The 54466-nt window shown below is 48.7% G+C and overlaps 2 protein-coding genes across 2 annotated transcripts; one reads left to right on the top strand and one right to left on the bottom strand.

Annotated features, from left to right (window-relative positions):
- Window positions 1-393: 393 nt before the first annotated feature.
- ATP6V1B2 (ATPase H+ transporting V1 subunit B2) lies at window positions 394-20911 on the bottom strand. Its single transcript, XM_075910950.2, has 14 exons — window positions 20754-20911; window positions 12096-12151; window positions 10965-11063; window positions 10132-10225; window positions 9930-10007; window positions 8836-8975; window positions 8328-8429; window positions 7255-7352; window positions 6375-6498; window positions 5508-5658; window positions 4355-4437; window positions 3131-3235; window positions 2322-2451; window positions 394-2203 (listed from the first exon to the last, which is right to left on the bottom strand). The coding sequence occupies exons 1-14, from the start codon at window positions 20872-20874 to the stop codon at window positions 2061-2063; spliced, it is 1524 nt and encodes a 507-aa protein (XP_075767065.1). The 5' UTR covers window positions 20875-20911; the 3' UTR covers window positions 394-2060.
- A 7596-nt stretch (window positions 20912-28507) lies between these two features.
- Window positions 28508-51408, top strand: SLC18A1 (solute carrier family 18 member A1). The gene is made up of 16 exons (XM_075910877.2): window positions 28508-28834; window positions 32338-32660; window positions 33555-33924; window positions 34011-34069; window positions 34483-34566; window positions 35709-35801; window positions 36592-36681; window positions 39636-39679; window positions 41154-41214; window positions 41354-41449; window positions 45079-45157; window positions 45653-45704; window positions 46989-47052; window positions 49328-49447; window positions 49639-49772; window positions 50777-51408. Exons 2-16 carry the CDS (start codon window positions 32537-32539, stop codon window positions 50891-50893), a joined length of 1587 nt encoding a protein of 528 aa, XP_075766992.2. The 5' UTR covers window positions 28508-28834; window positions 32338-32536; the 3' UTR covers window positions 50894-51408.
- The last annotated feature ends 3058 nt before the right edge of the window (window positions 51409-54466 follow it).

Raw genomic sequence — 54466 nt, 5'->3', positions numbered from 1 at the left:
CCTACACCCACACCTTAGACGTGATCATTGTCTTAATTTCCCATGTCCACTGTTGATTGCAGATGTCAAGATTCAGTCCAGGGGTAAATGGCCAAGGTGCAGAGCTAATTTCTGCCACTACCTATTTACACCACCACCACAGCTGTAGTTGGGAAGCTAACCAGACACGAGCAGGATGGAGGCGCAGGTAAAGACCACCTGCAAGCGTGAGGAAGGGTGGGCCTCGAGTTGTAGAGTTTACTGTAGTGGACGTCCGTGTAAACGGTGTCACCGAATTGGGAGATAAGTAGGGACTCCAGCTGTCTATTCCAAATGACTTCTAAAATTCAACATGCCTCAAGGAAGCCCCAAGCAAGCTGTTCCCCCCCCCCCCCACTATACAGCCACTGAGACTTGATTTCTTCAACATTTATTTTTCATATTTAACTTATTCAGATATCACATTTTCTACATTAAAATATTCTCATGCTTACATCTGCCCATTTCCGCCCCTCCCCCAGAAAAATAGAAGTGACAACTTTTAAGATGGAATGCACGAAAGAAATTGCGATTGCACCCAAGTTACAGAGACCAAACAATAAAGTCAGACTTGCATAGGACAGAGCGGCAGGGGTAACACCAGGGACAAGCTGAAATCAGAGTCATCGGCACAGCTTAGGTCACATTGCACCTCTGAGTTTAACACCTGCCCAGAAAGGTATTTGCATGGTTTGCAACACACGTGTGGAGAGGCCAAAAAAAACCAAACAAACCCCCAACAAAAACCCCACCATGAACTGACCAGAAATGGAAAGCAGACAAAAAAACTGTAAAACTCTCTCTGCACTGGGCTTTGAACCCTACTGAAAATCACTCCAAGCACGGAGATAGTGGTTGGAGGTGGAAACACGTCGCTGTTTGGCTTGCTCTGAACTGGCTGGCCAAATCCATGTTTGGAAGTGCGGTTCAAACCCCAAATGTCGTCCAGAGAATGATTTGTTACAGAATTCAAAATATCCTCTCACATGCCAACGAGAGTTGCCTTCTGCCCCTCTGCATCATTTAGTACAAGACTTCTAAATGACAAGATTGAAGCCCACAGACACTATTGTATTGGGAGGACCTGGTAGAATACGGTTGTCTCCTATAATGGGATAACAGCTCGGTTCTGTAATGAGAGTTCGAAGCTTTGGGCAGTTTACAGTGTTGTACTCTGTGTTTGCATGATTCAGGACAGCGCTGGGCATTAGCATTCGTATTAGTGACTTGTATATTTCAGGGAGTGGAATGGTTGGAGTAAGTTCCCTGCTTCTCTACCTTTTTCACGGGGGGCAGTTAAACAGGTTGATTGACTCCCTTGTCCAAGACTAGGACAAAGCCTACGATGCTCATATAGAGACCCACTCCTTGGGACCTCAGAGGTAGGAGTCTTGCTGTGCTACTCGGAAAACTTCCTCCGTGCAAACATTGCAACTTCAAATATGCAAGAACTCTGGGGACAGCAGCAGAGCGATCAAGGATTCCCCCCCCAGATCTAACTGAAGCCCACGGTGAAGTGTTCTGGTGTCATGTAGCCAACCTTCCTCTTGCTAGTCACTCCAAGAGCAGGCCAGGACACGGCACCATCTATTCATGTGCCACTGCTCTGCTGATGCTCAGATCAGACTGAGCACAGATGCTCGGGCAAGAGAGGGGTCCCCTATTTGCTCCTTGGCTCCTCCTAAATAACTAGTTCTATTTGTTCCTGATTCAGAGACCACGGGCAGCTTCTGGCAATCCCTCTCAGGAGACACTTTCAAGGAAGCCAGGCCAGAAGACGTAATTATAGTAACAGCAGGTATATACATCTACGGAGAAAGGGGACTTTGAAGCTTCTTCCCCTCAGGCATTTTGCCAAAACCACTGAAGATCCAGGCTTTGGAAAAGGATATTTTAAATCCCTGTTAACACATCAGGAACACTGGCACCACATGTCACTTGTTCTCGGCTTTAATTACAGGAGTGACAAGTAAACACCAACACATGAAAGAGGGAACTAAACAGGCTTTCGCAGCAGTGCAGAGCTAGAGATGAAGCTGGAGTTAGTGCTTTGCAGTGGAGTCTCGGGGGTAGAACTCTGCCAGGGTGCTCTGAGGAATTCGCTTCAGCATCTCTTTGGGGAAGATTCGCAGAAGCTGCCAGCCAATGTCCAGGGTCTCGTAAACAGTGCGATTTTCGTAAGGACCTGAAGAGGGAAGAGACTAAGTTATGGGAACAGCTCAAAGGGTCAACATCAGAGGCGAGACCTGGTCACCCCAGGTGTAACACGGCACCAGTGTCCCATGGGCGCCGAACATACTGACCCTGAGCAATGAAGTTCCTTTCAAACTTCTGCAGAAACTCCAGATAAAGAAGATCATCTGAGGTCAGAGCTTCCTCACCCACTACAGCCTTCATAGCTTGCACATCCTTTCCAATAGCATAGCAGGCATACTGGACAGGAGGAGAAACAAACGAGAAGATGGATCACGAGGTGTTTGACTCGTATTACAAGGAGTTATGTGGATTTTTAATACACGGCCCAGAGCGCACGTACTGGGTGGGTAGGACCAAAGAATTTGGGGCTGCTATTCCAGAGTCTTCAATGGCTTTAAACAGAGTTGAGGAATGGAAGGGAGGGGAAGAGAGCAAAAAGCAGCATGACATTGCTCCAGACACCTCAGTGCAACATGAAGAACCTGAACAGAGCAGTATTAGATTAACTTAAGGAACAAAAACTAGCTGGATATGCAGCATGTGCAGGATAACACTCTGCACAAGACACAGGCAGAGTGGTTGGTGTGGAAAGAGAAGACAGCAGCATTTGGCAGAACGAGCTGGGAAAGAACTCCCCACCTCACATATCGATACATTGAGAGCCTACTGGTGTTTAGTGGACAAAGCCCAGTAACGGAAAAGCTTTCAGTGGCCAGCACACCCAGCAAGCAGAGTGGTCACCTTTCGAATGGATTGGTACAAAAGAGGGTACTATAGAAGAATCTCAAGTTTAAAGAATCAATGGAGCTGCTTCAGACTGGAACGTGATCTTTTCACCTACGAGCTTTTTCTGGGTGCTTGATAGAAGAAAGCAAAGGCGTATGTACGGATTCTACATGAGGAGAGTAACGCATACCAGCTGGTTGGAAACATCTGAATGGTCCTTCCTGGTCATACCCTCTCCAATGGCAGACTTCATCAGTCGAGACAAGGAGGGTAACACGTTAATGGGTGGGTAAATCTTTGAGAGGAGAAAAGAAAGTTAGAGGATAGCACTAAAAACAGGAGGAAGTTCAACATGCCTGGTTAGGGACATGAATAAGCGCCTACATGGCAAGAAATTTCTCTCCTATGTGTACCCTATATTCGGTTCGTAGCATAGACACTTGAGAGAAAGTTGGTGGCATTCACGCCACTGTTCAGAAAGCCAGGAGCCTGGTATCTGCTGTTTCCATGTGTTTAGTGTTGCTAGTTCACTCACAGCAGCATCACGAGTTGATAAATATTGTTTCTGAAAGTTTGCCTTAATTCAGATACAAATGTAGCTTCCCAAGTTAGCTCAGGAAGATAAAAAATTCTCCTGAGAACAGAAAGTAATAGCGCGACCTGGAAAGGCTGAGGAGGAATGGTCAGTATCTACCTTTAAAAGGCATTTTGGATTGTCCCTTAAGTTCTAGCATGGAATTGCAAGGAAAGGATTTGTCAACACACAAAAAGGGCCTTTGTAATCTTATCTTGCTAAACTGACTTTTGCAACAAAGTCAAAGTGGACACTTTATGCCAAATAATTCAAACACCAGTTCTATTATTCTGACAATTGCTTTTAGGCTTCCAGTCTACAATGCATGGCATCTCTTCCCACAGAGGTGCCCACTTCTAGAGATGCCGAGGGCCTACAACTTTAGCCAGGCGACCAGTATGCAAGTCCTTCTTTTAGCATCTTTTGTCAGAAGAGGCTACCAATGGAAAACAGGCTAAAACAAACTAAGAACTTTTCATTTCATCACCCAATTACAGAGGGAGACTTGCTGAACTGGAAATCATTTACAAGTTCGACACTATCAACTTGGACTTGAATATTAACCAACAACAAAGGCAATTTCCCCTGCCTTTGATATTCACATTCACACATCGAAAGCTATGAATAGGACGCATCCAGCCTGACTCAATTAGCATAATTCACACTGGTCCTACAATTAACTGCTTTTGCCATATGCACTCAGGAGTGTGTCATTTCCACTCTAACGCATCCGATGAAGTGGGCTTTACCCATGCCAGCTCATGATAATGTATTTGTTAGTCTAAGATACCACAGAACACTCTTCATTTAAGATGGCACAGAATTAATATTGGTACTTACCTGTCTGTTGTGCAGCTGCCTATCTACATAGATCTGCCCCTCAGTAATATATCCAGTCAAGTCAGGGATGGGATGAGTAATATCTGATAGAGGAAGTGGCTCTGTTAGTTTTCAGATCATGCTTTTTATATCCATTCCAGTCATTTTGAAACTGCTACTTTCCCAATTATCTGAACATCTGCAGTTGCTTTACCATGCAGAAGGATACACCATACCCCTCCAGGGAGAGGAGAGCTGTATTTTGTATACAACATATTATGCAAGTGCAGATTTTTTTCAAAGCTGTGAGGCAATCCAATGCCCTTCATAGGTTAGCCTCCCAACCGATTTGGGAGGGAGGCTAGGTTAGAGTACTTCTAATTTTTTACATGCATTTTTTGAGCCAGTTGGGATCTGGACCGCCCATATACGAGCACTGGAGAGAACATGTGTGAAGTAATTCTTTGCACTGGACCAGTTTTGGTTGGTGAAAGAAACTTCTGAGCTTACACAGAGCTCTTCTTCAAGCCTCCAGAGCTCTGTGGAAACTCAAAAGCACATCCCTGTCAAGAACAGAAGTTGGTAACAGTAAGAGACAGTCACACCTCGCGTCTCTAACAAGACCACCACAGCTAAAATATTGCAACCTCTGAGCCCCAGCGCTACATGACCGATCTGATTCCTTTGAGAAGATGTTATATGGTGCACCATAGGATGAATACGTGTTATTGTTAAGGTTCAGTTTCTGTTGGCCAACGTTGAGGTTGCAGATCTTTCTCCAAAGTCTAGAGGAGCTCCAGTACCCAAGTAAGGGGAAGGAACTTAATGTTTGTGGAAGTGGTGGAACCTCCATCAGGAGAGATTAAAAGCAGATTGAATAGACACCTGGCAGGGAGAGTCTAGATAATTCTTGGTTCTGTTTTGAGTGAAGGGGACTGGACTAGAAGACCTCTCAAGAACCCTTCCAGTCCTCTGATTAAAACTAGAAGTTCCAGCCTCCTGACTGGTATTAATCAAACATCACGTGATTATCCTCAGTCAGCCAACAGGCTGCCCTCCGACGGAATGCCCACAGCAATGGTACCAAGACATCCAAGACGTTGCGGATGTTATACGACCGTACGTGAAAAAGCGGATAATCTATTCACAGGGAAAGCCAGTGGCCAGGACTCACCATCATTGGGCATGGTAAGAATAGGAATTTGAGTAATGGAGCCATTCCTGCCTTCCACGCGCCCCGCGCGCTCATAGATAGTGGCCAAGTCAGTGTACATATAACCGGGGAAGCCACGCCGGCCAGGCACTTCCTCTCGAGCTGCTGAAACCTGCAGGCAATCCAGGCACAGTTACTCAAAGCTCCTTACCACAAAGCTGCCATCACACCCAAGAGTTACATTAGATTCACAGGACTTGCCACATGGTGGCGCCAAAATACATCTTTACTCAGCTCCACAAGAGAGCACCCCAAGTTATGCAGGAAGATCATTCCTTGTGTAAAACAGGGATCCTAAAATGCTGATCAGAAACAGACTGGAAGGTTGACAAGGAACTACTGAAGCAATCTCCACTACGAATAAATTACATCCAGGCAGACCAACCAATTTTGCAGTGCTTGATGACACCACCTTAGTCTCTGAAGCCTGAAAAATGCAGGAAATAGCTTATCCTTGCATGCAAACATCAGTAAGTGATTTTTACATGATTTCCACAGCTAGAGCCATAAGCAACTGGATACATTAGTTTTGAAGTGGGAGATTCATGTGTGTTATTTCTAGTCAACTTTCCATTTGTCTGGTTTAACACGGAATATGGAAAGTGAACTCTGCACTGCCATCCCCTGCTGCAGATTAATTTGTCTGGAATAACTTTAAACCTGACAGGCCAGCTTTATTTCCCCCCCAATGGCGTGTGTATCCCTTCGGAAAAGGCTCTGAAAAACAACTAGAGCTCAGCTGACTAAGTTACTCAGCCACATTTTGCTCCCGTTCTGCAGAGTGCTTAAGCATGCTGACACGTGCAGCTGCTACACAGGAACAAGTACCTCTCGCAACGCTTCGGCGTAAGAGCTCATATCCGTCAGAATGACCAGCACGTGCTTCTCACACTGGTAGGCCAAGAACTCTGCTGTGGTTAGAGCAAGCCGAGGGGTAATGATACGCTCAATGCTGAAAGAACAGAACGGCATGTTCAGTACAGAGGTTACAGCAACACAACTCAAGAGTGAGAGAGGAAACCGGTTAGGAGCAGTGTTCCCTGTAAGCTGAGTGTTTGGGCAGCCACCCAGGAGCAATTCAAATGCCTCCCAGCTGATTAGCAGAGCACCCACAGTGTCCCCAGTTGGCAGCATGTGTTTCTATTCTCCATTCTCATATGCTGCGGTGCACATCACATTTATTCTGCACATGGATGAATGAGATGGGAACATTGGTTAGAAGCCCTGTGAAACCTACTCAGTATAGTAATTGCCAGGGCTCAACAAATAGTGTAATCTACTTGCCCGTGGCGAGTAGATTACAACCCGGAACAGCCGGCGCAGAACCGCGCAGCTGGCGAGCAGGTCTCGCGGCCGCTTGGCAAGCCCTGGTAATAGCAATGCACATAGTTAGCATCCTGGTCTGTGGTACCTCAGAGCAGAGGGTCACTGAAGTGAGGTATTTGACAAGCCACATTACTGGCTTGTAAGGGAAATGGAGGTTGTGGGAGCTTCTTCACTTGAAGTCCTCCAAAGGAGCTAGATAGCCCTCTCTTGGATGGCGGACAACGAAATCCTGCTAGACTAGAGGACCATTGTGGTCTCTCGTTACCCTATCATTCTAAGGTTCTCAGAACTGGTTCCAGCAGCTTTTGGATGCCAGAATAATTTTTTTTCCAGTACACTAGCTCTCTACATTTCTGGTGTGGGCAGCCATGTTACTACTTACGTCGGATCATTGGCCAAGTTCAAGAAGAGACACACATTGTCCATGGAGCCATTTTCCTCGAAGTCAGATTTGAAGAACCGAGCGGTTTCCATGTTTACCTAAACCACAGGATGAAGCAGTCATTCGCAAACAAGAAACTGTTTCACTTCCCATTCTATAAAGTTGTGTAAAACATTGGTTCAGAGCTGGAGGAAGCCTTTAATATCTCTGTTACCAGTACCTGCTTTCAGTTAACCCGGGACTAAGAATAATGATGGATAGTTGATCCATAGTGCAATATTCATAGTGCAAAGGAATCAGACCTCAGGATCAAATGTGGCAGGAAGATGAAGTATCTCGTTTACACTCAAGACTAACTTTAGTCAGATGAAGACAATTGTCAGTTTAGAGGAAGCCACATAAAATAATCCTCTGACAGACATAAGTCCTGCGTAACACCAGAGAGATCTAGCCTGGATGCATGGACATTATCATCCTAATGCTGAATTATCTGCTAGGCTTTCAGTCAGCACGGTCTACCATGAAATTTAGCGTGAGACCAAAATGACAACAATTCTGCCTCCTCCTAACCTGAGGAGGTGACAACGCAATGACACTACAATACAATATGTTCAGAATCTGAGTGTTTAGTTTTCTAGTGGGGTGGCCTGTTAGACAGCAACGCAATATCCTGATACATGAAAATGTTCCCCTCAATTCTGGCACAGATTGGGAAATTTACAGAGTTAATCATGTTTTTTAAAATACCATGCCTGAGGATCCTTTAAAATGTTCTCTTTTTCCAATTAAAATGGAATCACCCATTCTTAAAGATACCATACTACCCCCTTCAGGCAGTATCGAGTCAGACTGATAGGCCCATTCATCACACTGGATAATCCTTTTGTTTTTAGAACAGCTATAATAGACTCATCTAAAATGTGAAATGCACCTCTAAAAAAGGAGTATATTCTCATAGCTCCAGTTAACAGCAACCTGGATTGATTGATTGATTGATTGTTAAGTCTTCTTCAGTACTTAAACTTGGTCTCTTTCCAATACTTAATCATGTACAGGAGCTTAACGGTACTTACCCCCATGGCAGCAAACACAATGGCAAAGTTCTCTTCACTGTAGTCCATCACATCTTTAGATTTCTTCACTAAGCCAGCCTGGCGACAAATCTGAGCTGCAATCTGAGAGGAGTGTAGGAGTTCTTGCATAAATCAACTGCAGTAAGTTGCATGTGTGTTTATGTACTGTAAAGACTAGATTAACTCATGGAATAAACCACTTTTTGACAGAAATAAAAAGTCTCCCAGATCTTTGCACTGAGGCCAAAAGCAAGAGAAAAAGGAAGGCAGAGAAAGGGTGCTAGCGTAGGAAGATTACGAACCTGGCATGATATCTGGCCAATCAGTATTTGATAAAGCAGCATCTTGGGAGAGCAGGACTTTGTCTATTTTAAACCCCAATATTTTTAGCTCTCCCCCACTATAACTTCACAACTCATTTACTTTAAGTTATTTGTGCCACTGAACTGAATGTTTTCCGTTAGCTACCCCTTGCCCCAAGCTCTCAGAACTCCATTAACGCACCCACCTCATTATGGGGTAAACCAGCAGCAGAGAATATGGGAATTTTCTGTCCTCTGGCAATGCTGTTCATGCCATCTATAGCCGAAATGCCAGTCTGAATCATCTCTTCTGGGTAGATTCGACACTGAGGATTGATTGGCTGACCTATTGTATTTTCACAGAGAAACCACCACATTATTCATCTGTGCATTGCTCAGGTTAGACAAAAAGGTTTCAAGGCAAGGCTTCAAAATAAGGCTTTGAAAATGCATCACATTTAGAACCGCAAATGCTTTAGCTTGACAGACTTGTGGTTCGAGTTAGACATTCACCCATTGATTTTTTTTTTTTTAAATTGGTCATGACATCATTTATCAGTTTGGCGTTTATATGCATGCAGACAAAAAGGACAAGATAGTCCGTGGAGGGCAATTAACACCCTCTTATCCTTGGGAGAAGGTTACCACAATCCTATTACAATTAACACTATTAAACCACTTTAACCAAAGCAATCTCCCTAATTAAGAACCACTCCCATGCCCTGCATTACTATAAAAAACCAGATCAGGGTACCACTCAACAGTTGAACAACTTCCTGAGAAGTGCTTGGACACTCAGTACTTGGTACACCCTGCTACATGATTTCAGGGTGACTGTTTCATTTGCAGAGGCCTCTGAAAAGTGGCTTGTCACTGTATTTTGTGCAAAGAACATAATGGAAGTCAGGTCAAAAGTCAGACACTTGCTCCCTACTAGAAATGGGCACCATGAATAGTGCCAGAAGTTCCAACTAAAAGGAACCCTTCCCATTTTCTCTCTGTACCACTTCAGCGCACCCCCGATTTTCTCTCTGCTTCAGCCAACTGACAGATTAACTGGATAGTCTCAAACCTTCTCGTTTGGGAGAGGATGCATAGAGGTCACCTAAGTCAGGTCACTTTGTTTCTTTGATGTTACTAATGATGTACTTGGTTAAATACTCTTCCACACCACTGTTTCCATTTGTGCTGCCAATTAGCATTCATGAGTTCAGTTAGAAGCCTGTCACTAAGTATTTAAAAGCAGAAAGCAAGATCCGTGCCATCCAAAAACCAAAACAGACTTTTAATAAAAACATACCCATAATGTCCAAGTAGTCTTCAGCCAAGACAATGGGACCTCTGTCAATAGGCTTTCCTGATCCATTAAACACACGACCTGCAAAAACAATCACATAATTACGATCATGTGAACAGGACAGTAGAGAACTAGTTTTTCCATCTGTAGCGATAATACATGAAAATAAATCAGTTCAATCTAAAGAGCAAGATCTAGTGCATACCAAGCATATCCTCAGATACCGGGGTTCGGAGAATATCCCCAGTAAATTCACATGATGTTTTCTTAGCGTCAATACCTGAAGTTCCCTCAAATACCTGCAATATATCAGGAGAGACACCAGGGAAAGGGATAAATGTTTCTTTAGCACAGATAGATAAAAGCATTGTACAAAGATTTGCAACAGATAGGATACACACACAAGTCAAGGATTATCTAACAACAACGGATTTAACAACAAGTAGCAAAACCAAGATAGACTTGTGTAATACAATAGTTCTTTCCTAGACCATTTAGGGACTGTTCATTTGTATAGATGTGTTACGAAAGCAGCACTGTATAAAAAGTTATTTTACACATGACTTGTGAAAGAAGATTGCCAAGAATGCCAGTGGTCATCAGGGATCTTTCCTTTAAAAGTTTAGAATCATTTTCTTCTACCTACAGTGAAGGAATTGCGCTAAGCAGGATTACAGTGGTAACTATTTAACACTTCCTATGAGAGCTACACAGAGGTGTCTCAGATACACTGAAGCTCTGCCGTGGATCTACATTGTCGCAGTACATGCTTAATGGCGGAGATGGAGTACAGTTTCCTGTCTTAGGTCTACAAGATTCTATTGCGATCAGAGAACTTTCTCCTTAATTTTAAAACAAAAGCAATAACTGAACGTTACTCAGATCCACCTGCCAATGATTGCCAAGAATTTTTACATTTACACTATGTTTTGACTCAAGAACATTATATTAAGTTACAAAGACTTCAGATTTGTCCATAATCCAGACTGATGCCTGCTAAGGAAAAGCATTCATGGGACAATTCTGTTCTTAGTTTACCTGAACTACAGCTTTGGAGCCACTGACTTCTAGAACCTGCCCACTTCTCTTTGTGCCATCAGGAAGCGTCAAGTGGACAATCTCTGCATACCTAGGAAACTAATGCAGAAAACACTCTGTAAAACAGTGGGAGAGAGTTAAAATCCGCAAACTAGCATTACCACATTATCCATAACAGACTCAATAGATCTTGAGACAAAAAGCTACCGTATCTTTTACACAGATCAGTCAAAGGGAAACTAAAGGCAGTTAAGGTTTGCTGACAAAAATGTAGCTCTTTCAACAGAGTGGTAGATTTAACAAACTGTCGAGAAAAAAATAAAACTTGTCCAAAGACAACCTGAAACTGTTCTTTTGAAAAAAGCCATTGTAGTTTCGAGTTTATTCGAAGCCATATGGCATTAGCCCAGAGATCCACGTTAAAGAAAAGCCAAGAACACTAGCAATGGAAAATTGTACCTTATGTACCATGCTACACCAATAACTCCCACAATGCTCCCATAAAAAAAATACCCCTTCCCTCATAACTCTTCCCAAATATTTGATAAGCACACGCTAAAATATTACAATATTTCCTTTGTTCATGTATCTAATACTTTGCAAGATTTGACTCATTAACATTGTCTGATAAAATTGAACATGCATTAGAGTTTACACTGTTCAACTAACTGTAGCATGTTTCCCCAGTTTTCTCAAATGTAGAATTATAGTTCTTTCCTTTCCTCACCTTCACCCTCCCCAACCAAGGTGCTGACAGCTTCTCAGCCTGTCCCAAAGTCCATTTAGCTCTGAGTGTTTGGAATATAAACAAGGTCTTGTGTTTAAACTACATCCCAGGACCCAAGGAATGCAGAGCTAAAGACTTTAAATGTGTCTCTAGGGCTTTGCCTACAATTCTGGCCAGTGCTCTATGTAAGCTACTCCCTCACAGAGGTGGTTAACAGTGGTGAGAGCGCAGCAGTCTGGTTCACACTGGTGCTTTACAGGGCTGTGCTCAGAGAAGGGCGTTTCACACCCCTGAGCCAGAAAGTTACAGCGCTGTAAAGTGCCAATGCAGACTTGTCATGAACTGCAAGCCAGCTTTTCGGCACAGTCTCCTTCAAAAGAAGATTCCAGTCGAGTAATTTTTACCTTAACTTGATCCAAGATGACCAGTGGACCATTAACGCCGGATACGGTTTTATATGCTGAAATATAAAAGGTGCAAGTCAGACAACATATTCTAAAGCAGTACAGGCATTCTATGCTGAATAGATAGGCAAACCTCTCCCTCCTTTGCAACTATGGGGTCTAATCTCCTCTGAATCTCGGCAACTGTCCCTATTTAGTGGAAACTGTGTGAGCAGGACAGCAAGTAGCGCTGGTGAGTCTAACCAGCATTCTTTTTTTTGAGTCACCATATGGCCAATGCCCTCAGGTGATGTTACAGGACACTGCAGCATTGGAGAAGCCACTTGTGACTAGAGAATGGCTATTAGTTTTCTGTAATTAAACTTGACCATATTATGCAAGTTTACATCAGTAAACTATCTAGATTCCCTGTTCGAGATTTGCCACGTAGCCAAAACTATGGTGTAACTGTGCTGCATGCAGAGAAGTAACTGCCATTTTAGTCCATCAGAAAGGTAATCAATGTGATGCATACAAACATTTTATGAACTGCAAACAGTTTGTAGCAGATGAGAGATACTATAGAATTAACTCCAAACTTTTAAGAAGCCACTGGTAGCAACTTTTGAAGTATAGGATAAGGTCAGTAGTAACTCACTGAAGGCATTAATCTTGACAGCGATCAAAGCAGCAAGTTATCACTTTATACCATTACCTCAAGTCTTAACTGTGAAGGTTTACTGGTTAAGGTTAACCGGTGGGGGCTGGAGCAACTCCCCGCCTGCTAAGCGGCTCACCATGGACAAAGGCTGATCCAGCCAGACTGGAGCAGCTCTGGCCTGTGGTAAGGTCACCATCCCACAAGTCCAGCGGTGGGAGGGGTCCAACTCGTCCTCTCTTTAAACGGTTAATCAGTTAAATAATGTTTAAATATGTTTAATCAGTTATCCAATTAAACTGGATTTTACATCCCTAGTGAACAGATGAGAATCTCGCTAGCTCAAAAACTATTGATCCTTATGATACAATGCATTTGCAAATCATTTTCTGAGATGCCATGCCAGCTATTGAGGGAAGGGAACCTTTCAGCACCATCCCAAGAGACGCTAGAGGACGACACCACAAAAGATGGTGTTTCACTTTAGTTTGCAACCCAGAAGTTACACAATATTCACTATAGCTCCCAGAAAGTACATTACTCCTCAGACTTGAGACCGAGACATGCACAGATGTCTAAAGCCAATGTTTAGACAAGAGTAGGAAGACATTAAAAACACTGCATCAAAGCAGCTCACCAATGCAGCTGAAACACTTATGAAAAGATCCTGCTGCACAGATGGGAGAGCGCTCTCAGCATAGCTAACCCACTTCCCCAAATGGCAATAGCTATGCCAAAGAGAGAAGCTCTTCTGTTGACATAGTGCAGCCTACAAGAGGTTAAGGTCGGTATAACTAAGCTGCTCAGCAATGTGGATATTTCACAGCTACTCCTGAACAGTCCTCCAAACCAAGGGTACTATATATTGACTCATGGGAATCATGAGATTAACCCAGCAGTTTACAGGGTTGGTTTTATTATGCACCTTGTAATGGGACATCTTTGGCACTAAGACATTACAGCTATATATGAAGAACATAACTCTGCAAATGCTGACAACAGGAAACTACTTTCCAACCATGATTACAGTTATTGCACTAGAATCCCTATAACTCCCAAAAGGGACACCTGCATCCGGGGGTAAGCTTAGCTTCACTTGATCGGTGAATACAGGAAGTGCTCGAGAGCCACAAGGCTCTCCCAGGGTCATAAGGGAAGAGTTAGCAAACGAGTAATCATTAATCAGTCACAACAGTGGGGAAAGAACGAGCAAGTGAGTTATTTCTAGAATGGGAAAACAAACTAATATGACCAAGACAAGAACGTGACCAGGAGCCTTTAGTCTTAGGGGAGGGAAAAAATCACAAATCCTATGCACACAAACAGCCTATAAAGCCCTGGAAAGACAGCACAGGCCAGACAATGTGAGAGTTTAGTACACACTGAAAGATGTGTATCTACATCATGCTTCATGTATTATGACAACAGTGTGATATTTACAGTGGTAACAAAGGTAGCAATAGTTTGCTGATGAATAAACATAACAGTATAATCTAGAAAGATTTTAATCTAGTGATTTCAAAAATCAGATGCTATACTGTCTAAGCAGGTTATAGGAGCCATTCTATCACATTGGCTTAGTTATAACTGAATTTACATAACTGTTAAAGCAAAAGATGAAAAATCTGGTCCCTGTTCCTTGTAAGTTAGAAAAAAAATAAACATTATTTGTCCCAAGTTAGACTTTTTGGGTTTTCCTGAACTGGACACTTCTCATTCTTATTAGAATCAGAACTATTTAGCGTTTGTGCACAATGTGAATGACACTTATAAAAAAACAATGGTGAGTGGGTAGCCAGACATTTGCAAAGACCGCAGAGAACTATATGGAGCAATATTACATTTTAACTTGTGACCGGCTTGTCAGCACTTCCTCACTGATGCAGGAAAGTGCTCACTCCTTAGCAATGTCCACTACTGAGATAACACAGTCCGTTTCATTATGTTAAACAGCACCAGCAAATCTTTTGGTATCACGCAAGCAACTCAATCCCAGTTTTCAATAATACTGTAGCCGCTCCCATAATGAGGTGGGTCACAATCATAAGAACATAAGAACGGCAGTACTGGGTCAGATCAAAGGTCCTTCTAGCCCAGTATCCTGTCTACTGACAGTGGCCAGCACCAGGTGCCCCAGAGAGGGTGGACCGAACACAATGATCAAGCAATTTGTCTCCTGCTATCCCTCTCCAGCCTCTGACAAAGAGGCCAAGGACACCATTTTATCCCCTGGCTAATAGCCTTTTATGGACCTAACCTCCATGAAATTATCTAGCTTCTCTTTAAACTCTATTATAGACCTAGCCTTCACAGCCTCCTCTGGCAAGGAGTTCCACAAGTTGACTACACGCTGTGTGAAGAACTTTCTTTTATTAGTTTTAAACCTGCTACCCATTAATTTCATTTGGTGTCCTCTAGTTCTTCTATTTAGGGAACTAATAAATAACTTTTCTTTATTGGCCCTCTCCACACCACTCATGATTTTATAGACCTCTATCATATCCCCCATCAGTCTCCTCTTTTCTAAACTGAAAGGTCCCAGTCATTTTAACCTCTCCTCATATAGGACCCATTCCAAACCCCTAATTGAGATCAAATCTCAATGTAACATTTTAATGTATACAGACCCTTCTACCTCAAAGGGCCCCAAGCCAAGAGTGGTATAAACGAGATCCATACCCTACAAAAAAATGCAGCTACCTATGAGGTGGAAGGCAGAGAGCAATTGCCCAGCAACAGAAAAAGGGTCAACTCTAGGGAGAAAAAAAAAGCTGCAACAAATCCACACTGACACAGTCCTTGGATCTTTATTGTCCATGCTGAGCAAACATGCACTTAATTTTTAAAGGGCTCAGCCAAGGAAGCCATTAAACTCCATTCAACTCTACCATGGAAAAACAGAGCGCTAAACTAAGTTGAAACTCCAGGAAGGGGAACATGTGATCCAAACTTCATTTCCAAACTATAAAACTACCCTATCGGGCTGTCTCTTGGACTCTGGTGTACTGTTCCCTTATACTTTTGGATGCAGATGATTTTGAGAGACTTTTGGGTCAATAGTTCTGATCTGGACTTCAGACAACTAAAAAAGCAAAAGAGAAAAGGCAAAGAGGTTACTCATCCACACAGTCAGAAAACTCATGCTACTTAAACTTAATCACAAAACTTCAACTGAGCTAAATCAAGATTTCTAGCAAAAACATTGCTTCAATCAGTTTTGGCCTTCCTCATACCTGCACTGTGTAAAGGATTTAGAGCTATGAAAGAACTGCCTAGTAGAATCACTGTATTTCCCCTTTTCCTCAACTTCCACAATTACAACAGTTTTCATGTATAAATCACGCCCTTCCTCTCAGTCTCCTCACACTGTTTACAGTAATATGTCCTGTTTCTGCCAGAAATCTAGTCTGTCATGTGGGGAACTATAAAACAATGGGATATTAGAAAGCACATATACGAAAATTTGACTTATCTGCCCAAAATTAATTCTGTAACCATACTAGTTACATTAAAGAAACTCCAGCTTCTGTATCCAGTAAAACCCATCAGTTCATGGCAGTAGAGTCTCAGTTTTACTTATGTAGTCAAGAAAAATATTCAAATGTCCTTACTGATTTGGATTAAGAATGAGCCCAACCTCGCCAGTAGTTTAACTAAATTTTTTTTGGCTTAACTGAATTTTAAATATTGATTTTGAGCACCATGGAATGTCTAACCAAAAGAAACCTTAGGATGCAGTTAGTCTTTGATGTGCTTAAACTACAAATTCACATTGACGTTGACTTGCGTTAGGCTGACTTTTAGCCATTTATTGCTGATGGCTACACATGTCTCCTTTTGTCAGTGGTGTCTGTCCTCACTAGGAGTGATTCCTCTGACTGAAGGGGGGGGGGGGAGAAGAGAGAGAGAGAGAGTGTGTGTGTGGGGGGGGGGGGAAGAAGAGCGAGACCAGGTCTAGACTGGCAGTGAAAATTGATGCAAGATACACAACTCTAATTGCTTAGTTGGAGGACTACTGGTGACAATGGGAGCACCCTCAGCATTCGATTTAGCAAGTATTCGGTAGACCCGCTAAATCGAACCCCGGAAGAGCGTTCTCCAGAGCATCGCTCCTCCAGTAAGTGGAGACATGACCACAGGGCTCAGCTCCCCGATGGAGCCCAGCCAACCTCCAGGCTTGTCAGTTCCAAGCCAGGAATAGCGATCCAGGCTTCTCACCTCGCGTGGGGCCTGGGATGGGCATCGCTAGGCTCTAGCTAGAGAGCATCCCAAGCCTGGACTTTGTTAATTTCTGGAGCCGTGAAATTGGCAAGAATGACAGCCCACAGCAAAGGTAAGTAATGAAGTGTGTACCGGGACACTGCATCACCCTGCTTACACAAACACAGCTCCTCTTCCATGGGAGCCGTAGGGCTTATATTGGTGTATCAGAGCTCTTCATAGGCAGGAGCATGGCCGTACTGTGTGCTATGACATAACCAGGTTAACGTATGGTGCCTGACATCCTAACTCTAATGTAGACCATGCCTACGCTTTTTATTTTGACAGATGTCCAGCAGCAGTACCCTTGCCTCCAGCAGATTAAGAGAATTTCAGCTACAGAACCCCTAGCAGCACAAGCTGCCTGAAACATTACGTACTGAATCTCAAGAGAGTCACCTTACTAGATTTCTGTGCTCCATGCAACAGAACTTAGAAGTCAGTTCTAACTAATACAGCTATGAGGCCTTCCATCTTCTTCCCCCTTCATACACACCCCCTTACAATTATTAGTGTGTTCAGATTCAAGAGTTTCCAGTGTGGAACCATTCATTTCTAAATGAGAGCAAGCAAGCCCCCTTGAAATGTGTGTATAATAGTCAGATGCAATCTCCTTCAGTCAAATAGCCTTTCCTAAATTTTAACATTGTAGGATTTTACAGCAGAGCTAAACTAAAGAAGTACTCTGAAATCTAGAGACAGCTGCAGTCATGACTGGCTATTAAGTTATGTAACATCTGCTCTAGACCACATCTAACATTTGTATATATTTGTTAAAAACCCTTTATTGTAGGATACATCTTGTGTATACATGTAGTTGGTTTCACACTCCCATTAATCTGCAGTGTCATCACATGACCTTGAACCAAATCAGGAACAGATTAGTCAACTCATATGATGAACGTTTCACAATCCCTTATTATCCTCTACCCAAGTAAAAACAAGGACATTTAATATTCCATAAAAACACTTACGATCACACCACTTTAAGAATACTAACTAAGAGCAGTATCTGCCATCTGCTTGTTACAGAACCATTCCTGTTGAAACTGGAATGGCTCAGCAGCCATATTTTGCACATAAAATGCTATTGGTGTGAATAAGATCACATAAGCCCTACTGATGCTACTTCAAGGGGTTTTGCCTAGTAAATGTAGCCAACATCGTTTTTCCAATAGCCTCTTTCAATTCTCATTTGTGGCTCATCCATGGCAAGAGTCCCATGGGGTAATATTACAAGAAAAAACCATCACCTATGTCAAGAAGCCAGATAAAGCCACCTGACGTTCCCAGTGGCCCAGACAGACTAAGTGATCTGTCCCCAATAAGAATATGTACAGCTTTATCAGGGACAGGGGAAGTCAACTCTACTACACTTACACACACAGAGCAATCTTGGGGGCAGACAGAGGACACATTCCTCAACTCCAGTTCCATTCACATGGCACACCCAACTTCAGTTTTATTCCTACTCCACGCAGATTCAGACCCTGAAACTAACAGGACAGGTGTACTCTGATACCCTGGAGCCAGTCTGGTCTATTTCCACCCAGTTGGGACTAGTGTGGGGAAGACAAGCAGCGTGAGAGGACAAGATCATAGAATCATAGAACACTAGAACTGGAAGGGATCTCGAGAGGTTGAGTACAGTTCCCTACCCTTATGGCAGGACCCAGTACCATTTAGACAAGTGGTCCCCAACCTTTTGGGGCCACCCATGCACCCCGGGGCAGGGGCCAACCCAAATGATTCGGCGGGCACACAAATGCCCCGGCAGGCACCATGGCGCCTGCAGGCACCGCGTTGGGGACCACTGATCCAGACCATCCCCGACAGGTGTCTATCAAATCTGCTCTTAAAATATCTCCAGTGATGGAGATTCCACAACCTCCTTAGGCAATTTATTCCAGTGTTTCACCACCCTGACAGGTAGGAAGTTTTTCCTAATGTTCAACCTAAACCTCCCTTGCTGCAGTTTAAGCCCATTGCTTCTTGTCCTATCTTCAGAGACCCAGAAGAACAATTTGTCTCCCTCCTCATGATACCTTTTTGGATACTTGAAAACTGCTATCATGTCCCCCCTCAGTCTTCCCCTTTCAAACTAAACAAGCCCAATTCTTTCAGTCTTCCCTCTTAGGCCATGTTCTCTAGACCTTTAATCATTCTTATTACTCTTCTCTGGACCTTCTCCAATTTCTCCACATCTTTCTTGAAATGTGGTACCCAGAACTGGACACAATACTCCAACTGAGACCTAGATGAGACAGCTTAGAAGCTAGGGATATTAGCAAATGCTCGCTTATGTAAACATGTAACTGCTGGATTTTTCAGCCATTACAGGTTTGCACACTGGGGGCAGGTGGGAGCCACTACACACAGGAGCTGGCTTCCCATGTGCACCAGCTCCCACCTGTCTATCAGAGACAGCAAGCCGGGAGGAGGGAAGCTGCTGCAGCTGATACAGAAGCAGAAAAGGGGGGGAGGGGAGTACATGTGGTCATCAGGATTAACCCACAAGCCCGGGCTTTTCGGTTAACACTGTAAACGACTAGACGCCGACGTCTCTACGGGAAGCACTAGGGCCAGTGGGCAAAGAAAGGGGGTCCAACAGTGAGAACAGCCTGGGTCCAGAGACAAACAGAGACCCCCCCACGGGGTAAATAACCCCACCCCCCAGCCAAGGGGAACAGGCAGGGGCAGCACAACAGACATCTGGGGTGGGGACTAATGACTAAGGCAAGGGGGGAATCTGCTCAAATGCAGGAACAGGGGATCAGGCCTAGGGTGCAAGGGGGCTAGTAATCACAATTTGGGATTGCAGCAGGGCCTCTGTCCACCCCCCAACCTCCCCAGCCTCTCCCCCCCCCCCCGGGGTGCAGCAGGGCCCCCCCCCACCCCGCCCGCCCTCCCCCCCCCGGTGCCGGCCCCCCCCCCCCCCTGCCTCTCTCCCCCCGGCGTGCGCGGGGCCCCCCCGCCCTCCCCACCCCCCCGGGGGGCCTCCCCCCCCCGCCCAGCCTCTCCCCCCCCCGGCGGGGCAGGGCCCCCCGCCCAGCCTCTCCCCCCCCCGGGGTGCAGCAGGGCCCCCCCCCGCCCAGCCTCTCCCCCCCCCGGGGTGCCCCCCCCCCCCGCCCAGCCTCTCCCCCCCCCGGGGTGCAGCAGGGCCCCCCCCTGCCCAGCCTCTCCCCCCGGGGTCTGCAGGGCCCCCCCCCGCCCAGCCTCTCCCCCCCGGGGGCAGCGGGCCCCCCCCCCCGCCCAGCCTCTCCCCACCCCCGGGGTGCAGCAGGGCCCCCCCCCCCCCCCCGCCCCCCTCCCCCCCCCGGGGTGCAGCAGGGCCCCCCCCCCCCCTGCCCAGCCTCCCCCCCCCCGGGTGCAGCAGGGCCCCCCCCCGCTCAGCCTCTCCCCCCCCCGGGGTGCAGCAGGGCCCCCCCCCCCCCCCGCTCTCCCCCCCCCGCCCAGCCTCTCCCCACCCCCGGGGTGCAGCAGGGCCCCCCCCCGCCCAGCCTCTCCCCCCCCCCGGGTGCAGCAGGGCCCCCCCCCCGCCCAGCCTCCCCCCCCCCGGGGGGCGGCAGGGCCCCCCCCCCTCCCCCCCCCCTCTCCCCACCCCCGGGGTGCAGCAGGGCCCCCCCCCCCCGCCCAGCCTCTCCCCCCCCCGGGGTGCAGCAGGGCCCCCCCCCCGCCCAGCCTCCCCCCCCCCCGGGGTGCAGCAGGGCCCCCCCCCCGCCCCCCTCTCCCCCCCCCGGTGCCGCAGGCCCCGCACTCACTGAGGCGCGGCTGGGACAGGTAATCCCTGCTGACCGCCGCGGCCTGTTCCCGGGCCCCGCCCCCCGCCAGCTCGGACACGGCCCCGTTCACCATCCCCCGGATGGCCCGCAGCGCCGCCATCTTGTCCGCCGCCGCCCGCAGCCCCGACTGCGCAGGCGCTGATATAGCCTCCCCTCGCCCCGCCCCCTCCAGCCCCGCGTCGCCGCCGTGCGCGCCGCCGAGACCCGGAACTGGCCGGGCGTGGACGGGAGGGAGGCGCGCGCCCGCCAGGGGCTGGGGAGCTGGCCAGGGTGCTGGGAGCAGGGGCGTGGAGGGGAGGGGAGGGGGGGGGGCAGGGGAGGGGAAGGGGCTGGGGAAGGGAGGGAGGGAGGAGGGAGGGGAAGGAAGGGAGGGAGGGGAGGGGGAGGGGAGGGGGGGGAGGGAGGGGAAGGGGGAAGGGGAGGGGAGGGAGGGGGCAGGAAGGGAGGGGGGGGAGGGGAAGGGGAGGCAGGAGAGGGGAGGGGAGGGAGGGGAGGGGGGCAGGGAGGGGAGGGGGGGGAGGAAGGCAGGAGGGGAGGGGAGGGAGGGGAAGGGGCAGGGAGGAGGGGAGGAGGGGAAAGGGAGGCAGGGAGGGGAGGGGGGGGAGGGGAAGGGAGGGAGGCAGGGAGGGGAGGGGAGGGGAAGGGAGGGAGGCAGGGAGGGGAGAGGGGAGGGGGGGAGGGGAGCAGGGAGGGGAGAGGAGAAAGAAAGAAAGAAAGAAAGAAAGAAAGTCCCCCCCCCCCCCCCAGTGGAGCTGGTTGATGAGAAAGGAAACCAAGATATATTTTAAAAAAAATCCCCCAGAATGATTCCCCCCCCTCTCTAAAATTAAAAAAACGCCCCAGTTCTGCAGAGGGGCTGAAAAATAGCACTGCCTGTACAAAGACCTTGACTGGATGGCCCATTATAAAACCAGCCTTCCTTATATTTAAGACCTCATTGGCATCAAAATCAAAGTACAGGACACTTCCAGCCCACTCAGTTAGCCTCATTAGCACCCACACTGACGCTAATGGGGTTTTTTTCCTTTCCCTTCTTTTTCTGTTGTACGTTCTGCTTCCCCCCTTTTTTCTCCACTCAAGTTAATCAGAAGAAGTGGGGGTTTCCTCATGGAAGCTCATAATACTATCTATATGTTGGTGCCACAGAACTACTCGTTGTTGAAAAATAGTATGTGTGTTGATGGGGAAAGGGTTGGGGTATTTCATGGAAATAGCATCGTTTCCCTGGTTTTATTTCCTCCTAAACTTGAAAAATGTGTCAAAGTTTACAGCTCTGTCTATCTCCCGTTGTAAGCATCTGCAGCTGCAAGGCTTCCCCTCTAGCCTTCCAGCACTTTTAGGGATTGATCCCCGAGACGCAAGACTACACTTCCTCTTGTGTGGTGCTGCCATTGCTCTTAGTCACACACCCTTTGACCCAGCTCTAAGCAACTCTTGTGTCTGCTCCACATTGTCTGGAAACACCATAGAAAATAGTCTATGGTGCACCAGCAGACTGTTGTAACTGTTCTTAAATGCTTTCAAAACATCTCATGATTCTCTGATTGTGGCACTTCAAAGCACAGCTTTGCCATAAGAACAATCATGGGCGAGAGCGTAACACTCAGAAGTTATGTGTACATCTGTGTGAATGCAGCTATTTTATATCAGAAGTGAACAGAATGTCAGAGTTATGTTTTCCAGCATTGTGTCCCTGTGAGTATTGGATCTCTGCTAGAGGGAACACAGTAACTCTGCTTTGATCTGCAGGGTACAATCTTGGCTGAATATGATGCTCTTGGAAGATATTCCACCAACTTGTGAGCATGTCTTTGTATTCTAATGAACGGTTTAATAAAATGCTCCAGCTTAGGACAACAGCCAGGCCTAGGAGTCCAACAAGAGTGTCCTAGATGAACATAAAATGAAACAAGGCTTCCTATGCAAAGATGAATCATACACGGATTCAGTCATATCTGGAAAATCAAATGAAGTTTCATAGATTCCGTTTTAAGGGCAGGGTTAGAGTTGCCTTTCTCCATCAAATTTTCCATTCAATAAAAATTATCATCTGACACAACTTTCCTACATTACACTGTTGACTGGCATTAATTATGCCAGCATACTTTAATTTTTTACTGATTTTATTCAGGATCAATACCAGGCTAACAAGCTTGTAGGTAGCTTAGGCAGGCTGTTAGCCTTTTCCACACAATATTAGCTCCCTCTCCCAGTCCTCAGAACTTCTGCAAAACTCCAAGACTAGCTAAAAATCAACATCAGTGATTCAGAGAGCTCTTCATCTAGTTCTCTGAATATACTTTGGTGCAACTGAACAGTTCCCATCCATTAACTATAATAGTTGCTGGTTAACATCTTCCTTGCTTACTGCCACTTTAAGATATGAATGCATCAGCCCACTTCTTTCCATATACAGAAGAGAAATATTTATTGACGACTTCTTCCTTTTCTGGGCACCACATTTCCAGAAAGATACTGGCAAATCTGAGCAGGTTTGGAAGACTAACAAAGTATCAGAGGCTGAAGGGACTGATGAGAGAGAAAGATTTAATCATCTAGCTATGCATAGTTTAGCTAAGTAATGACACAGGATACGATAATTAAGAGGTAAGCCGTGACAGAGTCTAGTAGATTAAACATAGCACTAGAATCAGCTAGTGCCACTATTGATGTACTGTTGTAGCAAATCCCTTACTGACTTTTAGCAAATCCTTTACTGACTCTGTAATATCCATGACACACTGTACAGAACATTGATATAAAATAGAAAGAAATCAGGATATAATGAGTCGCGATCACTTTAAGAATGAGGTTCTATTCTTTTATTTCATTCACTGTTTTCATTTGCCTGCAAAGCCTTTCTAAAAAGTAATCCAGTGAGACATAGCTCAATTAGTCTAGATAGACAGAGCCTTTCACATTTTAAATCATTTAATGTATTATTGAATACAAAAGCTGAGAATATTAGTTTAAATATTCTACAATAGCAACATTGGACATCCTAAAGAGATTCAAAGATGGTATACATTCAGCACCACGTTGAGAACAGAACAGCAGTCAACCTGCAGCAAAAAATAAAAGCACAAAACTATTATGTGTCAAATAACATAAAACTTCTTCTATTATGCAACAAAATAGACAGAGCCAAAAATTAATTTTAAGTTTCACTGTGAATGGAGCACATTGGGGGGTTGTCTGTGTTGATCTCTGTTTTTAATAAAAACAACATTTTATTACTTGCTGCTTTGACACACTGATCTACTGGAGGATTCCATAACTAATATATTTTACTGCAGTTTTAGAATGAGAAGTCAGTAACTGAGGGCAACCCAATCATAGCCAATGGACAAAGTGAATTCATGCTGGCAATTTGCATTAGCAATGAGTTGCTCATTCCCACATGGCATGGATTTGAGACACTCCAGGAAGTCAATAATAATTTAAGTAGCATGCTAGGACTGTGCATGAAATGTCACTATTTCAGGCTGGTCAAGAGTAAGATTCGGTCATTTATTTGTCAGTAGTGTCTAAAGAAACCACCTTCCTTCCAAAGTGTTCCACTGTCATATAAGCATATTGCATTTATACATTATCAGGACACTTTACATCACAAAGAACTATTTGAGTAGAGTAGACATTATGCTCCTATTGATAGAGAAGTGCAGGCACTAAATTCTTAAGCTACCTACAAAAATCAACCCAGCAAACCACTTCCAAAACTAGAACTAGTATGTCGATCCTATACACATGATGCAACAACTCAAGCTAGAAAGCCAGCCAAGTCAGCCAACCAGGCCCACTGGGGAAAATATGAGAGAAAAAAACCTTTCTAAGGCAGCTTTTCTCACAAGACTTTATTGTCAGGATTTAGGAGCAGGGAAAACCCCAGCTACCAGAACAGGGACTAACAAAATCCATCAGCTCAGTGCTCTTCTTCATCTAACTCTCTCTCTCTGATTGGGCACTCAGTCACATAACCTCACCCTTTACACCTGTCTGAGCATGCGGTGTAAACAGATTTCCCTGGAGAGTAACATCTTGCCTGCTAGTGCCCAGACAGAGCCTCTATCTGTCCCATGCCTCTTATAAGAAGCTGTCTATAAAATAGAGAAGGAAGAATGCAAGGTCAAATGGAGCAGTCCTACTCTCAGTGTCACCATGACAACCAGCTGCTTTCTGGCTGATGACAAGCCACAGGAGTTAATGGGAGTACTGAGAAGCCAAGCTCATGTTGCCATTGCAAATGCCGTTAGTAGCTGTTGGGGTATGTAAGGGTTAAAAAGTAGTTGTTGGGGGTATGTAAGGGGTCTTCATAGAATCATAGACCTGGAAGGGACTTGAAGAGGTCATCGAGTCCAGTCCTCTGCCCCCGTGGCAGGACCAAGCATCATCTAGATCGTCCCTGACAGGTCTCTGTCCAACCTGCTCTTCAATATCTCCAGTGATGGAGAATACTGATAGAAATGTAGCCGTGTTAGTCTGGTCTAGCTGAAACAAAACACAGGACTATGTAGCACTTTAAAGACTAACAAGATGGTTTATTAGGTGATGAGCTTCCGTGGGCCAAACCCACTTCCACTATTTGATCTGAGGAAGTGGGTGTGGCCCACGAAAGCTCATCACCTAATAAACCATCTTGTTAGTCTTTAAAGTGCTACATAGTCCTGTGTTTTGTTCCAGAGATGGAGATTCCACAACCCCCCTGGGCAATTTATCCCCGTGCTTCTCCACCCTGACAGACAGGAAGTTTTTCCTAATGGCCAACCTAAGTGTTGGTAGTTGCGACCATCGTAATGGGACATGGCACAGGCTGACATTGCTTCTATTGATTCATAGGCGTGCTTTGGTCCCTCCTTTCCTGCTTGCTCAGGATAGATACGCATGCTGCTGTACCAAAGATGTAACTTTTAAGGAATGCTCTCCATGGTTTTCCTTACCCTCTTACCCATTCTCATTTGCTATGAAACATATTCCGGGTCACATCTCCTCTCCCCCTTCCTCCCATAAAATGCTGATTTAAGAAGTTTGGTGATGTGAGAATTGTTTGCTTTAGCTAAAAAGTTGTAAACAGTAAACAGGGGGGCTACGTCTAGACTGGCATGATTTTCCGCAAAAGCTTTGAACGGAAAAGTTTTCCGTTAAAAGCATTTGCGGGAAAGAGTGTCTAGATTGGCACGGACGCTTTTCCACAGAAGCACTTTTTGCGGAAAAGCGTCTGTGCCAATCTAGACGCGGTTTTGCGCAAGAAAGGCCCGATTGCCATTTTCGCCATCGGGGCTTTTTTGCACAAAACAATACCGCATTGTCTACACTGGCCCTCTTGTGCAAAAGCATTTGTACAAGAGGGCTTTTGCCTGAACGGCAGCAGCATAGCATTTCCGCAAGAAGCACTGATTTCAGACAGTAGGAAGTCAGTGTTTTTGCAGAAATTCAAGTGGCCAGTGTAGACAGCTGGCAAGTTTTTCCGCAAAAGCAAGTGCTTTTGCGGAAAAACTTGCCAGTCTAGACACAGCCAGGTGGGTATAATTGCATTCATCACATGGTTATGATTATGCTTTATAGGGGGAGTTCACATTACTAAATTAGGGCTTAAAGGGTGACATGATTGATAAGGCTATTTCCATGCTAATTAAAATATAAAGGTGTACCTCTGGTTAATTTGTTGCTCACTCGGATTCCAGGGTTTGGGGGGCTCCGCGGGGAACGAGTATCTGAAATAAAGGAGCTTTTCTACCCCATCCGCTTCTGGTCAGCTGTTCTTTTTAATAGTAGTAATAACAATTTTTAAAGTAGTCCAGAGAAAGAGACTGGAAAATGTCTAACGCACACACGGACATGTTTCCACGGAGAACATTTAAATATGTTTTGCCGTTATCTCCGTGCAAGAAGATACACAATAAATTAACAAATATCTGACCTCCGATGACTGCAGAGGATGGCTGGTCAGAACTTCGTGGTGCAAATAAAGCTACATGCCTCCAGCTCCAGATCCCTGTCTCACAAGCTAAAGTAGAATCACTGTTAGGTGGTTACTGGCCCTGATGTAACAGAGCATTTATGATTCTCTCCAGTAGATGGTAGTGGTACATTGTTCATGCTGCATCTCTATTGCAGATATTTGGAAGAGAGTTTCCAGATTTATCCATTCTCATCCAAACTCACAGACAGAACACCTGGAGAGGCGCCCACGTCTGCTTTCCTACACAATTAGGAGATGCTTTGGTACAGTGCACTCAGCTGGTGTTATCAACAGTTGTGGTTGTCAATGCAAAAGCCAAGGAAATGGTCTTACTGTCTAGTGTAACTGGCAAGAGAAGTCCTCTGGCACCATAAAGACTCACAAAAATATATAGTACCATGAGCTTTCGTGGGTAAGACCCACTTAAATCTTCCTGTTTATACACAGGAGTGTGGTAATTTTGATTCACCATTTGAACAAGGAAGTAGGAGTCAGCTCCAGCTCCCATTTCAGGCTGTACAAATGATTCCTCTGAGCTCATTTTTTGTTTGTTTGTTTGTTTGTTTGTTTGTTTGTTTGTTTGTTTGTTTGGGGGCTTTGCGGGAGGCATTTTAGCCTGGTGAAAGCTGCATGGGAGATTCTGAGCTTGACTGTTTGCTTCCTCTTTCGTTTATCTGACCAGCACACTCATCCCTGCAGTCGGAATTCGGGAACTCAGAAAATAATCATTCATTTCTCAGACTCTCATTCATTTCTCATTTCCCCACTCAGCAGGTTCACCTCAATTCTTCAAGAGCATTCGGCTCACCAGATATTCGGGCTCTCCGGATGGATCAGAGGCAGAGGGCGAGACAGAACTTGTGCATGGCATTTCAGGACAATTGTGGAGAAACCACACAAGGATTTTATTATTTTCAAATTGGATTTTAAGTGACTATAAGGCTGAGGAGAGATGCCAGATTAACAGCCCTGGAGATAGATGCCTTCTGTTTCTCCGCAGAACAGATAGGAAGCAGGCTGCCACAGAACATATCTATGCTGCATCCTGTCCCTGCATCAATTTGCATCTGACCACCTTTTTGGTCAGAGTGGAGTTTAGAGTCTATGGCCCACTCTTTTCATGGTCAGGCTGCTCAAAACTGCCAACTAACTTGTGACAGTTGTGTAGGTACAGGTTGAACCTCTCTAGTCCGGCACCCTTGGGTGCCAAACTAGAGAGTTTTCTACACCATAGGAGGATAATATTTTTCAGCAGCTTTACCAACACTGCCACTGCTTACTGGGCTCTTAGAGGACATGTGGGGGTCAAATAGAACAAGATAACAGCACAGAACACTGAGAGCCAGGACCAGTGGCTGTCAACAAACTTTATCGGGCTGCTGGACACTTGGCCCACACCCATGATGAGTGGCCATCCTGCCCACTAAAACCATGCTGGACCACAGGTGTTTACAGATCAGAGAGTTCTGGATTAGAGAGGTTCAACCTGTAGGAATTTTCCGTTGTGAATACTGGACTACAAACCTGCCAAGTCATTTCATGCAAGGATCACGGAACCGGACTCGGATGTGAGGGGCCATCAGGATCTGGAATCAGCAACTGGGGCTGGTACACTAGTGTCTCACTTCCCATGACCAGCTGCCAAATATTTGTATTATATTTATTGTTGGTATGACCCGCCAGAGGGCATAGAAGGCCATTGGTGGCATACAGGAGTGTTTCACGCCATGGAGGAGGAGAGCTGCAAAACCCCAGAACAGCTCTCACTGCCTGTGCTGAGACTCGGGCAACAGTTAAGGTGTGTGATGAAAGATAAGCCGTGATGGAAAGCTGTGGAGTGCTAGTGCCTCACTCCTGCAGATAATCTCTCCATCCTCCCCATCCTCCCCCTCCTCCCCATCCTTCTTTCCTGCCTGACGCAGAGGAAGCTGCAGGGTTGAATGGAACCTATCTGAGGTTCCAATTAAATCTTCATGGCAGAGGGGCATTCATATCCTCCCCCAGATACAAGGATAAATTCATTGGGAACAGCAGTTTCAGAGCACAGTGCTGCCACTGTCACCGCTAGCAGACTGCTCCACAGACCAAAATGTGCTCTATGGTAAGAGTCCTTTCTTCTCTGGTCAGTGGGAACCGATTTAGATATAAAGGTTGAGTTTAATTATGTTTATTTTAAACTTTCTTTCTTTCTTTCTTTCTTTCTTTCTTTCTTTCTTTCTTTCTTTCTTTCTTTCTTTCTTTCTTTCTTTCTTTCTTTCTTTCTTTCTCATTTGTTAGATTCTGTACTTAACATTTGTTTGTTTGTTCCCATTTCCCTTGAGGAAATAACTGCAGGAAATAACCCAAGGTTCTGAGCCAACTACTGATGGGTGGGACCCATCATTCTGGTAAAGAAAAACAATATTGCTCATAAAGAATGAAGTGTAAGGGCAGATGGTTTTGTCCACGATTTCACAAATCAACAGGAGGATGAGGATGAACTCTAGTTCCGATTCAGACCCTCTCTTCTAACCACTTTAGTCTTTGAGGCGACAGCGCTTCTGTTTGCTTGTTTGTTTGTTTGCAAATTAATTGCAGATTTGTAATTCATTTATTCACCTTGGTGGCACAAGCAATCTTTTCTCAAGAGCGTCTTCAGCCCTGCTCTTAATTGTATTTGTTCGGTTTTTAAGTCTTGTGTTTGGCTGTGATGTTTCAATTAGGTGAAATGAAAAGAGGTGTAAAGGAAATGAAAAGCCTTTGAGAAACTTAATTTAATCTCCAAGGAGCAAACGTGGAATGAAAGATGTAGCGATCACTGCGAATGAGCTACCAGCTCAATATTTGCTTAGCGTCTTCTGAAGCCGTACAGAAAAGAAGATTTAAATCAGGGGCGGGGAACCTTTTTTGGGTTGGGGGCCACTGACCCATAGAAAAATCAGTCGGGGGCTGCACACAAGTAAAAAACTCTCTTTGTGGACCCTAAGAAGGAGAAAGACACTCCCCACATTCCCCTCGCACACCAGAGCCTAGGGGGGCCTGGGCTGGTAGGTTTTGTGTGTTCCAACCCTGTGGGGAACAGCTGGGGGGCTGGAGCACCATGCTGAGGGGGGAGCCCTGAGCCTCAGGAGCCGGACACAGGGAAGCTGAGGGGCACAGGCCTGAGGTTCTCCACCCCGATTTAAATGACGCCCTGAAGCCAGAATGGCTGATCTAGGAGACTGGTGACAGGAAATAGGGAACTTCAGAGCCATGCTACAGTTTCACAAGCAGCACAGATCCGCAGCCCGGGGAATTACCGTCCCTTGGTAGTAAGCTGGTAGTTTCACTTTAAATCCTAACAAGTGATGCTCACTTCTTAAAAGCAGTGGAGACTGCCTGACCCCTTCCTGGCCATCTCCGCAGACAAACCCAGGACACTGAGAGAGCATCACCTAGAGAAGATTCCTTAAGAAATGAGGGGGGAAGGGGGAAAGGGGGAGAACGGAGGGACCAGAGAACTTCAGGCTGAGCAAAGACTACTGAACACATTTTTATTGTTCACCAGAATCCAACTGTTATGTTTTACAATTTCTACAGATCACCACCATGTGTATTTTGTGGCATTTAAAAACTATTTTGATCTATTCGATGTTTCCAACTTGCACAAAATTATGTTGTAGCCATATTTTTTTTTCTCCAGTTTTTATCTGCTTACTCTTCACAGTTGCAAGGGAGGGGGTCTGATAATTGAAAACAGACATCAAGATTCAAAAAGGGAACGCTTTATAACCATGGACACACAAACTGTCCACATGATATGTCAAAAAGAACCAAATAAATAACTGAAAAAACGTTAAAAAACCCAACGAATAGTCCAGCAGCACCTTAGAGACTAACAAAAAATGTAGATGGAATCGTGAGCTTTCGTGGGCACAGCCCACTTCCTCAAATCTTCTTTCATCTCTCTACGGTGCTGAAGGACTATTTGTTGTTTTTTAAGTTTTTTCAGTTAGGCTACATCTAGACAGTGGCACTATTTTGGGATACCGGAAGTATCCTGAAATAGCAATTCTGTGTCTTTATACAATATATGTAATATATTTCAAAATAACGGCCGTGCTATTCCAGCATCCCTGTAACCCTCATTCCATGAGGGTTAAGGGACTTGTTGGAGTAGCACTTCATTTCGAAATAAGCCACACAAATTGCGTCACTTATTTCGAGAGAAGGATACAGTGTAGACTCACCCTTAGAGTATGTCTCCACTTGCATCCTCTTTCGAGAGAGGGATGCAAATGAAGACATTTGAAATTGCAAATGAAGCCGGGATTTAAATATCCCGTGCTTCATTTGAATATTCGCATTATGGTGCTATTTCGAAATAGCGCTATTTTGAAATAACAGATGGGCTACGTTTAGACTGGCATGAGTTTCTGGAAATGCTTTTAACAGAAAAGTTTTCCATTAAAAGCATTTTCGAAACAGAGCGTCTAGATTGGCACGGACGCTTTTCCGCAAAAGCACTTTTTGAGGAAAAGCGTCCATGGCCAATCTAGATGCGCTTTTCCGCAAAAAAGCCCCTATTGCCATTTTCCTGATCGAGGTTTTTTTTCGGAAAACAAATCTCAGCTGTCTACACTGGCCTTTTGCACAAAAGTTTTGCGCAAAAGAGACTTTTGCCCAAACGGGAGCAGCATAGTATTTCCGCAAGAAGCACTGATTTCTTACAGTAGGAAGTCAGTGCTTTTGCGGAAATTCAAGTGGCCAGTGTAGACAGCTGGCAAGTTTTTCCAGAAAAGCGGCTGATTTTCCGGAAAAACTGGCCAGTTTAGACACGGCCATGCTGTGTAGACGCGGTTATTTTGAGAGAAAACCCTTCTCTCGAAATAACTAGTAAAACTCATTGTATGAGGAATAAAGGTTATTTCAAGAGAAGGATTTTCTCTTGAAATAACCATGTCTTAACAGCATTTGTTATTTCGAAATAGCGCCATAATGTGAATATGCAAATGAAGCACGGGATATTTAAATCCCCACTTCATTTGCAATTTCGAATGTCTTCATTTGCATCCCCCTCTCGAAAGAGGGTTCAAGTGTAGCCATACCCTACAGATTAACACAGCTATAACCATATAGCACATTCTATAAGTTCTCAAGCAACATTTGTCTGACGTTGCATAACTCTGAATTTGGATTATTATCGATGGAAATATTTTTTTATTGGTTCGTTTGCGTGTGCGGGGAGAAATGGATGTTTAAGGACATAAGAACATAAGAACGGCTGTACTGGGTCTGACCAAAGGTCCTTCTAGCCCAGTAGCCTGTCTGCCGACAGTGGCCAGCACCAGGTGCCCCAGAGAGGGTGGACCGAACACAATGATCAAGCAATTTGTCTCCTGCCATCCCTCTCCAGCCTCTGACAAACAGAGGCCAAGGACACCAATTTTATCCCCTGGCTAATACCCTTTTATGAACCTAACCTCCATGAAATTATCTAGCTTCTCTTTAAACTCTATTATAGTCCTAGCCTTCACAGCCTCCTCTGGCAAGGAGTTCCACAGGTTGACTACACGCTGTGTGAAGAAGAACTTTCTTTTATTAATTTTAAACCTGCTACCCATTTACTGATACAAATCTTTCCAGCCTGTTTAGGGCATGGGCAAAAACCCATTGAAGTCAATGGAAAGATTCCTACTTCCAGCCCTCGGATCAGACCCTATGTATTCTGCAGGGTATTCTGCACAGTGTCTTTCTTAAAGAGTACAGGACATCGGTAGCCTGGAGAAGTGGGCGGAGCACACAGGAGTGGAAAGACTGAAGCAACCGTACTGGGTTTCCAACAATGCCGCGAGTGGTGGAGTGCGCCCCCTGGAGGTGGCTGAAGGAAGGGAGGGAGTCCCGGAAACTGGTTCTGGTGGTGGTCTTTGTGGCGCTGCTGCTGGACAATATGCTGCTCACAGTGGTGGGTACGTGCAGTCTGGGCGCGGGCGTAGAGGTCAAGGTGTCCTCCGCGACGCGCTGATGGCGTTAAGACTCGGTGCGTCCCCGCGGCAACTGCAGAAACCGGTCACAAGAGAAATGAGTGTGATTGGGCTCCCTGCCAGGCAGCGCTGCAGGTCTGGAGCAAGGTTTGCTGGGAGAGTTGGGTGTAGGCAGTTTGCCCCGGCGCCTATATCCGGCTTGAACTCTTGGCCTTTCATTAATTTCCTTTGCACTCAGAAGAAGTGCTGAACAAAACCCTAAGAGCATAGGAATGGCCAGTCTGGGTCAGACCAAAGGTCCATCCAGTCCAATGTGCTGTCTGCTGACAGTGGCCAGCGCCAGATGCCCTAGAGAGAATGAACAGAACAGGGAACCATCCAATGATCCCTCCCCTGTCACCCATTCCCTGCCTCTGACAGAGGCTAGGGACACCATTCCTACCCAGCCTAATCGCCATCAGCGGACCTAACCTCCATGAATTTATCCAACTCTTTTTTGAACCCTGTTCAAGTCCTAGCCTTCACAACATCCTCTGGCAAGGAGTTCCACAGGTTCACTGTGTGTTGCCTGAAGAAATACTTCGTTTTGTTTGTTTAAAACCTCCAACCTATTAATTTCAAGTGGTGACCCCCTAGTTCTTGTGTCGTGGGAACAAGTAAATAACTTTTCCTTATTCACTTTCTCCACACCCGTCATGATTTTAGAGACCTCCATCATATCCCCCCACTTAGTTTTCTCTTTTCTAAGCTGTAAAGTCCCAGTCTTTTTAATCTCTCTTCCTATGGCAGCCGCCCCAAACCTCTCATCATTTTTGTTGCCTTTCCCTCTACATTTCCCAATCCCTCTCTAACTAATCTCCTCCTTTAACGTTCTTCTAGTGCCAATCGTCCCCACTTTCCTATATGCCACAGAATACAAAGGGGCTAACAGCTCTGCTTCCCAGAACTGGATCCTGGCAGCAACACCCAAGGACTTCCCAGCCCCCACCTTTTCCTCCCTGTTCTCTTACTTTGACAACACCACGGTGACCGTCTCAGGCTACGCGGCTGTGGATGCCACAGAGGAGGCGAACGGGACAGAGAGCAGCCACCTGCCTCAGCTCCCTGGGGCCAGCCTGCCTGCAAGGAACAGCTGTGTGGAGGGGGAGGAATTTCTCGCCGAGGAGAACGTCCGGGTGGGGCTGCTTTTTGCCTCCAAGGCCCTGGTGCAACTCACAGTCAACCCCTTTGTGGGACCCCTGACCAACAGGTAGGTCAGCCAGGCTAGAAAAGACTCTGTGCCCGTAGAATCGTTGAAACTCTCCTTGAGTTCTTGACTGTCCCGTCCTTCTTTAGGATAGGCTACCACATCCCCATGTTCGCTGGATTCGTCATCATGTTCCTCTCTACCGTCAGTGAGTAGTCTCTATCCCCGCCTTTCCCCGGGTCGCACCGGGGCTGGTCGAGTGAACCAGCCACGGATCTCCACGCAGATGGCTTGGGATCCTTTGCCTAGGAGGGTCCTAGTGCTGGAAAGATGAGGAGGGCGGCAGATGGGCCCACTCCCATTCTAGAAACAGAGTGAAATTCAACAGGGTTTGGCCAAATCTGAGCTGGACGCTTGCTGGAGCAGCGTTCCCCCCTTCTTGGGGCTCCTCTAGGGGTCCCCCATCAGCCCGGTTGCCATTTAATGCCTCCAAGCAGGAGGAGAGGTGGATCATGACACACCTGAGAGTGCGTAGCTAAGAAGAGCTGGGCGGGCTGGTTTTAGGGGCGTGGAGCGACTCCCCAAATGCTGACGCTGCCTCCCTGCTTCTCCCTCCCCCAGTGTTTGCGTTCTCGGGTACCTACGCCCTGCTGCTGGTGGCTCGCGCACTTCAGGGCATTGGCTCGTCCTTCTCGTCCGTGGCAGGTGAGTGGATGGGAGGGTGGGAGCAGCAAGCCAGGTCCTAGCCACCAAGGAGCAGCAGCAGCAGCTTCTGGGCACCGGCTGCTTTGTCTGAGCTTTCATGGTCACGGGGTGAAAATCAGCCTGGGAACCCTGATGGTTCAGTTTGCTGAGAATCCTTCCTCCAGCTGAGGCAGCTCTCCCGAGGGCAGGCCCACTGGCGGGCGGGGAGGGGGAAAGGGGACCACTGCCCTTGGGCCTGGCGACTCCAAAGGGCCCGGGGCTCCTGGTGGCGGCGGCTGGTGCACCGGCCCTTTAAATTGCCGCCGGAGCCCCACGCAGCAAGCTCTGGGCAGCACTGAGGGCAGTGGTGTAGTGACCGGGGGGGGAGGGGTGTTGCCCCGGGGGCCACACCAGGGGGGTGCCAATTTAGTCCCTTTGCTCCCCTGTTATCCCTCAGCTCGCCTGCTCCTCCTCCCCCCGCCGCCTGGAGCCTCCTCCCTGCCTCTCTGCCCCCCGCCGACCCTCCTCCATCTCCGCCTCAGGCGCTCAGACCCGGAGTCAGATTTCTGACTGTCCGGAGGGAGGGATAAACTGGGGGGGCAGAGTTCAGAGGATCCAGGCTCAGAAGGACCCCTGTGATCTGACCTCCTCCATGCCAGAGGCCAGAGAGCTGCCCCCTCCCCATCCCCCAGAAGTTCCTAGCGCAGCTCGTTCAGGAAGAAACCTCCAATCAGGATTTTAAAATGGACACCGAAGGAGCGTCCGCTGCAAACCTCGGCGTGTTGTCCCCATGGTTAACGAGTCTCCCCATTTTTCCAGTCTGATTTTGTCCAGCTTCCACGTCCCACCATGGGGTCACCTCATCGCTTTCTCTACCACATTGGAGGGCCCACAATGAAATATTTGTTCGCTATGTGGGACCGCATAGACGGGGGGGCCGACAGAATGGCCAGACTCCTGAGCGAAGTGGGAGGTAGCCGGCTCCAGGCCCCTGGAAGGCTCCTTGCCCCCAGGTCACTGGCCCAGTGGGCTGCCACCCTGCCAGACCAGTTCCGCTCCCAGCCACTGGCATCCTCTGTGACTGGGGATTTCTGCCCCAGGGGCTCTCTTGTTGCTGGACGGGAGAGGTTCAACCTGCATCTCTTTTTCCTCTCTCTTGCCAGGCCTGGGAATGCTGGCAAGCGTGTACACAGATGACTACGAGAGAGGAAATGCCATGGGGGTAGCATTAGGAGGTCTGGCATTGGGGGTGCTCGGTGAGTCCACTTGGCTCTCCAAAGGAGTTGCGATTAACGAGAACTCTCCTCCATCTGCCGCCGTCAGGTGCTGGTTCTCCCAAGCCCTGGACTGCAGCCCCCGTCTTGTCACAGGCAAAGCTGGGCTCACTCCGAAAGGGACGGCTGGACTTCCCGCCTGCCCTTCCCAGCGTTTGGAGCCCCATTTCTCTCCTGTCCTCGCTCTCTCGCGCTGGCTGGAAATTGTTCCCAGCAGGCACCTTAGCCCATGAAAATGGCAACTGAGTATAAACGGCTCCTTCCTCTTTCTCCCTGCTGCTTCAATTCTGCACAGAATGAGAGATGGGCAGAGTTCTGACCAGCGGTGAAAGTAACTTAACATTTCTTACAGGTCCTGTCCTACCGCAACCCGGGTCCTTGCCAGCTCCTTAAATAGCTCCCCGCTGGCTTCTGCAGCTCCTACCAGGGCTGCGCCTTCCCTTTCTTTCACCTCTCGTGCAGACAGAATGCTGGAGTGCTAATGCCGGCTCTGAGTCGACAGAAGACTTTCCATTGCCTTCAGTGAGCGGATGCTCAGCAGGCATACAGACCAACAGGCTGTTGTTCTTTGTGCCAAGGGTGCCAGGACTGGCTGTCCTCAGAGGGTGGGAAGGCAGGTCTCAAACCCTCGACCTCTGGAGGAGCCCCCCAACCTCCCTACATTCTGTGCCCCCCTCATCCTTCCTTTGGAAGGGTGTCCAGCCCCCAGACACCCCCTCTATCCTTCCACTCCCACTCACCGTACTGAACCAGCCTTTTTCTTCCCTCGCAGTGGGAGCCCCCTTTGGAAGCGTGATGTATGAATTTGTTGGGAAGTCCTCCCCGTTTCTGATCCTGGCCATCTTAGCCCTTTTGGATGGAGGTGAGTAACTGCAAAGGCTGACCAGTTTCGGCATCATCGCTCCGAACATCCGCCTTGGTGAACTCAACCATTCAAGGAAGTGCGGAGAGGCTACATCGCAGACGTTGTAGGGAAGAAAAAGATGCTGGTATCATAATCAATTACGATAGCTGGGTTTTATTGCGCACTCAGACGCTGGCTCTGTTTTCACTGCCTGTCACCCTCTGCCTTGCGTTCCTGATAGAAACCACTTGACTGCTTCACTGGAATAGATAACAGATGCAGGGAAATTTGTGTTAAGAGCTCTATGCCCTGGCTAATCCAGCTTCTCTGCTTAACCGGCACACCTGGTGCTTTCTGCAGCCTGCTCTGAGTTTGCATTTGTGGCATAAAACGGCCCTTCTGACTCGCTTCAGGATGACTGTGGCATATTGCAGGCTAGACTCGTTTCCTCAGTCCATATCATGGCAAAGTTACAAACAATTTAAAGCGGGGTCTTATAGTAGGAACCCTTAACTAGAGACATTGCTAACAGCGCTGTCTAAGGACTTGTCCTCACTGGCACGTTTTGTCACCTAAGCTGCCTCTTGGTGACAAAACAGTGAGAGCGTTTACACTGCCAAGCGACTTTTGTTGGGAAAATCAACCAGTTTTAGTGACAAAAAACTTCCAGTCCTGTGCGAGACTTTTCTCTTTCCCCCTCCCTTTATAGTGGACAAAGAGCCAGTGTGGATTCTGCTGTTTTGTCGGGAGAACTGGCTTCTGTCAGTCTCCCACAAGGCCTGTCTTGTTGGCTCTACTCAGTGCTTTGTGATCTCTGCTGTCCTGCAGGCATGTGCCCCTCCCCTTTTAAAGTTCTGGAAAGTGTCTGGCAGCTGAGTGAGCTGTTCCCTTTGGGGAAAAAAACAATAAACAAATCGCTGAAATGATTCTGTTCTGTTGCTGCCGAGGGAGGGCTGGAGACACAGCTGTGCTCCTTTGACATTCCTCAGCATGGGGCGCTCCCAAAGCTTCCAGGGAATCCTAAGAAGTGCAGGGATCCTCTCTGCCTTCCCACCGCACTGCCTGGTGGGATGCTTCCCCATGATGCTTTGCTCTGTCTGTTGACAGGGGAGCTAGCCATGTAGCCATGAAATGTCAACAATGGGAGGCAGAAACACCAGTTTGATCAGTTTTCACTGTTGGTGACTTTTGCCTGTCGCCAGCACTTTCGTCACCATACCTTCCCGGTGTGGACGTAGCCTTGGTGATTGGCATCGTCAACGATAGCCGTCCATACTGCTCTGCCTATAATGCTGTTTCACTTCATGCTGAGCTAAAATCATTAGCAGCCCCAAATTATCTGGTGGAACAGGAGTAATTGCCTCATTTTGTTATTATTATAAATTGTTGGTATTATTTGTGTTGTATTTGTTGTGCCGAGAGGATCCAGGCCCCTTTACTTTGCAGGGAGAACACGCACTCTGCCCCAAAGAGCTCATCATGCAAGACAGAGGAGTGACATTTTCAAAAGCAGTGAGGCAATGAAAAGCCTACATCCCATTTTCAAAAGGGATTAAGGCAGAGGTGGGCAAATACTGGCCCACAGGTCAGATCCGGTCTGCCAGGGTGAGCACCCGGCGGATCACCATTTCACTGTGTTTACCTGCACAACCGCAGGTGTGTGGATCGCAGCTCCTGTCAGCCATGGATTGCTGTCCCTGGCCAATGGGAGCTGCGGTCGCCCATGTGTGCGGAGGTGCAGGTAAATACCCCGGCAGCAGCCCACCGGGGTTACCCCTGGTGAATCGGCACCGTTCTATTGCCCACCCCTGGATTAAGGGCGTGTCGAAATGGCAAGTCACTGCACAGTAAGACAGGCTGTGACTCTGTAGTACCTCAGCTTGCCACGCAGTGGTGTCCTGCGTGGACACGGATACAGGGCAGTGAAAATCTCGGAGCTGTAGCAGGGACTAGCTGGGACGTAACTCTGTGGCAAGCTGGTGCACTGGAGAATCACACCCTCTGGTTTGCTGCAAAGTGACTGTCATGGCTGCTTTCCTACTCTGGCACAATGAATACAGAAAGTACCTGCTAAAGTACCCCAAAACCTTATCTACCAGGCTTTGGTATTAAACTTCCCCCAAAATTTTAAAACCCTAGATCTTGGGGGATAAAATCCACCACCCAAATAAGGATAAGAAAATCCGGGGGGGAGATTACTCGGGAAATCTCACCCCTGAAGTACAAACCAGGACACAAAAATTAACCAATGCCAGGTTAATAAAAAGAAAAGTGAAAGAATTTTATTATCACCACAATATTCCCATTGCAAGCATAATGACTAGATGGAAAAGTCACAAAGTAATATACTCATGGGGGGGGGACACCATGGGCCAGGAAAGGAAAACCCATTTCTAAATGCACAGACATCAGAACCCATTTTCCAAATCACAAAACAATAAAACCTTATCTGGCCTTAAAACTCCCCCTGACCTCAGAGCGAGTGAAACACCTAAATCCCTTCACACCTCTTACCCTAGGTATTTCCATCCATCGCTTGGGCTGGGCTGTTATTGTGGCTGTCCCACAGATGGCTCTCACCTTAATGAGGGCATCTGTTTCACTGCTCGGGACTTGTAGGGTTGCCAGATACTTTCGCAAAATATCCCGAACATGGCAGGGAAGAAAGTTGGTTGAGCAAAAAAAACCAAAAAACTACGGGACACCAAACTGGTTGAGAAAAAAAAGTCGCTGCACCTTTAAATTCCCCGCTCCCTCCGCCCCCCCAACCCCACCAGACACGGCAGGGGAGAAATGTCCCCACTGGCCTTCCATCCGAAAAAACCACGCTGAGTATTCATCTCCGGTATTTTCTCTGGGCGGGCGGGGCTTTGAGCTACTGATGGGGATCTCCGGTAAATAAGAAACACGGGGGACTCGCGGATGGAGACGCCGTAGAAAGGAATAGGCCAATAATGGTATTTTTCTGTTAGCTTTGCAGCTGTGCATCCTGCAGCCCTCTAAGATTTCCCCCGAAGTAAGTACACACCTGTGAGCATGACGGTGCAAACAAAACAGACCTTGACTCCCTGTAGGGGGAGACTGGGACCCTACCAAACTCAGTGATGGCTGCTGGAAATGGTTGTGTGGATGAGGGGTTAGTGCATCTGCCGGTGCATTGAATACAGCACTGGGCTCCGTTCAGATCGCGGGGATGCGCGTGCAGCTCTGGAACGACTCCACTGGTGTCAGGCCTAACGCCCTGCAGCTGACGGCGCGGCTGTTCCCCACGGCAGCTGATGACCCATGGGCCGACTCCCTGCGCTTCAGTGAAAAGAGCCAGAAAGGAGCCTTCCCTTTGAAAGAGGCTCGGTCAGGCCCGCTGACGGGGTGGGGAGGAAAGGGGGCAGTTGTCCCAGGGCCTGGAAATTCAAAGGGGCAGCCAGAACCCCAGACCTTTAAATCGCTACCGGAGCCCCATGCGGTGCATCCCGGGCAGCCCTGAGGGCTGGGGGAGGGGACCCACATGCTCTTGGCAGCGCTAAGTGCTGGCTGCCGTGGCCCCGCCCCTTCCACTCGAAGCCCAACCCCTTCCAATTGATGCCCCGCCCATTCCACCAGGGCCGACTTATCCATTAGCACAGTGCCTAGGGCCCACGAGACTTTTAGGGGCCCATGAAAATGTTTCAATTTCTTTTAAAGTCAGAAGAAAAAAATGAATTTTTAGGGCCCACGAAAATCTATTCAATTTTGCCTAAAACAGAAACAAAATAAAATGGTGAAGTATTTCAAGTTATATCCAAAATCATCTTTAATATTGGTATTATTATGGTGGAAGGAGCCCACGAAGGCAAAAGTGCCTAGGGCCCAGGAAAGTCATAATGCGGCCCCGCCCCTTCCACTCATGGCCCCGCCCCTTCCACTCATGGCCCCGCCCCTTCCACTCATGGCCCCGCCCCTTCTGGGAGAGCAGAGTTGGCCATCCCACTTGGCCAAGGGGTTTGGGGAGGCTGACAGCTCCCCTGTGCTCAGTGCTTAAGGATGACCCATGAGAAACAACATGCTCCCTTTGGAGAGCCGGAGGCAGCTCTGAGCTCACCCCTGCCGGGCTAGCCTCAGCGCCGATTTCACAGGAAGAGAAAGGAGAGGCCGGCTTGGCAAAGCTGGGGTCAGGGTTAGCAAGCCCTTGGGCTGGCTCGCCCCCGGCACCATGGCTAGATGAGACGGCGGGTAGGGGATGAACCCGCCAGCCCCGGCCACAGATCTTCACAGGGCCGCTCAGAAACAACCTGCTGATGGAGCAGGCGCCCGTCGCACTTTCCCCACCGCGGCCCTCGCAGGACAAGGCAAAGCGGCTTCCTGTAGAAGGGCCGGCTGGCCGCAGGCTCTGGGCCCCGTCCACGCGCAGGCTGGCTCCCGCGCTGGACCGGGTGCGTCCTTAGCACGTGGCTTGGCTCACCAGCTTTCCCTGCGGCCCTCCTTGTAACTGTTCCTTCCTTTCCGTGTTCCAGAGCACCAGGGGCACCCCCGTATTCACGCTGCTGCGAGACCCCTACATCCTGATCGCTGCAGGTACGGCGGGATGGCTGCGCCCCTCCCATCGCCCCCTTGTGCTCTGGGCCATTCGCCAGGGCGGGGCTCGGAGCCAGGGGGAAGGGTCCCCAGGTGGGCAGGGACCACGGCGCATTCCCATTGTTTTCGCTCTCCCCAGGTGCCCTCTGCTTTGCCAACATGGGCGTGGCGATGCTGGAGCCCACGTTACCCATCTGGATGATGCAAACCATGTGCTCCCCGAAGTGGCAGCTGGGTAGGTGCCTCGCTCCTCGACCGGCTTAGTGACTGAACGACAATAATAAACCCCGGGCGTGCAAACGACAGCGGAGGAGGCTCGTGGAGAGGGCGGTGAGGGCAGGGCCGGCCTTCCCCAGCCACAGAACACGCAGCTGCGTAGGGCACCTGAACATTTGGGGCACTGCTGGGTCATAATGTCCATCCGCCTGCCTCTTCCTCTTCTGTGGCTCTGCTTCCTCCAAAGAGGAGGTTCGTTTTCTTTCAACTTACAAGTGGCACAGCCGGCCAGAGCTTTTCGCAGACTCTGAACCTGGGAAAGAGCCAGTCACGCGGCAATGAAGCCATTGAACCGGCATTTGCCACCCCCTGTGCATCTCCGAACTGGCTCTGGGAGCCGACAAAACATATTTCATTCCTGTGTTGCTGGAGATGATAAAATCACAGCTCTAAACAATCGTCACCTCCCCTCCCCGCCCGGGGTACCAGTTTAACAGCACAGGTTGGACCTCCCTGGTCTGGCACCCTCAGGACCTGACTGGTCCCAGGTGAGGGATTTTGCTGGACCAGGGAAGCTCCTTTCTGGCCTCACTGCCGCTGTCCCTTCCCCCAGCCCTGGCCTGACCTCCCCGACTACCATGTGTGGGGCTCCCACTTCCCTGCCAGCCTGCAGGGCTTGGAGGCGCTGGTCTTCCTCTGGGTGATATACTCTGGGGGTGAGGCAGAAGTGAGGTGACCAAGGACTACATCTGTCCTCAGTGGCAGAGGGTGACGCCATTAAAAGCAGTGGGGTGGTGCTTGCTTACCTCCCTGCCACATTTGGCCCTTTTTGTGACCAGACACACACACAGGGCTTAGCCAGAAGGCCGGTTCCCCTCTGGGCGAGCTTCCCAGCCCAGGTGCCCAGCGCCGTCCTCTCCCAGGGCCACAATATCAACAGGCCCTTGTAAGCCCCAGGTAAAATCGGGCGAGCTGCAGAGCCAGGGGAGGACAGCGTGGCCTGTGCCAATAACTCACTGTCTAGGAAATGCGATAAGGCGGCACCGTTGCCTCCCTTCGGCGCAGCCACGTTATAAAAGCCAACTGGCGGTGGAATGACCTTTGGGGAAGGCTCCGAGCTACACTTACAAGCCAAATTGAATTGCGAGCGGGCAGCAGCAGAGCTAATGAGAGCGGCTAACTGAGTTACTCGCGAGTCCAGCAGGAGCATTCATGCAGATAAGGGGCCATGATGTCTTGGTTGGGATGAGTGACCGAGCAGGGGTGGAGGAGGTTTGTGGATAGAGGGGGAAGGGACAGTGCTTGGTGGGGGCAGGAGAAGACATTGAGCAGCTTCGGGGGTTATCCCGGGCCCATTGAAGAGACGTGGAATCTTTCCATGGACATCTGGTCGCGGCCTGACAGAGGAAGAGGCAGAGAGGGGGGAAATGGAGCCCAAGGGGGCTACTAACCTGGGAATGTACGAGAAGAACCCAGATCAAAACCTCAGCTGTCACCATCCCCAGAAATGTTTGACTCCAAGAACAAACTTTCCACCCTGCAGAGGGAGCCAGTAACTCTCATTGATTTCAGTGGGAACAGCTGGTACCCGACAGACAGGGGAAGGTCGAATTAAGAGACACAATTCCAGCTACGTTAATTCCGTAGCCGAGTTGATATACTGTCATTTGAGTTTCCACGCCGTCTCCACAGCGGGAGCTCAACGGGAGCAGACACTCATATCGACTTCCTTTACTTCTTGGGAGGAGCAGGAGAACAGGGAGAGCCCTCTGAGTTCGATTGAGCGGGTCTTTACTAGACCCTCTAAGTCGAACTCTGGAAGATCGACCATGGCAGCATTGATCTTCCGTATAATGAAGATGTAGCTGAAGAATAACCCACTCTTCTTAACAGCATCCATCTTAAAAGCAGCTATAAATGCAGGTGAAATTCTTCATTTGTTTCAATTTGCCTACCCTTGGAGAAATGGGAAAAGCTCAGCCGTCCCCAGCAGGATTAACAATGCTTTATAACCTTTAAAAAGGGGGAAAGGAAATTAAGCGCAAACCAGTGTGCTTTAATAAGGAAGCTGCTTTAATATGCAGGCAAACAGAGCCAATCAAGATTTCGTTATAGTTTGTAGTTGGGTATATTAAAAATAAACAACTGGCAAACCAGCAGGGTGGTCAAATATTTGATTTTAACTAATTATACTCCCCGAGACTTTTCAATAGGCTGTTTTTCTATGCTGTGAGACGAAAGAAGGGGAAAGACAAAGAGAAAGAAAAAAACAGAGCAGAGCAGCAGAATGGTTTTATGGTCAATCTTCCCTCTAATATTTTCCATCCATGTGTGGATTTTTCCATCTGGCTATGTCTAGACTGCAGGTTTCTTTCAGAAGAAGCTTTTCTGGAAGAGATCTTCTAGAAACAACTTCCAAAAGAGAGCGTCTACACAGCAAAAGTGCATCAAAAAAGCAATCTGCTTTTTCGAAAGAGAGCAGCCACATTGAATGGATGCTATCTCACATTTAAGCTGTGATTACTATGGACAGAATGGCCACCAGGGCATCTTTGCTTTTTCCTCTTTCCTCTTCTTTCAAAAGAATTCCCTCTTACTTGTCCACACAAGCTTTTTTCCAAAAGAACTCTTTCGCAAAAAGGCTTCTTCCTCATAGAAAGAGGTTTACCAAGGTCGGAAAAAACCCCCTCTGTTCTTTCGATTGTTTTCAAAAGAACATAATTGCAGTGTGGACCTAAGTGAAGTTTTTTCAGAAGAACGGCAGTTTTTCCAGAAAAAACCTGCAGTGTAGACATGCCTTATGTGGAATAAATTTTGTTGCGTGCACTGAGGCCTGTGTGGATGTGCACCACCCCTAGAAACAAAAACCTACCTGTGGACACTTTGCTAATCATCTGGGTGGCATTTAAATCACTCCTGAGCAGCTACACACACTTACAGGGAATACTGTTTATGGTTAAAGCCACAGAATAGAAGTCACAAGATCTAGATTCAGTTCCTAGTTTTATCCCAGATGCCTCATGTGACCATGGGCAAACCACTTGATGGCTCAGGTTCTCATCTACAGAAAGGGGATAAAGCCCCTGCTTTTCTACTGCCCTGTGTGTGTGATGGCTAGCGAGACTGAGCTCTTTGCGGTAGGGGTTGTGTCACCGTGAGCGCAAGGAGCTTTTGCTATGTAAGCACTGTTGTAATACAGCTACAGTATATAATAAAAAACAATAATAGCAGCAGAAAAGAGAAGCCATTGACTAATAGAGCTAATATACATTATGCTTGGGGACTCTGTGTTGGATATTCCTGTCCAACCTCTCCTGGCTCACGTAGCCAATGGCAGGCGTTATTCGACTGATTGCAAGACTGGAGCAGACTCCGACTCTGCAGACTGCATCTTGAGCTCGTCTGTGTCTTTGCAAAGAGCTTATTAGTTTAATAGGGATCTGCATCTTTGCAAATTACTTACAGCATTTGAGGCCCCTCACTGGGAATACAAGGCCCAGATCCACCACCTGCAACCTGTAGCAAAGACAAGAAATAGGAGCATTTGATTATGAGCCTTCTAGCATCTCATGGGCTTGAGTCCTGAACTTTTGGACGCAGGGGAAAACTCTGATGATCGCATTTGAAACTGGAGCTCTTCTTTTTCAGGGATGGCGTTCCTGCCTGCCAGCGTATCGTACCTCATTGGCACCAACCTCTTCGGGGTGCTGGCTCACAAAATGGGGCGGTAAGTGGAACTTAGTGGCTTTCGCAACCTTCGTATTCTTTCCAGCTGTCTTCAGATTGCTCGGCTGCTTATTTGTAATGAGAAAGTGACTCCGCTCGGCGGAAAGCCTGTCCCACATTTCAGGGTGGTAGGGAGGAAGGGTAGCTCAGTGGAATTAAAGGGCAGCAAATGTAGGAGCAAAGCAAAGGCTATTTCACGCAGAGTGAAATTGACCTACGGAACTCACCGCGGCAGGAGGCTATCGAGCTAAATACTGTCAAGGTTTCTCAGAGGGGTTGACAATCAGTAATAATATTTGCGGCTTTGTAGGATACGATAAGGGGATCAAATTTCATGCTTCTGGATGTAAACTGCCTAGGTCAGGAAGTAAATGTTTCCCCTAGTTGCGCAGTTGGTGCTCTGTTAGATGGAAGGACCAGTGATCCAGTATGACAATTCCTGCACCTTGGAGGCTTTCCACGCGCCATGGTTTTCCTATCTCCTTTCTCACGGCAGGTGGCTGTGCTCCCTGATTGGAATGGTCGTGGTGGGGGTGAGTCTCCTGTGTGTAAGTATCGCAAGACGCTCTGAGACGTCTCTGCAGAGCTGTCAGCGGCCAGGCAGGCGGCGGAAAACGTCCCTCCCCGGCCTTCCAGCTCTGCACGCCGGGGTGATGCTGGAGCCCCCGTGGTGTATGACTTGACTTTGGTTATATCTGCCCAGCCCCGAGGGGCGTGTGTCCATCTCGCAAAGCCCCGAGAGGCAGCCCCATCCCAAACCCGGCACGGGGCTGGCAGAGGGGGCTGTGTCGGCAGAGCCGTGGGTGAACAGCGGGGTCGCGGTTAATCCCAGGTTAGGGGCATTGGCAGTGCTCCGTGACGGCCGTTTTCAAACAACGGGGCGTGACCCAGGGCGGGTGGTGGGCGGTCGGGCGCTGGGGCTCGTGGCTGCAGGGGGATCCGGTGAGCAGTCGGGGGGGGGGACGAGGCAGCTCCCTGACTGGCCTGGCACCACAGACTGCGCTGCCCCCCAGAAGCACCTTGGTGTGTCGTGCGGAGGTGGGGGGAGAGCACACAGGGCTCCCTGCACTGCCCCTGCCCTGAGCGCTAGCCCCGCACCCCCATTGGCTGGGAACCGGCAGCCGGCTGCTTCTGGGGTCAGTGGTACTAGGAGAGGCAGGAAGCTACCTTAGCCCCCCTCCCACACCGCTCCCTAGAAGGCGCTCGTGGTAAGCCCCTCCTTCCCCAGCCCTGCCCCCAAAGCCGGAGCCCCCTCCTACACCCCAAAGCGCCCCTCCTCCACCCCACCCAGTCATTCTGTTGGGTCGCGGCATCAACGATTTTCTTCCACTGGGTCATGGGAAAAAAAGTTGGAACCCCCCTGTCCTCTGAGGAGCCCAGACTGGGGTGGAAGAGGCCTCAGGCCAGGCCAAAGAGGCGCTGGCGACGTATCTCTGGGGACCCAGCTGTGGCATCTGTAAACGGGGAACCGTCCTTGTCTGGGGCCCGGGGCTCCGAGTGGGTTCCGGGGCTTTGCTACGTCTCAGGCGTAAGGCCAGAGGGGTAAAGGTACTTAGGCATCCGCTAGGCATATAGAGAGAACTCACAAAGTGTCCAAGTGACTTAGGAGCCGAACACCGATACGCATCAGGTGCCTAAATACCTTTGAAATTGTGGCCTTTGGAGACTTTTCTAACGTCGCATCTTCCCGCAGGTCCCAACAGGCTCTGCTGGGAGGGGGGAGACGTGTGCTCACGGGCAGGTAGCGGGAACCCAGCCTCAGTGCGTCTTTGCCTCCTGCCCAGCAACCCCTAAGCTGGCCTCCCTCACGTCTTCGCTCTTTCCCCTCCCAGGTGCCTCTTGCGCAGAATATTTATGGGCTGATCGGCCCCAACGGGGGGCTTGGCTTTGCCATAGGTAAGACGCCAATGTGACGAATCACTCTGCCCAGGATACCTTGGCCTGTAGCCACCGTCCCTGCTCTGCCCCTTGCAAGGCAGGTTTCTCCACGACATAGCCAGCGCCTGAGCCCCAAGTCCAGTGTGAACTCCCAGGGAGCCGAGAACACGCCCTGGACCAGGGGTCACCAGGCAATCGGGATCGACTGGCAGATCTTAGAGCTTCTCACAGGGGATCCTGACTGGTTTGGCCCCGTCGCTGCCAAGTGCCGGCCCTTCAGCTGCTCCTCCTCCCACTGCGGCGCATCTCTGGCCCTTTGCCTTGGAGCTGTTCCCCCCAGAGCCTCCTGCTTGCTGGGCAGGGCAGGGGAGAGAGAGGAGGGTGCTGATCCCAAGGTGCCCCCTTCTCCCACCCTGGATCCTGTCTCCACAGAGCACAGAGGGGGCACAACAGGACTAGGGATAGAGCAAATTTGCTGGCTGCTTTTGAGAGTGGTGCAGGGCCAGGGCAGGGGGGAGCCCCACTGCACCCCCCCCTCCCCCCGCCCCCAGGAGCCACCTGAGCTAAACAGTGCCCAGCTGGAATCCACATCCTGAACCCCTACCCAAGTCACGAACCCCCTCCTGCGCCTCAAGCCCCGGCCCTAGCCCTGAGCCCCCTGCATCCCAACATCCTCCCAGAGCCTGTACCTAGAACCCCCTCCTGCGCCTCAAGCCCCAGCCCTGAGCCCCCTGCATCCCAACATCCTCCCAGAGCCTGTACCTAGAACCCCCTCCTGCGCCTCAAGCCCCGGCCCTGAGCCCCCTGCATCCCAACATCCTCCCAGAGCCTGTACCTAGAACCCCCTCCTGCGCCTCAAGCCCCGGCCCTGAGCCCCCTGCATCCCAACATCCTCCCAGAGCCTGTACCTAGAACCCCCTCCTGCGCCTCAAGCCCCGGCCCTAGCCCTGAGCCCCCTGCATCCCAACATCCTCCCAGAGCCTGTACCTAGAACCCCCTCCTGCGCCTCAAGCCCTGGCCCTGAGCCCCCTGCATCCCAACATCCTCCCAGAGCCTGTACCTAGAACCCCCTCCTGCGCCTCAAGCCCTGGCCCTGAGCCCCCTGCATCCCAACATCCTCCCAGAGCCTGTACCTAGAACCCCCTCCTGCGCCTCAAGCCCCGGCCCTAGCCCTGAGCCCCCTGCATCCCAACATCCTCCCAGAGCCTGTACCTAGAACCCCCTCCTGCGCCTCAAGCCCCGGCCCTGAGCCCCCTGCATCCCAACATCCTCCCAGAGCCTGTACCTAGAACCCCCTCCTGCGCCTCAAGCCCCAGCCCTGAGCCCCCTGCATCCCAACATCCTCCCAGAGCCTGTACCTAGAACCCCCTCCTGCGCCTCAAGCCCCGGCCCTGAGCCCCCTGCATCCCAACATCCTCCCAGAGCCTGTACCTAGAACCCCCTCCTGCGCCTCAAGCCCCGGCCCTGAGCCCCCTGCATCCCAACATCCTCCCAGAGCCTGTACCTAGAACCCCCTCCTGCACCCCAACTGCCGGCCCCAAGCTCAGCTCAGAGCCCCTCATGCTCTAAATCCCTTAACCCAAGACCAGAACCTGCCCCTCAACCCTCTGCTCCAGCCTGGTGAAAGTGAGTGAGGAGGAGGGAGTAGGGAGGATGGAGTGAGCCGGGGCGGGCCTCAGAAAGAGGTGGGGGCAAGGAGCACAAAGGAGGCGGGGCAAATATATTTGGGTTTGAGATAGAGCTTGGATTGCACTTCCATTCAGAAAGTGATCTCGTGCTTCAAAAGGTTGGAGACCCCTTGCCCTAGACCTTGCTCTCAAACATGCCTCCGTATCACTCAGCCCCAATGGGTCTGGCCAGGAAATAACCTTGTGCTATTGAGCAACCACAGAGCCACAAATACAGGAACAGCGATGGTGCCTTAGGCCTTTCAGAGGCCATCGGATGGAGCTCAGTATTTTGCCTTCCCGCGAGAGCTGCTTTGAGTAGACTCCTGTGTGTTGCACTCAGAAGAGACGCTGGCAGCCCTAGATCCTGGAAACAGCCCGATCCGCTGAGTTCCAGGCCTGGCCAATGCACCCTCTAATCTTTTCCACTCACGTGAGGATTTTTTTCATCCATGTGCGGAATAATGTTATGTGCGTGTGCGAAAGTGCACCACCAATAGAACACGAAATCTAGCCGGCCTTACTGACAAGTGCTGGAGAAATGTTGCTTGCCCTTCTGTCTGCCTTTGGCAAGATTCATTTGAAAAGGGCAACAGCTGACATTATTAATTTTTGCTTTGGGGCAGGGATGGTGGATTCCTCGATGATGCCTATTATGGGATACCTGGTGGACCTGCGCCACACCTCTGTCTATGGCAGCGTCTACGCCATTGCTGATGTTGCCTTCTGCATGGGCTTTGCTATCGGTACGGATTCACGTTTCCCCAAAAGGACGGCCTATGTGGTGCTTTTCCAGCGTGTGTTTTCAGAGCATACGTTCCTAGCACCTCGCCCTAGTGTTGGCTGGAAGTGATTGGCACAGGGCACAGAAACCAGCCCATGTGACAAAGGTGGTTTTTGTAATCTTGTGATGTGTTTAACTGCTCTTTCCATCCAGGTCCATCTACTGGGGGTCTGATCGTACGGGCCATTGGGTTTCCCTGGCTAATGGTCATCATAGGCGTGACCAACATTGCTTATGCCCCTCTCTGTTGGTACCTGCGGAGCCCTCCAGCGAAAGAAGAGAAGATTGTGAGTTTAACCCTATAGCCTGAGGGCTTGATCATCCGGGGGGCTTGCATATGACTGATGCAAATGTGTCTAGAATATTGTAGTCAGCACCTGAAAGATATTAACAAATTGGTTGGCATGCAGAGACATTCAAAAAGAACCCAAAATGGGCTGGGTGGTGGAGGCATTGACACATTGAAGCCAGCTATGGTAGATCTCTCCGAGTTTGATTTAGCGGGTCTAGTAAAGACCCACTAAATCAAACTCAGAAGGTGTCTCTATTTGCGCCAGTACTCCTGCTCCTCGTGAGGAGCAAAGGAAGCCTACAGGAGCATGTGCTCCCGTCAGCCTACCATGGCGGAGACCATGCAGAAACTCAAATTAAGGCACGTCAAATTAAGACTCAAACTATGTACTTAACGTAGCTGGAGTTGTGTATCTTAATTTGGCCATCCCCTGTCATGTGGACCTGGCCTAAGAGTTAAATCTGTGCTACCGTGGTCCGGTAGACAAAATTGGCCTAGGACTTGAGATCCCTGGTTGTTATCTGGCTCTGCCACTGGCTTGTTGTGTGACCTTCTCCTCTCTGTGCCTGTTTCTCTTTCTACGTCATCTCTAGCTTGATTGTAAGGAAATCTGAGGTGGGGATTGTCTTGCACTGTATGCTTTGCATGTGACTTGCACTGCGTCCCCAACACAACAGGGCCCTAATTTGGGTTGGGCCATTTTGCTGCTACGGTACTTATAATATAATATTTCAGCAGTTCTCCCTGTGCCAGGCTCAACTAGCCAAAGGTTCCCCTCTTTGCTCACAAGAGCAAATGCCAACCTCTGACGCTTCTAGCCACTCAACGCTTCTCTTGTGTCTTGGCTAAGAAGCCCCTCCACCCCACTTTAAAATTCCCCTTTCCCTCTAGTTTGTCATCACTGTGCAAAGTCCGTACACGCTTTAGGGGTGATGGTGGGTCGTTCTCTTCATTTCTTAGCATGATGATGAAATATTATTCTCCCCCTCCTATTCCCAGGCGATTTTAAACCAGGAATGCCCCATGCAAACCAAATGCTACGCCACCCAGAAACCTCGGCGGGAGTTCCCCCTGACAGACGGTAGTGACGAAGAGGCAGAGAGCGAGGAGGAGTAGCTGCGAAGGTATCAAGGAGGTCTCGTCATACAAGGTGAACCCGGAGACCTCCCTTCTGAAAGCTGACAGAGCAAGGAATCCTGGCGTTGTTAATTTGCTATGCTCACGGCGTTGAGTGGTCAGGCAGTCTGAGAGCCAGCTATACCCTGGCTGTTCTCATTGGCTGTGTGGACTTGGTCACCTCACCTAACCTCATCATGTCTCCTCTGTAATAAGGGGCTATAGGCAGGCGGGGTCAGCCCATACTGTTCTACAGAAAAACAGTTGTGCCGTGCAATCCACCCCCCGGTGATATGGGGAATAGCATCAACCTACCTCACAGGGGTGTTGTGAGGCTGTGTCAATCAATGCCTGTATTTGTGTTCTTTGGATGAAAAGCACTCATGCAGGGTAAACCGCTATCTCCAGGGAGATTTCTTCTCCGCAGATCCTATTATAACTCCCCCTCGCCAGCGTGGACTTGCTCTGTAACACCACGGAACCATCTCTTCGCAGCACTGCCGATGTGCCAATAAAGCTACCGCTACAGTCATGTGTCCCTGGCTTGTATCAAGGTGGCAACCGCAAATCCTGCCTACCACAGTCTCTCTTCGGCTTATGTGCCATGCAGGCCACATATGAGGTCAGTGCCGACTCCTCTGAGTGCCTGTTCTACTCAATCTTCTTCAATTTCTGGTGGGAATTGATAAAGAAATTCAGGTGGAAACGGAATGGAAGCCGCTGGTGGAATCTTCTTATTTCCCTTGGCACCACCCTCGGCTCAGACTATGGCAGAGCGCTGCAATTTCTACGGCGGCTTAGATCACGGGTCCCTGGAGCCCTGTATCCTGCCTGGGACAGTGATGGTCATGTACTCCTTTCTAACCCCCATCAGCTACAGGTTGGATCTCCCTGGTCTGGCATCCTCAGGACCTGACCGCTCCCAAACCAGGGAGTTTGCTGGACCAGGGGAGATCAATGCCAGCCCTTCTGATGCTATCCTCTGGGCTTTGCTCCCATGGGCCACTACCCCCCACCCGGCCATGGGGCTCCCCTCCCTGCCACCAGCCCCCACTCTGCTCCTGGCCCTGGCTGGCCTCTGACGACGGGCTGCCGGCTGGACCCTTCTCTCGGCTGCTGACTCTGTCACTGGGCTCTGCGCCTGGCCACCAGTCCCCCCGCCGTCAGGGCTCTCTGGTCCTGCTGCCTCGGTTTCTCCCCAACCCTGGAGCCCCCACGGATGCCAGATCCCAGACGTTGCCAGACCAGAGATTAGAGAGATGCAGCCTTTAGTGATCAGCGTATGCCTAGAAGGGTTTACGTCCTTTCCATGACTTAGTTTTTCCTTTACATCTCTGCTCTGAAATTCCCTACCAATTTCCATGTCAAAATTGTTGCCTTATTCCTATCTCAGTGTCTGTGTGTGGCGTTCCCGACTGCCCGTCTCACTCCGTCCATATGCCCCAGGGCTCCCCCACCCATGCAAACAGGAAACGGTGCAACTCAATTTCTTAGGCCACCTGGAGCTGACTAGCTCAAAACGACATACAGCAGCATGTTTATTTGATGACTCCCTCCCCAGCTCACGTCAGCACCTGCCTCCTTGTTCTGCCAGGATTTCCAATGAGACGCGTGTTTACTTTCTCCAGGGAAGAGGCAGAGGGAGTGACCTTCCTCCCTGCAGATCTATTCACACATCTACAATAGGGTGCCCAGGTAAATATTAACTTTAACCTCACGGGCACATTCTCTGCAACTGGATGCTATGGAAACTCACCGAACGCGAGAAGACTGGGAGACAATGGTACCCACACAATGGGTTCCTCGTCAGTTACTCAGCCACGGGGCAACCATTGGGCAATTACTCTCCCAAGCCGGCAGTGCTCCATCCGGTGCAGATGGGGGCTGCAAGTCAAAGCCCTTACTAATTTCAGAGGGTGTTTGTAGTCCAGCTGCACCCCACCGGTGCACGCTGAGTTTATAATGCTTTGATTCCCTGGTGTGGGGGCGGCTTTCGGGATTTTTCTTTTGTATCTTATGCCAACCATGTGGAGAGAATTGTCCAGGCAGGCAAGTAAAGATACACACCTATGCAGTATGTTATCCTTCGTGTCAAGTCAACGGCATTAATAGTGACGTAGCCAATGGGACCCTACATTGTAATCAACCTTAAAATGAAAGCCAACATTTTAAATGCTTGAAATACATATAATAATGCTTTAAAAGGAATATAAGGCAGTTAAACCATATAATCACCTGCGGGCCTCTTATTTTGGTGGCTGGCCATGCAAGTAGGGCTGCTGTTTGGATTGTAGATGCATTGTCAGTTCCTAATAAAGATCCCGTTCTCTGCAAGGTCGTTGACAAAGGCGTTGGGGGAAAAAACGCGGAAAGCCATTTAGACCTCACGTGCAATGCACATTACAGTGTAATAAATACTGCAAGGGGTCTTCTGCCCGGAGACACATGGGCAGAGACAGTAACATTCCACAATGCTCAGAAGTTGGTCTTCTAAGTCAGCTGTTCTTATCCATATATCTTGACGGGGCCTGTCAAGCGGGCTGCACACCCATCTTGCCCACGCTAATTCTGGTTTTGAACACATTGAGTACCCACCTGCTGAGATCTTGACAGAGAGGAAATCATTTGCTAGCATTCGAGGGAGTGTCTACACAGCAGGGCTGAACGCAAAATAAGCTACATCATTTGAGCTACACTAATTGCGTAGCTTACGTCAAAATAGCTGATTTTGAATTTGGGAGCGTCTACACAGCACTTATTTCGAAATCGAGAACTCTTCCTCCGACTTCCCTTACTCCTCGTACAATGAGGGTTGCAGGAGTCCGAGTAAGCAGTCCTCCAGCTCAACATTATTTCAACATAATGTCGAAATCATAGACTCATAGAATGCTAGAACTGGAAGGGACCTCGAGAGGTCATCGAGTCCAGTCCCCTGCCCTCATGGCAGGACCAAGCACCATCTAAACCACCCCGATAGATGTCTAACTAACCTGCTCTTAAATATCTCTGGTGATGGAGATTCCACAACCCCCCTAGGCAATTTATTCCAGTGTTTAACCACCCTGACAGTTAGGAAGTTTTTTTAACGTCCAACCTAAACCTTCCTTGCTGCAGTTGAAGCCCATTGCTTCTTGTCCACTCACCCGAGGCCAAGGAGAACAATTTTTCTCCCTCCTCCTTGTGACACCCTTTTAGATACTTGAAAACTGCTGCTATGTCCTCTCTCAGTTTTCTCTTTTCCAAACTAAATAAGCCCAATTCTTTCAATCTTCCCTCACCGCTCATAGAAATGACTGCGGACTATATTATTTCGGAATAACATCTGTTATTGCGAAATAACACAGCTGTGTAGACATAGCCTGAGAAGGTACGAGCCAGGCAGAGAAAGTTCATGTACTACGTAAAAGCAGGTTAGACAAACCCATCGGGGAAAGTCGAGATGATACAGGAGCTGGAGTAGATGACTTCTAGATGCATCTCCCTTCCAGTGCTCTGATTTTATTATTTCTCATACTACCGATTTGAATCCTACTCTTGCAATTGACCATTGCCCCTTGGGGAGACAAGGGAGTT

The sequence above is a fragment of the Pelodiscus sinensis genome, chromosome 28 (genome assembly GCF_052426305.1).
Source record: "Pelodiscus sinensis isolate ZL-2025 chromosome 28, ASM5242630v1, whole genome shotgun sequence".
Lineage (NCBI taxonomy): Eukaryota > Metazoa > Chordata > Testudines > Trionychidae > Pelodiscus > Pelodiscus sinensis.
Note: the sequence above shows the minus strand (reverse complement) of the source record. Positions and strands in the feature narration are given on the sequence as shown.

Excerpts from the sequence above, each read along its gene's own strand:
- SLC18A1 (XM_075910877.2), top strand. The coding sequence starts at position 32,537 with ATGCCGCGAGTGGTGGAGTGCGCCCCCTGGAGGTGGCTGAAGGAAGGG. Across the intron at positions 36,682-39,635 it reads CTTAGCCCTTTTGGATGGAG|CTTTGCAGCTGTGCATCCTG; the intron begins GTGAGTAACTGC and ends TTTTTCTGTTAG. Across the intron at positions 47,053-49,327 it reads GGGGCTTGGCTTTGCCATAG|GGATGGTGGATTCCTCGATG; the intron begins GTAAGACGCCAA and ends GCTTTGGGGCAG.
- ATP6V1B2 (XM_075910950.2), bottom strand. The coding sequence starts at position 20,874 with ATGGCGGCGCTGCGGGCCATCCGGGGGATGGTGAACGGGGCCGTGTCC. Across the intron at positions 7,353-8,327 it reads TTGTGTTTGCTGCCATGGGG|GTAAACATGGAAACCGCTCG; the intron begins GTAAGTACCGTT and ends CCTGTGGTTTAG. Across the intron at positions 4,438-5,507 it reads TCTTACCATGCCCAATGATG|ATATTACTCATCCCATCCCT; the intron begins GTGAGTCCTGGC and ends TTCCTCTATCAG.